At 48.9% G+C, this 53740-nt stretch overlaps 3 protein-coding genes and 1 long non-coding RNA gene across 7 annotated transcripts; 3 read left to right on the forward strand and 1 right to left on the reverse strand.

The window, feature by feature from the left end:
• Window positions 1-1626: 1626 nt before the first annotated feature.
• Window positions 1627-25052, forward strand: Smarcb1 (SWI/SNF related, matrix associated, actin dependent regulator of chromatin, subfamily b, member 1). Of its 2 annotated transcripts, none has more exons than XM_027394232.2 (9): window positions 1627-1937; window positions 5329-5467; window positions 7101-7230; window positions 11944-12081; window positions 13094-13221; window positions 16326-16492; window positions 17853-18043; window positions 24320-24451; window positions 24725-25052. In XM_027394232.2, exons 1-9 carry the CDS (start codon window positions 1845-1847, stop codon window positions 24762-24764), a joined length of 1158 nt encoding a protein of 385 aa, XP_027250033.1. In that variant the 5' UTR covers window positions 1627-1844; the 3' UTR covers window positions 24765-25052. The 2 variants fall into 2 exon arrangements, with proteins under 2 accessions (XP_027250033.1, XP_027250034.1); XM_027394233.2 differs by having other exon boundaries at window positions 5329-5440.
• A 927-nt stretch (window positions 25053-25979) lies between these two features.
• Derl3 (derlin 3) lies at window positions 25980-36035 on the reverse strand. Of its 3 annotated transcripts, none has more exons than XM_035450888.1 (7): window positions 35571-36035; window positions 28398-28463; window positions 28240-28313; window positions 28028-28121; window positions 27433-27628; window positions 26891-26981; window positions 25980-26784 (listed from the first exon to the last, which is right to left on the reverse strand). In XM_035450888.1, the coding sequence occupies exons 3-7, from the start codon at window positions 28248-28250 to the stop codon at window positions 26712-26714; spliced, it is 465 nt and encodes a 154-aa protein (XP_035306779.1). In that variant the 5' UTR covers window positions 28251-28313; window positions 28398-28463; window positions 35571-36035; the 3' UTR covers window positions 25980-26711. The 3 variants fall into 3 exon arrangements, with proteins under 3 accessions (XP_035306779.1, XP_027250039.1, XP_035306780.1); XM_027394238.2 differs by lacking the exon at window positions 35571-36035 and adding an exon at window positions 28627-28719; XM_035450889.1 differs by lacking the exon at window positions 28398-28463 and having other exon boundaries at window positions 35632-36035.
• A 5438-nt stretch (window positions 36036-41473) lies between these two features.
• Window positions 41474-51030, forward strand: LOC107978690. Its single transcript, XR_003480987.2, has 3 exons — window positions 41474-43073; window positions 44364-44483; window positions 50982-51030. It is a non-coding gene; the product is annotated as an uncharacterized LOC107978690 (long non-coding RNA).
• A 1543-nt stretch (window positions 51031-52573) lies between these two features.
• Window positions 52574-53451, forward strand: Mif (macrophage migration inhibitory factor). Its single transcript, XM_027394229.2, has 3 exons — window positions 52574-52784; window positions 52975-53147; window positions 53263-53451. The coding sequence occupies exons 1-3, from the start codon at window positions 52677-52679 to the stop codon at window positions 53327-53329; spliced, it is 348 nt and encodes a 115-aa protein (XP_027250030.1). The 5' UTR covers window positions 52574-52676; the 3' UTR covers window positions 53330-53451.
• The last annotated feature ends 289 nt before the right edge of the window (window positions 53452-53740 follow it).

A 53740-nucleotide genomic window follows, 5' to 3' on the forward strand; every position in this document is an offset into this window, starting at 1 on the left:
TGGGGTGGGGGGGCAGGTATGGTCTCATAGATCCCTGGCTGTCCTAGAACTCAGAGATCTGCCTGCTTATGACTTTGGGGTTCTGGGGTGTTAGGATTAAAAGTGTAAGCCTCCATGCCTGGCCCGTAACTTAAAACTCTGGTTCCCACTGCTGTGAGAACAGTGAACAAAACTCACGGTTGCCACGGCCCTTCCTAGCTCTTAGCATCTCCTTCATAATGACTCTGACACCACTGCAATCTCATTAGACAGACTCTCATGAAATAGTCACCGGGGTCACTAACTGGCCACTGGTTTTCAACTTTCATAGAAGTGTATGTTTTGCACATTCCCCCATGACCCCAACCTCTCCTTAACTCTCCTCCAGCTCCTGATAGTTCCTTTGCTCACCTACACAATGTCACTTTTACTTTTATGTTCTGTGTATTTGTGTTTTTGTTTGTTTTGGTTTTTCGAGACAGGGTTTCTCTGTGTAGCTTTGGAGCCTGTCCTGGCACTCGCTCCGGAGACCAGACTGGCCTCGAACTCACAGAGATCCACCTGCCTCTGCCTCCCGAGTGCTGGGATTAAAGGCGTGTGCCACCAACGCTCTGCTCATGTTCAGTGCAATACATAATTTATGTATCTATAAAAAAATCTAGAAACCACAAATGAGAGAAAACACATTTATCTTTCTGAGATTGGCTTAATTTGTTTAATGTGATTATCTCCAGGTGCATCCATTTTTCTTCAGTTAATATTATTTCGTTTTGTAGCTAAAAAAAAAAAATCCATTGTGTACACAACACATTTCACTTTCTTTTTTTTTTTTCCTTTTTTGTTTGTTTTCTGAGACAGTGTGTGTCTACATAGCCCTGGATGTCCTTGAGCTCACTCTGGAGATCAGGCTGGCCTCTAACGCACACAAATCCACCTGCCTCTGCCTCCCGGGGGGCTGGAACTAAAAGGCCTGCGCCCCCAAACCTGGCCTATTATACCTCATTTTCTTTATCCGCTCTTCTATTGCTGAATAGCTACCTGGGCGGGGGCTTTAACTTAGCTCTGGCAACAGCGCTACAATAAACATTACTCAAACATTTTTGAGACAACAGATTCAGGGCTGCTTGGGCGTTTTCCCGCGGCACTGTCTTCCCTCAGGGCTGGTAAGGCAGGCCCCAGGGGCAGAGGCTCGGCGCAGGGCTGAAGAGCTAAGGGAAGAACGCAAGCGGTCCTTCCCGTCCACTTGGCACAAGGCACCGACCCCCTTCCAGGACGGTCATGCTTCCCGTCCCTATTTGGGCCTGCAGCGGAGACAGCCGTTCCTAGAGCACTTCCGGGGGAGAACCTGAGGCGCCAGCCTGGGGTCGCCAGGAGCGGTCCTCCTCCTCCCCGCGTACCCCCGGGCCGAGTGCCAGCCCTGGCTGTGCGACTAGGAGGGTCACCGCCCGAGTCGGGGCCTGGGTGGCTATTTATGTCCCTGAGAAGTCTCCCTTCATCACAGACAAGGGAGGCCGCTCCCACACCCCCGCTTCCCGTCCCCCGGGAGCGAAAAGCGCTCGGGTTCCTTTAAGGGCCCGCGGGAACGCGCTCGGCCTTGTGTCGCGCAGGTGGCGGCGCGCACGTTGGCGTCCCCCCCCCCGTACCGCGCATGCGCACGGAGGGTGGCCTGCTCGTTTGCACGGCCGCTAAAGGAGCCCAGTAGTGGCACGAGCGCCCGCCCGCCCGCTCTCCCGCCCGCTTGGCTTGCCCTGCCCGACCTTCCACCTCCCGGCCTCCGTTCCCTTCGGCCCAACGCACCTCGGCCCCGCCCCAGCCCACCGGATTCTTTCCAGCTCGACCCCGGCTGCCCGTTTTCCCCCGCCGCCATGATGATGATGGCGCTGAGCAAGACCTTCGGGCAGAAGCCCGTCAAGTTCCAGCTGGAGGACGACGGAGAGTTCTACATGATCGGCTCCGAGGTAGCCCGCGGCGCGTTGTCTCGGCTTCCCGGCAGGGCAGCGGCTCGCCGGCTCGAGCCCGCGGCGGGCCTGCGTCCCCCGAGTGCGCGCCTCCATTCATCGCGGAGGCGCGGGCGGCGGGCGCGTGCTCGCGTTTGGGGCGTGGCCTGGTGGGCGTGGCCGGGCCCCGAGCCTCCTGGACCCTCTGGGTTTGCTTTTCTTCTTCACCCTTGTTCTCTCGGCCCCAGCTCAGGGCGTCCAGCCGGTGCACCCCCGGGCTGATGCGAAAAGGATGTTAGGAAAGCCCCCCGGGCGCTCGGAGGTGGAGGTGCAGTCGTGCTCCTGGAACCCTGGGCAGCTGTCGTGCACCCCACCGCCAGGGTCTTGAAATCTCTGGTTGCACGAGGTTTAGGGAAGGCCTCCTCCTCCCCCCCTCCGCTTTGTTTCCTCGCCTCTGAAGTGGGATGCGGAAGCGTTATGATGCTCATTATCTGTAGAAAGTGCTAGGAGAGAAGGGGCGTTTGCTTTTGGGTGGACGAGGGCCCGAGTACCAACACTTTAGATATCTGATTTTGAGTTTTTGTAGGGAATAAAAATCTGAAGGATAGCTAATCCATAACTAGAAGAGACAGCCTCTGTTGAATCAGATAAACGAGTTTTCTTAGGAAAACCCTACAATTGGTCCTTCGGACCAGCCAAGTTGTATAAAGGTGTTTTGGGTTGTTTTTTGTTTTGTTTTCAGATCGAATCAAACTAGCCTTCCATCTAAGGGCAAACCAGCAACTATTTATGGTCATCCTCCCTGCCCCCCCCCCCCATTTTTGAGACAAGATCTTGTAGTGTAACCCTGGTTAGCCTTGAACTCATAAAAATCCACCTGACCTCTGACTCCCAAGTTCTGGGATCAATAATGGCATGTGTACCACACCAGGTTTATGTGCCTCTTTTTCAAAAGACGAAAGAAAGAAAAGGTATGGGTGGCCAGGCAGTGGAGTGCACCTTTAATCTGAGCACTCAGGAGGTAGAGAGTACGTTTGAGTTCAGCCTTACCTACATAGTGTGACCCCATCTCAAAAGAAAAAAAGAGATATGGGCATGAAATTCAGATGTGTGGATGTCAGTCAGTAAGGAGGTAAGTGCTCTCCACACTGGAGAGCTAAAGTTTCCCTGGCCGCCATGTTCAATGTCATAGACTCCATTTCATTAGTGTGTGGTTGGCTTTTGGTTGTGTGCTAGGTTTTTATTTTGTTTCTGACAGCTTAGTGCTGCATGATGAATAAAACCATAGTAGACCGAGGCTTTCAGGACACTTCATGATTCTTGACGTAGCTGTACCAGGTAATGGGGCCAATGTTGTCAGAAGCATCAGGACTTAGGGGTTCCCATTTTCACTAAACAAAAAGTAGGAACTGCCATGACATGTTTGCAGCATCCCTTCGGTGCTGCTGTTCCACAGTGGCTGTGCTGGGGACTTGTAGTCAGTGCCTGGGCATCTCCCACAGCTGGGAATGGTCCTTGTTGGCCAATAGGCATCTGCTCAAATGCAGGTTATGTAAAGCAATTGAGTTTCAACATTCCATGTAGAATAACTTGTTGAAAGAAATGTTTACCTGACCTAACATATGAAAGGGTAAATCTGGCCTTAACTCTAAGTCGGTGGTGGTAGTTTTGAAAAGAAGATTCTCATCTGGTGGAGCAATTAAAAGATAGCAGGTTAGGTGGGAAAAACCCCCAGGAGGCTAAGTGACAGCTTGCTTTTCCTCCTACCCTCTCCTTCTTCCCTCTCCCTTCCCCAACTTTTTTCTGGTGCTAGAAATTGAACCTAGAGCATTGTGCTAAACACACAGCTCCTCCATTGAACTCTGTGCCTGTCTGGTTCCATTTTTCTCATGTATATGAGATGCTTAAACTGGACATGCATGGTTTTTTGAGGTCATCGTTGTAGCATGTTTTAGGTTTTACAAAGCTAAACTGCCTTCTTTCTGTTTACTCTTGGCCCTCCCAGTTGAATGAGAATAATTCCCCCAGTACCAAAATGGACTTTGGGGCCTGGCTCTGGTTTGGGGAAGAACTCGAGGTCGTGGGGAGGGCATCAGCAGTGGTTCTATCATGTGCCACACGAGTCACTAAACTTTGAAGAAATGAATACCCAAATCCAACATCTTTATTTTGTTTTCCAGAGAGGGCAAAGACTGACTTAGGAAAAGTCAAGCCAGCAGGCCCTAGTGTGCTAAGCTCTGCAGGGACCTCAGGAAGGCTCTGTGGTACAGATACCCTGCAGGACCCTCACAGTAGTCCTAGAGGACAACAATGCTGACTTTTCCTTTGGATGGTTCCTTTGGATGGTTACGACCTACAAACCAAATAGCAACAAGGAGTCTTTTCTGTCTGTGTACAGACTGTTCAGCTCTTGGGCTCAGCAGCTCTGGCTGTTGTTAGTCTCTTCTGGAAGAAAAGTAGAGAGATGACTTCCTCTTAATAAACATACGCTATGATAGGTAGAGAAGGTGAAAAAATAACACAAGTGATCCTCTCTAGAGCAGAATTCAGATTGGAGGGCCTGGCGTCACCTTTAATCCCAGCACTTGGGAAGCAGGGGCAGGCCCATCCCAGTGAGTTCAAGGCCAGCCTAGTGTACATAACCAGTTACAGGCTAGCCAAGGCTACATAGGTAAAGAGGCCTAGATTTGCAGCTGGAGCCAGCACCTTGCACCGTGTCCCCTGGTTGTCCCCACTGTGTGACACTGCAGACATCATTTCTGAAGTCAGTGAGGCCATGGATCTTTATAAAAATCATAGGACTAGCTTTTCATGAAGGGTGTCCTTAAGTGTTGCTACAAGCAAACTAAGCTATTACTCGGGGGAAGTAGTGATTTCTAAGATAGTCCAGGGATTACTAATATAGGGCTTTTTAGACTTGAGAAAATTCTTTTGGTGTCTCTGGTTTGAGTTTTGTTACTAAATAAAGCAACACAGGCAGCGGGACAAATTATCTTGCATCTGTCTAAAATTAAAGACATTTTGGTGTTTATTGCCTTGTAAAAATATCAAAGTCTGCTTCTTAAGATGAAAGGAGGTCACAGGAGTCTCAGATTTCAGAAAAGTGCCAAGAAATCTTTCGTCCTGATCGACATCACAAGCTCCTTACTGAGGTCTGGGATCCTCCCCAATAGACATCTGGTCAGATCTTTTGGAACTTGGTTCTGATGTCAGGATACACAGATTCCAGCCAGATGTGCACTGCTGTTGAACCCTTGATGTCAGCAAAATGTGTTTTATGGCTGCTGACAGGCTGGCGTCTGGAGGCCTTGTATCTCATGTACTTGATCCAGCAAATCCTCTCTGCCAGAGCCCTTCGGCATAGTGATCGATGGTCTGACCCTCATAATGAGCCTTCTTGCTTTACTCATAGGTGGGAAACTACCTCCGTATGTTCCGAGGTTCTCTGTACAAGAGATATCCCTCACTCTGGAGGCGACTAGCCACTGTGGAAGAGAGGAAGAAAATAGTTGCATCGTCACATGGTAAAAAAACAAAACCTAACACTAAGGGTGCGTCTTCACGAGGGTTTGTAAACCTGTTTCAAAACCACTCGCTTATGTCATGAAGATAAAACGTTTTCACTCCAGTGTCTTCATTGCAGCCTGACCTTAGTTCGGTAGGGAGCATCCCAGGGGCAGGCCACCCTGCCAGCGCACACATGGTTCAGTTGAGAGTAGCTCAGCGAGTCTTTGGTGCTCCACTGTTGTGTGTTCCTGGCTGGGCCAGTGGGTATGTGAGGGGCCAGGGCCAGGGCCAGGGTAGTAGCAGGTGCTGTGAAGACATGTTGGTCTCAAAACGTTTTAGGAATGCTGTGATTTGCTACCATTTGCTGTGAGTGTGTTGCCGTAGTCGTCCTTCTTGCAGCCCTAGTAGCAGACGGTGGCCCCAGCCCTCACTTTCTTCTGGGGCTTTCACCGCTTCCCTCCCAGAGCACATTTATCTCATAATACTTCATCTTGGCAACCAGTATGCTAAGCTCATGTGCATGTACCCATTCCACGTGGCCTGCCCTGTGCCTGGGGCTTGCTAGGTGAGCCACCTGGTGCTAGTGAAACTAGTGCAAGGTCTGGGCTGTGGCAACTCTGTGCAGAGTGAAGATGCTCTTCATACATTTTGGGGCCTCTAGGAAGAACATTTGGGTATGGGCGCAACATGCCATTTGGCCGGTGGCAAAACTGCTTTCCACTCAGCAGAGGCACCCTGTAGAGAGCTGCCCTGGGCCTGGGTGCATGTGTCCGTGCATGCATGCGTGCTCATGAGCACTCTGTAGTCTGTCTTGTCAGTAGGTGCTAATGTGCTAATGTAGTTGTCTGTTGTGGTGTATTGGGGTTCTTTTAATGCAGGAGCCAGAGCTGCTTTTTATCCACTTCTGAAAGAATCCACTATTGCCTGAAACAGTTTCCTTTGTGTCCCCTCTGCCAAAAGTGGAATATAGTCACTAGCATGGTGGCTACCTAGCTTTGCCTGCCCTTCCTTGAGTTCCCATGAAGCCTTAGTGGTCTTGCTACCATGTGCCTTCCTTTCCTATAACCAAGTGAGTCCTCCAGCAAAGCTAAGCAGGTCCTGCAGATAAGTAGCAGCGCTTGACAGAGGTTCCCTAGAACTGGGCGGGGAGGGGGGGGGAGGCATATCACGTGGTGTGAAGTTCTGTCTTGTTTTCCAGACAACCACATCTGGCCTGACTCAGGGATGGTAACTTTTGCTTGGTGTGAAATAGTTCTTTCCAACTCTCTGGGCTCTTGTTTTAAAAGAAGAGGATTCATCTTTCATTCTGTCTCCCATCTTGCTTTGTGTTTTAGATTGTGGTGGTGTCAGACCTCTTCCCACTGGGGTGTTACTCTGAAGCCTTCCTGGCAGCCCCTAAGCTGCAGCTACCCCCAAACATGTCTGCCCCAGAGCTAGTGCTCTTAAGAGGCAAATTCGTCCAAATCCATCCCACCAGAGGCTTTCTCCACTGAGATGTCTAGGTAAAGCCTCAGTCCGGATTGCCCTTTTGGAAGAGGCTAGCACTCAGCAGTACTGAGTTTGACACCTTGCTTTCCCCACCTCCTGCATGTGAGGACCTCGTGTGCTGTATCAAGTTGGTTGTCAGCTTGTTCACACTGCTGCAGGATGACCACAGTGGGGTTTCTCTGCTTACAGATCATGGGTACACCACCCTCGCCACCAGCGTGACGCTACTGAAAGCCTCGGAGGTAGAAGAGATTCTGGATGGCAACGATGAGAAATACAAGGCTGTGTCCATCAGCACAGAGCCCCCCACCTACCTCAGGTATGCCTTCCTAATCTCAGTTTGCTCCAGAGACATGTGGGGGTATGTGTGTGTGGGGGTCTCATCCTGAAGAACAGGGTAAAGTGAAAGTTGCTCACTCACTATGTTTATAATTGCCTGACCTTGGTTTCTAAGTTTCTTCTGTATCTTTGACATTCTTAACAAACATAGGCCAAGTCTTGAGTTCTGGAATGTTCTGAATCTGGGACTCATTTGCCCCCCCCCAAAAAAAATTGTGACTCAGATAAACTTCCAAAAGAAACAATAGATTTGAATACACACAGGTAGAACTTTGAAAAAACCTTTTCCTTCTTTCTTTTTTGAGACAGTTCTCATGTGGCCCAGGCTGGTCTTAAAATTTGCGGTGTAGCTAAGTATGGTGTTAAAGTTAGAATCCTCCTGCCTCTACCTCCTCGATGCTTTGATTACAAGTGTGTGCCATCATGCCTAATTATAATAGTGCTGGGGATGGTACCCAGGACTTTGTGCACACGAGCAGCGCTCTACCAACTGAACCATCTCCTCCTCAGGTCCAAACAGGTGTTTTTGGTTTTCTTTTCTTTTTTTTTTTTTTTTTTTTTTGATCAGGGTTTTTCTGTGGCCCTGGCTGTCCTAGAACTCACTCTGTAGAGCAGGCTGGCCTTGAACTCACTGGTGCTAGGATTGAAGGTGTGCATCATCACCACCCAGTCAAGACAGGGTTTCTCTATGTAGCCCTGGCTGTCCTGGAGCTCACTCTGTAGACCTTCCTGGCCTCGAGCTCAGATGTCTGCCTGCCTCTGCCGCTGGAGTTGTCTTTTAAAAATAACTTTTAAAAGTTGTATTATTGTAGGCTGGAGAGATTGCACGTGTGTGACATGCCATGCGTGTGGAGGTCAGGGGACAGCTTTGTAGAATCAGTGCCCTCCATGTTTTACATGTGTTCAGATCACCACACTCGCAGAGCAAGTGCCTGTGCCCAGTGGGCCATCTTCCCATCCTAGACTGGAACCTTTAGGAAAGTAATTGTGGTGACAAAAAGGCAAGTCCATCTTCCCATCCTAGACTGGAACCTTTAGGAAAGTAATTGTGGTGACAAAAAGGCAAGTAATTACATTTTCACTGTGTTGTATGTAGTGTCTACACATCTGGACGTAAAAGTAAACTGAAGACTCTAATAGATTTGGTGAGTGAGTGGTGGTGCTAGAGGTTTGAACCCACGGCTCCATGAGCTTGTGTCCACCACTGAGCTACGCCCTAAACAAGAGCATACAATAAGTAGAGTATGGACTGTATCTGGAAATACGAGAGGTAAACTAACATAGGAAGAATGTTTGTCTTCTTCTGTAATCTTGTTCTGTTGGAGGTAGAGTGAAACATGGAGCCCAGGGCCTCTCTGCTAAAACGTGTTCTACTGTTGAGCTGCATCCCCAGTCGCTTGTGTCATTTTAAAAATTCAAAGCTTAAAAAAAAAAAGCTAGTCAGTGTGACCACACCTGTAATCCCAGAACTCTCAAGTAAAAGCAGGAGGATCTTGATTTAAAGGCCTGCCTGGGCTACCTTATCAAAAAAGGGAGAGAGAGAAAAAAACAAAGTTTAATGTACAAAACCCAGGGTAGTAGGGGAAGAAGGTATTGTTCAGAGTGATGTGGCTGTTGAAAATTATTTCCATCAGGAGTTCTCTTTGTTAGATTGCTTTGCTGCCCCCCCCTCGGCCCCCCAGAGAAGGTGGCATGCATCCAGGCTGGTGGGCGCTGTAGAGGCATGCTCAGCAGATTCTTGTTCTCCCCAAGGGATGTGGTAAGAACATAAGGATAACTAGGCCTTCCCAGGAAGTCACAGAAGGAAATTATGTACATCTGGATGACACTTTTATGTTTGCACATGTCAGCTGGGAACCCTTTATACAGTAGTAAACAATTTCTTGATTGTGTCATATGATGACCAGCTGAGGGAGTAGATTCCTGTTGCCTTGGAAGCCAAAACAACAGGGATGGGGTGTCCAGAGTTTGAAGTAAGCAGCTACACTGCTCAGTCAACCTGACATTGGGCCTGTCAGCCTACCTCTCCTGCACTGGATAGTTGTCCCCTCTGAGGTTCTTGGAAAGTTCTTGTAGTGGGAGAAAGATCGGAGCTAGGGCAGGGTTTGAGGGTCAAGGGGTGGGGTCAGCACAGAAAGGTCTGTAGTTTCCAGATAGAAGCCCAGCCGCCCTGGAATTGTCTGGAAGGTGCAAAGAATGCCAGCCCTTTCCAGAGATGGACACTCACTTAATCTGAGTGGGGCTTAGGAATTTGCTACTTAAAATTCATGAACCATTTGTCCACATAGGCTGAGATGGAAACTGGTCTTGCTGCCCCAGCAGTTGAGCCCTGTGCAAATTAGTCCCCAGTTGTTGGGCTGTGGTCCGGGTCTAAGGTGAAAGCAGACCTTAAGGTCAGAGCCAGGCCTGCCGTGCTGCAGACTTAGTAAGGTCCTGACCAAACTCGGCACTGTGCTTCATTCCCTGCCCCCACCTCTGCCCAGAGGGCGGCCCAGACCCTAGCTTTTTTTTCTTCAGAGTAAAGGTTACAGTTAAAGGCTCTGCCCCCAAGGTCAAAGCCCTGACCTTTCTTGGAAAGTGCTGTTAGCCTCACTGTGACCTCTAGGGACAGTTGTTAGTTGTTGTAGGAGTTGTGAGTGCAGTGGTGGGTAATAAAGGTGAGTGTTCTCCTTTCATTGGTGCTGCTGTGATAAAATATCCTAACAAAAGGCAGCTTAGAGGAAGGATTTATATATATAGTTCACCACTGAGAGACAGTCGGGGAGGATCTCAGACAGCTAGTTGAGAGCAGAGAGAAGCATGTACCCACCTGCCTGCTTGCATCGCTAACTTGTTTTTTATTCTTTCATATGTATGTATGTGTACACATTTATGTATTTATTTGGGCAGGATTTCACTCTGTTGCCCTGGTACTCACTGAGATTCACCGCCCTCTGCCTCCCGAGGGCTAGGATTAAAGGTGTGAGCCACTACACCTAGCTCAGCTAGCTTCTTCATTCTTTTTTTTTAATGATTAAAGATTTTTTAAAATATTTTATTTATTATGTATACAACATTCTGCTTCCATTTTTATCTGCACATCAGAAGAAGGCACCAGATCTCATAATGGATGGTTGTGAGCCACCATGTGGTTGCTGGGAATTGAACTCAGGACCTCTGGAAGAGCAGTAGGTGCTCTTAACCTCTGAGCCATCTCTCCAGCTCCTAGCTTCTTCATTCTTAATACAGTATTAGATGTCAAGCCCAGGGAATGCTGCTGCCCACAGTGGGCTGGGTCTTCCCACAGCAACTAATAGATAAGGGCATTCCCCACAAAATGCCCACATGCTAGCCTAGATCTAGGTTCCTCATGGAGACTCTCCTCACCCGTGATTCTGGGCTGTGTCAAATAGACAGTTAAGTCTAACACAGTGGGCAGCACATAGTGGCTCCTAGTCAGGGTCTGGCTAGGGAAGACAAACCAGTACCAGCAAAGCACTGTGGAACCCCGGGGTTCTCCTTTGTCAAACTCAGTCGGGGATGCTCAGTGTGAAATAGCTTTGGAAATTTCCCCAATAATAAGAGTAACTTGGAGTTTGGAAAAAGAGTTTTTCATGTTGCATGGGTTAGTTGCTTATCTCCAGTGCTATTTCCTAGAATATGTTTATCAATGAATCAATTTTTCTCACTTCTGTAGTTCCGTAAGTTTAGCAAACAGAAGCCTTGTCAGTGCATTTTGGAATGGCCAGCACATCTAAAATCACAACTAGTCAGGTCTGTAGTCCTAGCTTCTCAGAAGGCTTAATTCAAAGCCAGAAAGTCAGGAGCCCTTCACTAAGCCTGCTCACAGTATCTTACTGCTGCTGTCCCCATGGCTGACAGCACGGCCATGTTTTGAGTGAGGGTAGAGCAGGGAAAAGGATTAGAGTAGCCAGTTTGGCCCAGTCATATCAAGTCTCCTTTCTGCAGATCTTTGCCCACTGAGCCCTGACTCAGCATCTAATTCCCCTTTCTAGGGCATTTTGGGAAGTCTGCATCTTATTCTCCTTTCCCTAATTAGGAATGTGCTTCTGTCCAAGCCATTTCTAGCTTGTAGTGCAGGGCATCACGGCCATGGTTAAGACCAGCTTGTGCCTGGCTCTTCCTTCCTTCCTTCCTTCCTTCCTTCCTTCCTTCCTTCCTTCCGTGTGTGTGTGTGTGTGTGTCCATCTTTTGAGACCGGGTCTTACTTGTTTTTTTTTTTTAGATTTTTATTTACTTATTACGTATACAGTTATCTGCATGCATGCACACCAGATCTCATTACAGATGGTTGTGAGCCATGTGGTTGCTGGGACTTGAACTCGGGTCCTCTGGAAGAGCAGTCGGTGCTCTTAACCTCTGAGCCATCTCTCCAGCCCCGATACTAGGCCTTACTTGTAACTCTGGCTGTCCCGGAACTCAAAAGAAATCCATCTGCCTCCCAAGCTTTGGGATTAAAGGCGTGTGCCACCACCATGCCCCACCCTGTATCTAATATTTTTTGCCCTTCTTCTCACACAGGTACCTCTTGGTACCAGGAGGAGTCTCACAGTGTAAGAAATGTCCAGATGTCCTCCACAGGAGCTTGGAGCCTGCCAGGGCACACTAGTGCCCACTGAGCACAACTAGAGTCCAAGTGAGCAGAACCTGACTCCTGCTCTCAAGGGGTTACTTTCTCTCTGTGTGTCTCCAGGGAACAGAAGGCCAAGAGAAACAGCCAGTGGGTGCCCACCCTGCCCAACAGCTCCCACCATCTGGACGCTGTGCCATGTTCCACCACCATCAACAGGAACCGCATGGGTCGGGACAAGAAGAGAACCTTCCCCTTGTGGTGAGTAAGCACTGCTGTGCTTAGCCTCTGCACAGATTGCCCTTCTTTCTCCAGGGCTCTGTAGTCTCCTGCCTAGAGAGGCACTGTCAGGGACCCTGTGCTTTCACAAATGCTGCCCTGCCACTGCCTCAGCCCCGAATGCTGTTCTCTTACTTCCAGGACATCATCCCCAGATTTCCCCATCCTCCCTGGCTCCCTGCTCTGTTCTTTCACATTTTCCCCTTCCTGAGCGCCTCAGTGTAATTCTTGGGGACACAGTCCCTAGGCATTTCCCTGCTGTATGGTTCATGGGATTCCCATAGCCCATCTAGGGGTTTAGGTGATACCCACATGCCTCCCACTGTGTCATTTCTCTGTGACTGCTGAAACAAAGCACTGCAGTAACTTAACAGCAGTGCAGATTTAGTCTCTCCTAGTTCTAAAAGTCAGGACTCTGAAGAGGTTCTTAGGCCAAAATCACGGTGTGAGCAGAGCATTGCTCCCGTCAGAGGTTCATTCATTAAGCTTTGACCTATGGCCTTAGTATTTTTCATTCCCTCTTCTGAGATGTTTGCTAAGGCTTAAGGGAAAGGTGGTGGTTTTTGTTTTGAGACAGGATCTCACTCTGTACTCCATAATAACCTTAGACTGCTGGCAATTCTCCTGCCTCAGCTTCCCAAGTGCTGGGATTACAGGCATGAGCTACTAGACCCTGCTAGTATGTCTGGGTTTTCTTTCTAAGGCAGAGCTTCCTGGCTTTTCCTGATGCATTCATGAAGCACACTGCCCCACCCTGTTGCAGAACTTAAACACAGACATGTCTGAGCTTGTCATTTTTGCCCCTCTGCACTCCAATTAGACTGGCCTCGGGCCCCTGGTAACCTCTTCTGTGTCACCTCAATGTTAGATGACAAGTGCCTATATGAAATGGCTTTGCCTTCCAGCCATATTTACAGTAACTCACAGTGCAAAGGTAAGCTAGAAACTTGGTCCCTGGAGCCCTGGCTGACAACTGCTGTGGTGTCACTTTCAGCTTTGATGACCATGATCCGGCTGTGATCCATGAGAATGCATCACAGCCTGAGGTGCTGGTTCCCATCCGGTTGGACATGGAGATTGATGGACAGAAGCTGCGGGATGCCTTTACCTGGAACATGAATGGTATGCGGATGGTCACTTTTGCCTGGGCTTTGTATGAAAATGGCCCACTTTCCAATCAACTGCCTGTCAGGCAGGTTCTCAACCTGACACTTGAAGCTTTGTGGCATGGTTCTTAAGGCTGTAAACCTGAGTTCATTCTGGTTCTGCTGCTGGCACTATTCTTCATGAACTGGGCATGTGTCTTAGTTGGTTTTCTTTAGCTATAACCAGATATCTGAACCTGGGCAATTTATAATAAATATAAGCGATTTACTCTAGCATGTGTCTAAAAGCTAGAAAGTTCAAGGTTCAGCTGCTAAGTAAGGTTTTCTTCTGTTGAGGCCTCATGCTGCTTCAACTCATGGCAAAAAGGAGAGGGGAAGTCACTTAGAGAAACATGAGGACATGCTTAAGACAGTCTGCCTTTGTAGCAAGACCAACGTAACAGGAATGTGCACTCACTCACTAGAGAAAGCTGTGCCTGCCTGCGCTACCTTAAGCTCCCAGCTTTCAGAAACTAAGCACTACCTATGCTTCCAGCTGTCAGTAAGTAAATAAATGTGTGGTTGTGCATGGCTTTAGTGGCTGGCTTGATCTGGTCAGCAACATGGAATGTGGATGGAAAAAAATAACAGCATAGAAGAAAACAGGCAGAGGGAGGGAAGAGGGCTCAGCAACACTTAGGGTATTTGAAAAAACCTTGGAGAAACATTATTTTATATTTGAGGTGGTGGTCTGAGTCCTTAATTCCAGCACTGGGAGGCAGAGGCAGGCAGATCTCTGTGATTTCGAGGCAGCTTGGTCTACAGCTTGGTCTTTTGCCTGGGCTTTGTATGAAAATGGCCCACTTTCCAATCAGCTGCCCGTCAGGCAGGTTCTCAACCTGACACTTGAAGCTTTGTGGCATGGTTCTTAAGGCTGTAAACCTGAGTTTACAGAGTGAGTTACAAGGCAGCCAGGGCTATAGAGAAACCCTGTCGCAAAAAAAATAAAAGGATGCATTTCTAAAATCAGGCACTGTACTGTGTACCTGTAATCCTAGGACTTGGGAAGTAGAGGCAAAAGGATTGCACAGTCATGGTCAGCCTAGGCTACCTTTGTGAGGTTCTAATAAAAAAATGAAGCATAAACACAAACAAGGATGGTAATGTGTGAATTTCAGGTTTTGTCTTTCTCCTATGAGTTGGTTAGCTCTACAGTAGCAGTTTTCAATGTCACAAGGCCACATATGTGCTCTCATGCCTCTGCCCTCCCTCCTTACTGATTTTTGACAAAAATGCAAATGCAGGTGATTGGAGGAAGATAGTTCTTTGGACAAAATGATGCTGGAGCAATTGCATATCTAAAGATGATAAACTTTGACCTAATCTCACACCTAATACTAACTCTAGTCTTAATGTATATAAGACTAGAGTATATAGAATCACAGACTTAATGTATATAAAACACAAAATCATGAAACTTGTTGGGGAAAGTGTAAGAGAAAATCTTGGGTGTTTGGAGCTAGACAAAGAATCTCAAGGCAGCACAGTCCAGAGCTGAAAACACTGAAAACTTGGACCTCATCAAAACTTGGCTCTGCAAAAGACCCTGTCTGAGGGTTAAAAGACAGCCAGATGTGGAGGTGTGTGCCTCTAATCTCAGCACACAGAAGGCAAGAGCAGGCTGATCTTGGAGCTCAGGTCTACAGAGCAAATTACAGGCCAGCCAGGGAGGTCTACATAAGGAGACCCTGTCTCAAAAAGAAAAAGATAACAGATAATGGAAATGTGATCAAGGTACTTGACATATTTGTATGAAATTGTGAAAGAACAAATCATAAAAACTCAAAGCAAACATTTAATTAGAATAAGGACACAGGCTAGAGAAATGGCTAAGAAGCTAAGAACACTAGCTGCTCTTTCAGAGGACCTAGGTTCAATTCCCATTGGGTCTGTAATTCCATTTCAAGAGAATCCAATGCCACCTTCTGGTCTCTACAGGCACCAGGCATGTAAGTGGCACACAGACGTGTGCAGACAAAACAACCACACACATAAATGTAAGTCTAAAAAAGTACCTTAGAATGAGGACAGAAGACATTTGGATACATTTCACTGAAGATACACCAATGGGAATAAACACTGAAAAGGTGTTCAGCTTTATTAGCTATTCAGGACATGCAAATGAAAGCCAGTGACACACTAGCGAGGATGTGGAAGAAGTGAGTCCCTCTCACTGGTGGAGATATAAATGTCTAAGCTGCACAGAAAACCTGTTCAAAGCTGGACATGTGCCGGCTGTATGAGAGCAGCTACAGCGCAGGGCGTGTCCTAGAGAGCTCTGAAGGTGTCTGTGTACACCGAGACCTACATGTAAACATTGATAGCAGCTTTGTGCATAATAGCCAGAAGTTTGAAGAGGCCTAGATGCCCTCAGTGAGTGAATACTTGAAGAAAATGTGAACCCCCTGAAGAATGCTAAGTAGCAGTAAAAAGGAAATAACAGCCTGTATGGATCTCTGAAGAGTTTTTTGTTGTTTGGTTGTTAGGTGTTTTTTGTTTGTTTGTTTGAGAAAGAATGTAGCCCTGACTGCCATAGAACTCACTGTGTAGCCCAGGTTAGCCTCAAAGTCATAGCAGTCCATTTGCCTCTGTCTCCCAACTGCTGGGGTTGAAGGTATGCACCATCTCGCCTAGCTTCTCTGAAGACATTTTCTGACTAGAAAAAAAGTTACTCCCAAAGTTGCAGAAGGTATGATTCCAATTCTTTGGGTGCTCAAATTATAGAAACACATGCCACAGATGAAGAGTGGTAAGAGGCAAGTAGGTGTGACTACAAGAGAACCTTAGAGGGATCCTGGTGCTGATGGACATGTCCTGGATCTTGACTGCCCGAGTTTGGTTCTGAGAGCACACTCTGGTTTCATAGGATGTGAACCTTGGGAAGATTCCCCTGGGGCAGGTGTCTGCAGGATGTGGCTAGAAGGGCAAGAATGCTTCTCTGCTCCTCTTGAGTGTCTGGGAAGGCCAGGTTCACTAGTCCAGTCATCCGCATTGGCAAGAGGGGAGAAGCCAGGACAGGCATGAGCACCGTGAGATGAGGCACTACAAATAGGTTGGGATGTTTGCATTTTCTGATTTCAGAGAAGCTGATGACCCCTGAGATGTTCTCAGAGATCCTCTGTGATGACCTGGATTTGAACCCGCTGACCTTCGTGCCAGCTATCGCCTCTGCCATTAGACAGCAGATTGAGTCCTACCCCACAGACAGCATCCTGGAGGACCAATCTGACCAGCGTGTCATCATCAAGGTTGGTGCAAAGAGGACTCAGCCCTGGGTGAGGGTTACTTGGGATGCAGTTTCTAGGCCTTCAAACTTCAAACTTCAGGTGTCCTTCAGGGACAACCTGACTGTCCTCAGGAATGGAAGCACTGACTTTTTAAGAGGAAAGTGTCATGTTGTGGGTAGGACAACCAGTGCTGTTATATCTGTCAGGCACTGAGGCCAACCCCAGAGTTAGAAGGTGAAAGCGGCTGGTGGCTGAGTAGGTATGAAAGCCCGTGTGAGATGTGCCGCTCCAGTGTAATACTCTTAGGTGCTGGACCAGAAATACTTTGTGATTCAAATACCTGCTTGTTTTCCTACTTCCAGCTCTTCGGGGTTTCCACTCACATTTAAAAGCCCGGGTCACTTGGCTACCTTTTCATATTTTGAGGACCTACCAAACTTGCACAACAGTTGCTTTCACACTAACTGCACACAGGTTCCGGTATTTCCCGATAGTCACCAAATATTTCCCTATAGTCACCAAAAGCTGTTATTTCCCTCCCTCCCTCCCACCCTCCCTCCCTCCCTCCCTCCCTCGATAATAGTCATCCTAATGGGTGTAAAGTATCTTACTGTGTTGAATTTATTTTACTTTATTTTTTTTGTTTTATTATTACTTTTGGGGGAGGGCAGTTCAAGACAAGAGTTTCTCTGTGTAGCCCTGGCTGTCCTGGAACTTGCTCTGTAGCCCAGGCTGGCCTCAAACTCACAGAGATCCGCCTGCCTCTGCCTCCGGAATACTGGGATTAAAGACGTGCACCACTGTGCTTAGTATTTTTAGCTTCATTATTATTAGTCTGTGTGCTTTGATGCATCTGGCTTGCTGTGTTGAATTATTTTTAACTATTATTTGTGTGTGTAGAGTTGGTGTTTGGGAATAGGCATATCTTTCTAAGGGGTAAGGAAGTAGATAGGGCAGGTGTACCTGCTTGGCAAGAGGTTTGTACATTAGGGTACAGATGATGGCTTACAACAGACTCAAGGACAGTCTCTGAAGAGTGTCATGCTGAGCCCTGCATGGTCAGCGTAGTGACATGATTGATGGCCACAGGTGTAAAGGACACAGAAGACACTTGGTCAGCATGAGGGGGTGGGGGGAGATGAGAAGAGAGGCTAAGGTGGGATCAGGTGCCCAGAGCCTCCGTGTCTAGTGACAACTGGGAGGTGTGTGAGGCTGGTCCTATTATAAACAAGGAACCAGACAGACAAGGGCCAGCCTTGGTTCTTAGCTCCTGAGTCATGGGCAGAATTCGCTCCGACCTGGCAGTTGAAAATGGCTTGTCCCCACCTCCTCCCAGCACTCCTGCGCTGACCTCACCTGTGTCTCTTGGTTCTCGCTGCAGCTGAATATCCATGTGGGGAACATCTCCCTGGTGGACCAGTTTGAATGGGACATGTCAGAGAAGGAGAACTCCCCAGAGAAGTTTGCCCTGAAGCTGTGCTCGGAGCTGGGTTTGGGTGGGGAGTTTGTCACCACCATTGCTTACAGCATCCGGGGACAGCTGAGCTGGCACCAGAAGACCTACGCCTTCAGGTAGGATAACTGCCATGGTCATCCTACCCTCTGGTCTCACATTTTTGCTCACTTTCTTGCCTATGTTGGGAAAAGACTTCACTGCAAACTGGAATGTGTAACAAAAGCAAGAACAAATGGCTTTTTACAAAGACGTACAATTCAGGGAGTTTGTTGGTAGGTTTTAGTCTCAGCTAGGTTTACCAGACATCCCAAGAATCAGCTTCCTTAGAGCTTTCTGTCTTTATGAGCAAGAGAAAAGGGGCTGTAGAGAGGTAGCCCCAGTTCCATAGGGACCCAGCGCTCTCTGTAAGACCAGGAATGGAAGGGATATGCAGACATGCACTTGGACAGTACTTCCACACACACAAAATAATAAAATGTTTTGAGGGAGGGGGGATAAGGCCCATCCAAAAGGGTATGAGCCCCCTCAGCCCAAGCCTTGATATGCTTAGCAGGTACATGAGTTGCTTGTTGGGGCCTGCCTGGATCCCTGGAATCAGAAAAGGCTACTTTATCTTCCCAGCCAAGCAGGCCTGTCTGTTGTTCCATCTGGGCAGCTGGGGTGCTACCCACACTGCAAGAGACCTAACAGTGACAACCAGGGTACATGAGACTCAGAGTCTAAAAATTTAGAGGACCAGAGCAGCCAGAACTCCTGATTCGTCCTGCTTTCTCACAGTCACCTACCCCCGTGGATGTGTGGGACTAGGCATTTCTTAACCACTTACCACAGGAAAAGGATTGTTGTCCTTACCGTCCTTGCAGGTCCCCCCTGCTAGAAGGAGCCCTGGCCTGGTTTCTGCTGTGCACAGAATATGACAGGCACCGAGTTCCATGACCCCTTCAAGTGAGCTTTAAGTTCTGAGCCTCTATCACTTCATGTTGGAAGCACACGAAGTTCCTCCCAGTGCACCTGCCGTTCTCTATTTGTTCCTGTCCCACTCCCTTCCGAACCTGTCCCATAGTCCCTGGCCTTTGGTTGTGTCCACAAAGTAGCAGAGAGCTGCTGGTCACACGGCATGTGTGAGCAAGACCATGATGCCTGTACATTTTAGAAGGCCCGATGAAGGCCAGGCAGTGGTACCAGGCGCACACCTTCAATCCCAGCACTGCCGGAGGCAGGGGCAGGTGGATCTCTGTGAGTTTGAGACCAGCCTTGTGTACAAAGTGAGTTCCAGGACAGCCAGGGCTACACAGAGAAACCCTGTCATGAAAAATCAGGAGTGTGTGGGGGGTGCTGATAAAGGCCAGGGCAGGAACAAAAGCATTGGGATGGGAGTTGGGGGTGGGTAAAAGGTTCAGGCATTACGCTGGCTGCCCCTGTTACCTGGCGAAATCCACTCAGGCAGAACCCCAGTCAGCCCAGGGTTCCATGGGAACTAAGTCTGCACACAGGTGTAGAGGACCCCTTTAAAAGACAGACCCCTGCCCATTTACGCTCTCTCTACTCTCTCTCTCTCCCTCTCTCTCTCTCTCTCTCTCTCTCTCTCTACCTCTACCCTTCTCTCTACTCTCTCTTTCTCTGCTCTTCTCTTCTCCCACCTACGCGCACGTGCTCTCTCTCTGTGGCGACCAGCCATGGTGGTTAGCCATTAACCCTGTTTCTCTTCTTTCTTAGTCTCCCTACTCTGCCAGACCTATAATAAACTGGTTAATATGTCTCATCTTCTGTCTCATGTTGCACCCGCCTCCTCTTTCTTTATTTCTAATTTAAGCAAAAATTAACAATGGGGGTGGGGGGTGTGATAAACTGGTAAGGGGCTCCAGGATGCCAGAGTACTGAAATAGAGCGACAAAAAACAAACCTCTCAGAACCAGCATGAGGACAAAGAGGCTATAACAAGGACTGTAGGGATGGTTCAGTGGCTAAGAGCGTTGATGGCTCTTGCACAGGACCCAGGATGATTGCCAGCTCCCACATGGTGGCTCACAACCATCTGTAACTTGTTTCAGAGGATCTGGTGCCCCCTTCTGGTCTCCGTGTGCACCCAGTACATGTACATATGTGGAAGCAAAGTACACAAATTCATAATAAAGCAGATAAAGTTTGTATTTTTTTTTTAAAGAAGGGCTATGACAAATGTGGTCAGATAGGCTTGCTGCTCTTAGAAGAATTGCCTACAGCAAAATGACTCAGCCTCTCCTGAGCCAGTCCCTGTGCTCAAAGCCAGGGACAGGCAGACAGCATCCTGTCTGGCACAGGACAAAGACAGGTGTGTTACGTGTGGCACCAGTGACTGTGGTGGGCACAGATCCTAAGGTGAAGCTGCCTGGGGCAGGAAGGGCAAAGCAGATGTTTGGATGCCCTGTCCAAGCTCTGTATGGAGCTCATCACTAGTGTCTGTCCCCTGAGGCTGCTTATACCCACAGCCCTACCAGGATGGTGTGCTGGGCAGAGAGGTAAAGGTGTACTCAGAGGGCTTGGCAGCCTAAATGAGGGATAGAGAAACATGTTCCTCTGCTGGTGTAGCATCAGCAGTTATATAGGGGAACCGCTAGAAGCCCCTGGGGCTGGTTAAGTGTGTATACTTGTTAGGTGTGCACCATAGAGGGTGGGCATCCTAGTAAAACGCCACCAGCCAGCCCAGCCTGGGTTTCATTCTTATAACTACTCATTGAGAGACAGTTCTCACCACACCGCTTAGCCATTTGTTTTACTTTAAAAATTTGTTTAGTTTTTTGCATTACTAGACTCTAAGGCTGTCCTGGAATGTGCTTGTAAACTAGGCTGGCCTTGAACTCAGAGATCTGCCTGCTTCTTTCTCCCAAGTCCTGACATAAAGGTCTGACGTCTTTTTACTTTTTGATTTTGAGGTAGGGTCACACTGAGTTGCTGGCTGTGAATTCATTCTGTAGCTCAGGGGATCTTGAACTTCTGATCTTCAAGCCTCACCTTCCTTCCAAATGGTGGAGTTATAGTTGTGAGTCACCAAGCCTGGCCTTCTATGTATGTTTAGTTCAGTCTGGTTGGTTTTCATTCTATGAAGCCAAGGTCCTGCCACAAAGCCCAGGGTGGCATTGTGTAGCCTTATGTTGACTAGCTTTCCTAGAATAATGTGTTCAGCAGCCATTGATGTTAAAACATTATCAGAACTCCAGTCTTATAGCTGAATAATATCCCATTGGTTAATTATATACATTGGACTTATCCATTCTATTGTGGGTTGTTTCTATTTTTTGGCTATAGTAAATAATGCTAAGGACATTTGTGTGTTTGTGTTTAAACACTCTTGTCAGTTCTCTTGGCTCTTTACCCAGTAGTAGTATTTCTGGATTATATGGTAACTGGTTAACTTTTTATTGAGATAGAATCTCACTTTGTAGCCCGGGCTAGCCTCGAATATGTAGTTCATGGCAGTCTTCCTGACCCAGCCTCCTATGAGCCTGGATTATATGATGAGCTGGCACACCTGGCATTTGAGGAACTGCTAAACTGTTTATCACAATGGCTGCAGCATCCTCCTGAACCCACCAGTGCTGTGGGTCTGGGCTTTGCACCCTTGCCCTGGCTTGTCTTGCCATTCTGACTCTAGGTATCCTGGTGGGTGTCAAGTGAGTATAGGCTGGAGTTGTGTTTCCTAGTATCTTTTCAGTGATTATTGGCCGTGTGTGTGTGTGTGTGTGTGTGTGTGTGTGTGTGTGTGTGTGTGTGTGTGTCTTTGAAAATGGCTTATTCGGGTCATTCACCCCAGCTTATTGGGGTGGTGGGGTGCCTATGTACATGTGTGTCAGTCAGAAGACAAATTTAGGAGTCAGTTCTTTCTTTCTACCCTGTGGGAACTCAGAACCTCACACTGAGCCTTCTCACTGGCCAGTATTTTTAACTGGTTTTTCTTCTTGTTGATTTGAAAGAATTTTCCATATAATCTGGATACACATTCCTTAGTAGGTAGGATTTGTATTTCTTTCTGAGTTGCCTTTTCACTTTGATAGTGTCCTTTGCAGCACAAAAGTTGTTTTGATGAAATAACAGTCCAGTTCATCTGGTTTTAGCACACACACACACGCACGCACGCACGCACGCACGCACGCACGCACGCACGCACGCACGCACGCACACTTTGTGTTTGTGTCACATGTAAGAAAGCATTGGCTAATGCAGAGGCATATTGTATCAACAGCTTGCCCAGAGTGAGTTTATGGAACTCTCATCATGCCTTTAAGGGGCATGACAACTGTGGCTTGCAAACATTAGGGTGAGTGTAGAATTTGGTCTCCTTTTCCCCCAGTTAAGTGGCCTTCGGCAGGTTATTTCTTTCATCTCCGTTCTTTTTTTATTTTATTTTATTTTTTTTTGTTTTTGTTTTTTCGAGACAGGGTTTCTCTGTGGCTTTGAAGGCGGTCCTGGAACTAGCTCTTGTAGACCAGACTGGTCTCGAACTCACAGAGATCCGCCTGCCTCTGCCTCCCGAGTGCTGGGATTAAAGGCGTGCGCCACCAACGCCCATTCCGTTCTCTTCTTTATAGGGGGAGGGTGATAACTGCTTCTCAGCTTGCCTGTACATCACAGAAAACAAAGTCCTACATCCAGGTTTGGCATGTAGTGCACACCTTTAATCCCAGCATTTGAGAGGCAGAGCCAGATCTCTGAGTTCTACATATTGAGTTCTAGGACAGCTAGGACTACACAAAGAAAAGTCTTAAAAAACAACAAAAACCTTACATCAAAAATAAACACAAATACACACCATTATCATCAGTCTTTCCTCTCACTGTTGTCTTCTGACAGCCCTTAAATGAGTATTTGTGTGGTAGGAGAATGTCCAGGGTCCTTCCTGACCTCAAAGTTCATGAGTAGGAATCTCCTTGAATAATGGATGCTGGCTCACAGATTTGGGACTCAGGGCAGCATCTCTGCTTGCATGTCCCCACAAAGCTGAGGCAGCTAGTGTTGGCTCTACGCCCATCCCTCCATGGTCAGCTCTACTGGTTCTATTTTTAATCAACCCATGGTGTGAAATCTTCCCCAGTGTTAAGAGGAGGTAAACAAAGGAGTCTGTTTGCCAGCTCTTCTTTTAATTCAGAGAAAAACATGTTTGCTTCCTTCTGCCTGAGCTTGGTGCATTTCAAGTCTGCCCTCCCAAGGGAGATGACCTGGAGATGAGGGATGAGTCTGCCTGGGCTGTTCCTGGATTTCCAAATGAAGTTGCTGAGAAGAGGCTGGCCCTGGGACCACAGGGGAGGGTATGACTGGTCCCTGACCTCTGAGTCACTAGCAGGAGTTTGGGCTTCCTGTTGTCAGCTGAGATTCAGATTATGTCAGGCCTGTATCAGCCAAGGAACCAGGGCTCCTCTGGTCCTTGGAGTCTGCTTCACCCATACTCTGGCCTTGATCCAAGCTCAAAGTCCCTGAAACCCTTATGCTAAGAATTGGCCCTAGCGCAGCCTTTCTGAGCTGGGCTAGGGTGAGCTGTCAGCTGCCAGGTTTGGCCTGTACTGGCTTGGTGCCGTGATGAAGAATTGTGACTCTGCTGTCAAATCTGGTTGTAGGGATTTGCTTTTGTGAACTACCATTCCTGAAGCCTGAAAGGCTGTGTAAGGACCTGTCTGGCTCTGAAGAGGCCTCTGCAATCAATGTTGGCTGCTTTAATGTTAAGCCTCCAGACAGTAAACTCTGGGCTCTGCCTCCTCCTTTCCCAGCGCTGACAGGGTGCTGCAGGACAGCAGGTGGCACACACCTGGTTAGGACCGTAGGTAGAATAGGGAGGCTGGCTTCAAGTGACAGGGAGGCTGCCTCGCTGGAAGGTCAGTGTGATGGTGGAGGGAAAAGAGGACCTGGTTAGAGCCTTGCTGTGAGGCTTCCTGCCAGGCTAGGGTTTGCTGTAACACATCCAGTACCTCCTTAGCTTCCTCTTACCAGCTTGGAAACCAAGGTGCAGAGCGGCACAGCCACATCCACCTCGCAGTACTTGTACCCTCATAGCCTTCATCCCATTTTGTTCCCACCATTGTGTCCACTGGCAAGAGGCTTGACCCCAAAGAAACTACCTCCACAGCTAGCAGCTCCCTCAGTTCTTATTGAGAATTGGCTCTGAAGGGAGGCTGTCCAGGCTGGAGGTAGTACTGTTTCTGCTGGACAGGTCCTGCCATCATGCTAGAGGTTCAGTAACAAAAGTCATCCCCCAAGCTGCCCCAGCATTGCTGCTGGGAGAAGCTGGGACAAGGAAGTGGGCCTTGCTGCTGTTCCCTGGCCAGCTGCTAATGGCAGAGTAGAAACCAGTGGTCTCTGGGCGACTTCTGAGCTGCCAGTCTGTTAATGAGCCCTTGTTCCTCTCCTTGTTTCCCTTTCCTCAGTGAGAACCCACTTCCCACAGTGGAGATTGCCATCCGAAATACAGGAGATGCTGACCAATGGTGCCCCCTGCTGGAGACACTGACCGATGCTGAGATGGAGAAGAAGATCCGGGATCAAGACCGGAACACAAGGTACACCACAGGCACACCTGTCTTCTCTGGCACAGGCGGTTTCTGTGGGGATCAGCCCCCAGGGTACATTTCCTTGAAGGAAACAACATCCCTTAGCAGGTCCATAGAGATAAGCAGTCTGTATAGCAGACTGGCCAAGGTTAAGAAAAGGCTAGAGGCCATTCCTGCTACATGGGCCCCACACCTAGCTACTCTAGAAAAATAACATACCTAGGAGGGTGGCCACCCAGAGCTGTGACAAGCCCCAGCTGACCACCTGTTCTCCTGCTCCAGGCGAATGAGGCGTCTCGCCAACACGGCCCCAGCCTGGTGATGAAGCCATCCATGCTCAACTTCCACGGAGCATCTCAAAAGCCTGCCTTGCCTTCCTCTGTGGTAAAGAGAGAGGCAAAGGGACAGCTGGTGCCATCCTGAGGAATGGGGTAGGGCCTCCTGGGTACCTTCCTTCAGCACACATTCCATTTGCTAAGCCCCAGCACTGTCCCCCAAAGTCTAGAGTCAGGAAGCAACCTCGTTTGGGTTGTGTTTTGTTTTTGTATAGGAGCCCCAGACGGGGCTAGTAACACTTTTTAAATAAAAAATAAGTTCAGTTTCTTTGGTATTGATAGCATAAAAATGTGAGCTAAGAGCGGGGCTGAGTTAGAGCCTGCGTGTGGGAGGAGTGTGTGGGCAAGGTTGATGCACCAGTCCTTCCCTGCTCACCCTCAAATCCTCAGGTCAGTAAATGGAGACCACTGGGACGCCCCAGCAGCTACAAGGACCCCAAAGTGGAGCCCAGTCATTGCTCCTTCTTGTGCCTCCCAGCTTCCCTGTGACACACAGTGACACACTGTGCTCAGCAGTCTCTGTAGAGGTTGACAGCATTGTGTCAGAGGCTCCTTTGCTGGCCTTGGTCCTGCTGCATCCAGACAGGCTGCTGCCGGCTGGGGGATCTTGCTCTAGTGTCCCTTCTAGAGGACTTGGTCATATGAGTGTTGGTAGCACCTGGACATGACATCACTAGTACAGGAAGTCTTCTGTGTGTACGTTCTAGCAACCCAAAAAAGGTTATCTAAGTTCATCTCCACTGTGACCTGGACCAGCTTCTCCATGCCCAGCCTGTTGTGAGGAACAGGGAAAAAGCACACCAGCTGTGTGCCATCCTTGTGAGCTGGCAGTATGTGGAGAAGAGGTACAGCCCTGTGCCCTCCCACCCCCACCCCCCAAGCTGTGCCTTCTGTAAGCTACTCATCCCCTTTGTCCTTGGTTTGTGGTATAGTATAGAACGGACATAGGATCCATTAAGGTGGCTTATGGATCTGCACTAAGCCAAGCTGTGCTTGGCAAACTGGGCATACAGGTTCTGACTGAAGACAGTGATCCTAGCACCCCAGCTACAGTCTGCTGCCCTCTCTCAGTGGGTCTTCCTAGGGAGTTTTCTGCCTCCCCCACACACACACACCCCTAGATCCTGCCTGCTGTAAACACCTGCACTCCAGAGCAACACAGCTTCAGCCCCACCAGGTTTCGCTACAAAATTGAGTCAGACTCAGTAGAAAACATTTTTGTTGCCATAGAAACAATAGGCAGTGGTTTGGGGAACTCCCATGCTCTTGGGCATCCAGGAGTAAGCCCCAGTGGGACATGTAAAGCAACAAGGAAAACTGGCCACATTGACATCCTCGGATCAGAGGAGATGCGGGTAGGAAGGACTCCTGGACCTTCAGCAAATGGAACGTCCCAGAACTTCCTCTGCTATACACAAGGTGCTGCTAAGATAGAGCTCAAGGCCCTGGGCTCCTAGAACGCCAGAGGACCAAATTTGTTCTCTGCACCTGAGCCCAGAGGACCTTTGGGTCGCCAGCCAGAGAAGAACGTGAAGACTTGCTTTAAACAAGGACAGAGCCTAGGAGGGTAGGTGTCAGCCCTCAGGCGCCACAGGCAGGGTACCTATAGACTGGCATGCTCCTGGGTATTTGGGGAGTGTTCCGGTGCTCCATCAAGGCACTGGCAGCATGAAGATGAGAACTGTGGGTCTGTAGTTAGTGAGTTCAGAGCTCTGCTAGGCATCCGTAGGTAGTCACCCACCCTGGGCCCCATGTCCTACCACCTATAGTTGAGCAGAGAGATGGTGCAGAGGAGTGGAGGGCGTCACTGGCTGAGGCACCAAGGTTGTTGGTGGGCCCAGCCTTCTGGATGGGTTGTTTGGCTGTAGGAGAAGGTATAGCCCTGCCAGAAGCCTCAGGCTGACCCGGTGGGCTTACTGCTCCTGAAGCTGCAGTTAGGGCTCTGGTTGCTCTTCTGGAAGGGGCAGATAATTGGGGTCCTCCTGAGGGTCATCCAGTAGTAGCTTCCTGTGGGGAAGGGACAATTATTTATACTGAGCTGCAGTAAACACAGGTTCCCCCTGGAGTAGGTACACTGCCTCCTGAGGGAGGGAAATAGTTGTCCAACACTCACAGAAAGTTGGGGGTCAGCAGCAGTCTCTTGCCTCCAGGCTGGTTGGGAAAGACATCTTCTAGGAAGTAGTAGATGTGACCCACAATAATCCCTGCAAGAGAGGCAAAGGAGGGCAGAGCCATTTTTCACAGCCCAGGATAGCCCAGAGCACAAGTACCCCGTTAACTGCCAGTTCAGGGTAAGATCAGAACTGGCTTTGAAAGGCAAAAAGCATTCCCAAAGTGGACAGTTCCTGGGGACGGGAGGGACTAGGGGCCTGAGAACACTGTGGGAGTAGCAGCCAGGAAGCAGAAACTAACCACGCACGGCCAGGCAGGACCAACTCCAGTGTCTGCAGGTCAACCACAGATGCAAATCCTGTGGCCAGCTGGATTGCTTGAGGGGCTTTAGGGACAGAACAGGCGTTGGGACAGGAGGAGGAGTTTGGGACGTTTGTGAGAAAGATGTCTGGTGCAGGGGGAGGGGGTGGGTGTATCAGCTGCATGCCCTGATGAGAGCAGCTGGCCAGAGGTGAGTGGGAAGGGAAGGGTGGGCAGGCTCACCTAGCAGGTCTGTGAGGACCGAGTTGCCCAGCAGCATCGAGAAGCCCATGAGGGCCCAGGGCAGGAATGGTGCCTGGAAGTTGAGTAAGCCAAAGAAGTTGACCCTCACATGAGGGCTGCGCCGGCTCCATACATAAACCAGCATGGCCATGAGGGCCTGTCCCAGGAAAAAGAGGCTGCCCAGGAATCCCAACAGCTGGGCCAGAGTCAAGGCGCCCTGGAGTCATCTGCTGCCCACAGTGCTTCTCTGACTCTAATGGGATTCCCTCATATCCCTGGTCTATTCCATATCAAGAAGAACCCCTGTCTGGGGCTTCCAGGTACCCAGTCTCCATCAATGCCCGTGCCTGCTCGTTCTTCTGGCTCTTGCATTCACGTTTCAGAGTCCCCGTGTTCTACCAGTCTATCCTATTATCTCCCTGTTGTGCTCTGCAGGGACACTGAAGATCTAGCTAGGGCATCTAGGCTACAGGGCTGCTAGGCCCTGAATGTTTGTTCCTCCTGGCCTGGGCACTTCATGTCAGACCCCAGGGTCACGACAGGCTAGATGGAGGTGTCCCTTGGCCTAGTAATACGGAACCTACAGGAAGGATACAGTCATGAGAACACCACCGAAGAGAAACATGAAGACGAAGTCGGCCTTGCGACCCCGGAAGGAACCCTCCTCCAGCATGCGACAGTAGCGGAACCTGCAACACTGGTATAGGAAGTGCCACGTCGACTGGGCCTCAGTTTCCCCACTCCTAGCCCAACACCCGCCCCCAAGCCGACCTCACAGCCCCACCCCACCCCCGTGGCCCAGGATACACGAAGAGCATGTTGAAGAAGAAGCCGAATCCCAGGGGCCCAAAGAAGAGGAAGGTAGTGATGAGCCTCCAGACCTGCAAAGAGGTGGGGGTGGAGGTGAGGTGCGGAGCCGGAGGGCCGGGGCCTGGCTGACAGGTGCCAGGGTCGGGGCGCCTCACCTGGAATTTCCGGAACACCAGGTGCGGGTTGAAGTAGAGCTGGAAGGGGCTGAGGAGTTCCAGCTGCTGTAGGACCGGGAACGCGTAAGAAGACACCGGAAACCGGCGACCTCCCTAACCCCCTCTGGAGGGCCAGGGACTGTAACCATGGCGCCGCCAGGCCCGCCCGCCCCCGCCCGCCCGCCCGCCCGCCCGCCCGCCCGCCCGCCCGCCCGCTCACCCCGCTCACCACTGCGGCAGTGGTAAGGACGCAGGCCGCGGTGTAGGCGCGCGTCACCGCGGGCACCTGCAGGAAGCCCGCCGCCAGCCCCTGCCCGGCCATCGAAAACCCTCGGCGCGCCGCGCGCCTGCAACGCCACGCTCTTAACCCGCCCCAAGCCCCGCCTCACTACCCGGAGGCCAATCAGCGACGGGAGAGCCGAGTCTCAGCCTGGAAAGCCAATGGGAAGAGGAAGCGGGAAGCCCAGGTGTATCGCGGCGGCTGGCCTATGAGGAAGTCCCACGGTAGAGCACATGGCAGTTGTTGTGGCTGCTACGGAGGCGTGGGAGGTTTTATGGCCAATCAGAAATGGTCGCTTGACAGCATCTAGAGGGGGTCCAATAGCAAGGACCCACGAGATCGCCCTGGGGGCGGGGCTATGAAAAGAGGCGCAAAGGGACCCGCCAGGGGGGAGGCCTGAGATGCTGGGCCAGCCCCCGTTAGCTTCTGAGAACCCAGGCCCACTTCCCCCACAGGCCCCCCCAAAAAGACCAGAGTCCAGCTAACATGTGCGGGCTCCTGTCATGATCTTCCTGGATGTGTGCTGTGGGGAAGACCCAGCCGAGGGTTCTAAGCCAGGCCGCACCAAAAGTGCACACTAGAAAGGGACTTGAAATTTTGGTAGAAGAGAGAAACGCCATTAATTAACCATTTATTGAGAACCTACTGTGTATTGGATATTCTGATAAACGCTGGGGAATCCTGTCGCCAACAGACACTGTCCATCCTGGTCCAGCCAGATCAATACTACAGCAATCTAGTTCTGTCTAGATAGCGCCTTGATGGAAAAAATTAATACCAGAGATGGACCTCCATCTAATTGTCACTTCTAAAAGATCCCCGTGCTCAGTAGAAGGTTATACAAACAAAGCAGTAACTAATGCTGTCACGGTATGAAAAGATCTTCCTGGGGTTTTGTGGGGATTTATAGTCCCATAGCCATCATTAGAAGCAGTAAAGCTAGTACTGAAGTATTTAAAGTGAAACTGTCATTGGATGGTGCATGCCTTCATTCCGATCACTTTAAAGGCAGAGGCTGGCAGATCTCTGTGTGTTCCGGGCCAGTCTTGTCAACATAGTCCTAGGCCAGCTAGGGTTACAGAGTAAAACCCTATCTCTAAATAAATGAATATAAAATTATTGCATAGGCCTAAAATCCCAGCACTAAAAATTGGAGGCAGAATAGTGAGTTCTATGTCATGACACCAGAGCTGCATAACAAAATCCTGTCTCAGAAAACCAAAATAATAATTATTTCATTTTACTTCAATAAAACTTAAAACATAGAATTACTATATCACCCTTAGCAAGTCTACCCCGAAGAACTTAAACACTTTTCCAGGCACAGTGTCACATGCCTTTAGTCCCAGCACTCTGGAGGCAGAGGAAGGTTCTAGGCTTGCTCCCTTGGACTGCTCAAAGCAGACACCTCTGGCAGACACTCTACCTGGAGAGCTATTGGTGAGGGAAAGCTCTGGAAACCCCAAGTTCTAGGGACCTAGAGACACAAACAGTGCTGACCACCATTTGCCTGGGCTTCCCACAAATTCCTGGGTTCACACAAGCCGCCTGCCTCACCTGCTTCCCAGGTAGGTGAAATAATGCATGTTCACCACACAGCCCCTTATTCTGGAGTACTGTGAAGAGACAGGGAGGCGATGGCAATGTCCCCACTCCCAGAGGTCCCTCCTGTCCATCAGATGGCTGCCTTTTCTCAGGGTCTGAGAGGACCTACCCCTTCCAACATTATAAGTGAGCCTCCATCACAGCCCTAACTAACCCCACTCACAAGTGGCCAGATCCCTTGTTAGCCCTTCTAGGCCATGGAGTATTTTTAGTACCAAATTCTGAAACTGCACAACAGCTGCACTCAAGACTAGAGTGAAAAGGCAGTATATAGTCCAAGTAGGCTGGGTTAAGACCTAGGCCTCAGGGCCAGCTATGTGGCCAGGCCCCTCTGGGCCTGGTTGCTGGATCCAGACTTTCCAGGAATATGTGGGCCTCCGGATAGGATAGGTAGGAGGATGAATAGCCTATGCAAATACCCTGTGCTGGCTAGTTTTATGTCAGCTTGACACAGCTAGCGACAGCTGGGAAAAATCTTAATTTAGGAAATGCCTCCATAAGGATCCCTGAACAGGTGGGCCTGGTGATGCAGTCTAGGGGTTTTAATTGGCTTTGTTTTCTCTGCCAGCTAAAGAATTAAAAGGTGGGGCTGGAGAGATGGCTCAGCCATTAAGAACAGTGGCTGCTCTTCCAGAGGACCCGGGTTCAATTCCCAACATCTGCATGGCAGCTAACAACTGTCTGTAACTCCAAGATCTGACACCCTCACACAGACATATACATGCAGGCAAAACACCAAGGCACATAAGATAAGAATAAATAAATTATTTTTAAAAAGAATTAAAAGGCAGGAAAGATCTTGAGAGGGCCTGTGGCCAGGAAATAAAGGTGGTGAACTTCCAAGATGGCCGGCTTCCTCCTCACCCTCCTGTCTTGAGACAAAAGCCCGGCAGCTTGAAACAAAGATTTTGTAGGCTCTTGTCTACCATGAGAAAACCCCATGCTGAGGGACTGGCCCAACAAGGCCAAGGTTGGATCAGGACATGTTACACAGAAGTGTGTGTGGCCAGTCAACCACCTTCATGGAAAAGACATGGAAATCCCATGGGTAGCCTCCAGAACCTGATCCACACTTGTAACAGGAGTATAGGTGTCTCTTACCAGGATGGCTGAAACCCAGCAAGCATTAATTGAGTGCACTACTAATGGAGGCAGAAGCCACAAAATACCAGAGGTGTCAGGTTGAACTGGTTGGTGGCTGTTTTGCCTATATAGTGAGCCTTATTTTAGGGGTTCCTGCTGCTGTAGGAATGACCCCAGGGAAGGGAGAAGGCAGGGTCTCTGCCCAGTGTACCCTAAAAGGATTCCGGGTCTCAGCACCAGATGTAAGACAGGCTGAGACTGCTTTATTGGAACATTGAGGGGTCTTAGTCTTTCGGTAAGATAAAGATTGAGCATACTTGGAGGGGCTGGGGACAGTTATAGATAATTATAGATATAGATATATAGAGATAGATAGATTAAATATCTATATATACATATAAGATATTATATATATATATATATATATATATATATATATATATATATAACTATATAGATAGATACAGCTTCCAGGCAGTTACAGCTATTTTTTGGAGTTTGACTGGAAGCAGGGTGGGTTGTTTTCCATACCCAGGCATATTGTTTCCATGGATGGAGCAGATCCATCAGGCTTGTACTAAGCTATTCTTTATGGCTAGTGGCTATTGCCTGCTACTGCCTGACTCAATTCTTCATAGCCTGAGGCTTTTACCCCATATCTAATATCTTACAATATCGTTAGGTCAAACAAAGAGATTGGGCTAAAGATAGCCCAAGATAGCCCAAGATCTGCAGTACCCCAGATCTCCACAATTATAATCAGTCAGCCTTGTAGATTCCAACACAGGTGCCCCGCCAGAACAGGAGTTCATTGAAAGATGCTCAGGAAAAGAATAAGACATGCCCAAGCATAGGTACAGGCTTCTCCAGAGAGTTTTGCTTCAGCATCTTAGCTGTAGTCAAAATTTCAACAGCTCTCAAGCTACATTCCAAACGGTTGCTAGGAAACTCCTTCTCTCTCCCTCTCTCTCCTCTCTCCTCTCACCCTTTTCCCAATTGAGATTATAGGATGGCTCTCCAATTCCTTGTATGGGATTGCAGTTATATACAATAGAACTATATGGGTTATGAGGAGGCCCAGGGTCAGAAGGTCAAGGTCCATCCTCAGCTGTGTAGTGATTGTGAAGTCAGTTGGGGTTACTTGAGACCATCTAAAACAAAACAGAAACGCCACAAAGGGGCGTTAAGACAGAGGTTAAGACAGGTCTTTTACTGTGGATGGGGATCCCAAAGAGATGCTTAAAAAGACTATGGGTTTACGGGAAGGGGGGTGAGGAAGGCCTTTACATCAGTGAATCATGAGGTTGCTGCGATTTGACATCCTTATTTGAAACATCTCTATATAAAAGTAACATTGTCGGAGCTGGAGAGATGGCTCAGTGGTGAAAAGCACTTGGCTGCTTTTCCAACGGTCCTTGAGTTCAATTCCCAGCAACCACATGGTGGCTCACACAACCAGCTGTAATGGGATCAGATTCCTTCTTCTGGTGTGCATGAAGACAGAGCACTCATACACATAAAATACATGAATAAATGGTTTTTAAAAAGTAATTCTGTCTCTTATGACAGTGACCACACTCATAGCAAACATTAATTATTCAACAATTCTTGACTATCAGCTGTGAAAAGCTTTGGTCAGATTCCAGCCTGAAGGGCTCCTTTTCCGTCCAATGTCCCTTTAACTTTCCCTAGCTTTCTATCCTGCCTCAATCCCACACCCATTTCCCTATTCTCCTTCTTCTCTTCTTGGGGAGAAGATACTCATACAGGAGAATGCAGGCTTCGGGACTTCAGACAGACAGTGGTGTAACCGCCATCCCAAGTCCCTGTATCCCACCCGCCCCTCCAATTGTAAACGCGGCTATAGTTTTAGAACAGCCCACAGTGGACATTAAAAGGAACAGTATCAGCTTAGGAGCCCAAGACCAAGTTCTCAGCACAAAGATTCATTTGCAGGGAATAAGAGACCAAGACAAGGGAGATAGGGAAGAGAACAAGGGAAAGGGGTGGGGGCATTTGTCCCAAAGGACAAAGGACTGCCTCTGGATAGAGAGGAGAAAGACACAGCCCAGAGGCAAATGGCAGTTTAAAAAGGAAAGTTAGGATGAGGTGTTTTGTTTTAACTGGGCATGTTAACTGGCTGAGACAAAAGGGGCTTCTGATTGCTGGACTTCAATACTGTGAGAGCTAGGCCTTGGTAGTCAGTCTCAGGAGGAGGAAGTGGCTAAATAAGGGCATAGACCTCAGTGGCCAGCTTTAGGGATGCACTCTAATGGTTTTTTAGCAAGGCAGAGGGAATGGGGGAGAAGGGTAAGGCCTGCCAAAGCCACATGCTCGGAGTTGACTAATGTCCCTTCAGACATTCCCAACCCCCCTTGGTCCTCCTTTGTTTTGAGAGGCTCTCTCTGTGTACCTGTGATTATCTGGAACTCAGTATGTAGTTCAGGCTAGCCTGGAACTCACAGAGATCCACCTGCTTCTACCTTCCAAGTGCTGGGATTAAAGACGTGCACCACCACGGCCTGGCCACATTTCTTCTTCTAGTTATGCTGATTTCAAATCTCCTCTCTGCAATGGGCCCCATTGCTTTGTCCTCAAATATCAAAGAACAGCCAGGAGGTGACCCTTGGTCATGGGGTTGAGTTTATTTTCATTCTTTTTTTTTTCTTAAGCTATTAATTTGAAAATAAGATCCAGAATTTGAGTGAACCATTGCCAGGCCCAGCTCTGACTTTGAGTTCAGAGCTGCCCCAGGCTGTGGCCACCCCCATCTCCAATCTGGATTAAGCTATCTAACAACTATTTAACAGACACGGGTTGAGTCTGTCCGACAAGAGTGTGGCATAAGTGGGGGCTTGGTGTTCACAGATGGCTTGGTACTGGCACACATAGGGACCTGAGGGCATAACATCTGTACACAGTGTTAGTATTCAGGCCTGTTCTTGGGGTCCTGACAGGATATGCCCTCAGCTGCAGCCATTAAGAGCACCACCTGTGCACATTCACTACGTTCCTTTTTAAGGGGGCCCTGCCCACCTCCCATTTTTCTCTTTCTCTCTCTGCCTGTCTCTCTGTCCCCCCCTCTCTTCTGCTCTCCTGTCCCCAGAGGTTGGTCTCCCCTCCCCTCTCCCCCTTTTCCCCATTTACTTTCCCCCAGTAAAGAAACCCTCCACCCAAGCAAGCTCTGTTGCATGGCATCTTTCTCTCAGCACATGGGGCCAGTCAACTGTTACAACGTTCCTATTTTCCAGGTGAGCAGAGGTCAGAATAGGGAGAGGGTCTGTGAGCATTTTAGGAGCCCCAGCCCCCCCCTTGCCTGACCTGCTAGACTTAAAAGTGGCTCCCCACTTGCCTGGTTAGCAGGATCTTCGCCTTGAGTGGGGGAAAACAGAGAAGGCTGAAGTGGGGAGGGCCCCAACACCCTGAACTCCTGCAGCCACAGACTGCCATTCTGCACTTCCTCCATGCCACAGCAGAATGCAAAGACAGAACAGGACTTCAAGGATAGTCTGGAGCTGCTCCGCTCACTGCGGATCATATACTGAGTGTATGAACTCTCCTATGCCCACAGTTCTACAATGCTGATTGGCCAGAACTTGGCGATTATGGGAGTTTGAACCGCTGTACATCTAGACGCAAGGCTATCCTGGGCTATCTTTTTATTTTTAATTTTCGAAACAATCTTATTTTACATACTAATCCCAGTTCCCTCTTCCTCCCATCCTTCTGCTCACCCCACCTCCCATCCACTCCTCGGAGAGGGTGAGGCCTCCCAGAGGGAATCGTCAAAGTCTGTCACATCATTTGAGGCAGGACCAAGGCCCTCCCCACTGTATCTAGGCTGAGTAAGGTATCCATCCCTCTACAGGGAATGGGCTCCAAAAAGCCAGTCCCGGCTATCTTTCGTTCCATTACTTTCGTTCCAAGCCTTTCATTGCTTACCTCTGTGCCTGGCCTAGCATGCTCTTGACTCTCAGGTAAAACCTTCATAATGGCTTTTATCAAACCACTAACTTCCACAGACCTGAGAGCTAAGACTGGCACCAGGCACCATCTAAAACCTGTTAACTGTGACTTCCCGATACCCCAGTCATGTTGCATGATTGAACAAATGTCTGTTCCTCCCAGATAGGCACCAATGGCAGACCCAAATAAGATCCTACCAGAGTCCCGTTCTGACAAACCAATGAGTTCATTTAACTTACAGATCATGGAGGAGGGGCTTCTGACTGACCCCCAAGCAGCCAGACGACTGGAAAGTCTCACCTCAGTGTGAATAACAACTTCTCCACAGCTGCAGAGATGGAGTTCCCCTTCAGTTAACCTTCCATGTTCTATGTGCAATATCACTTCCCAAGACCACACGCAGCTGGGGCAAAATTACAGACAGCTGGGACCAGAGACCTAGAAAGAAGTGGCTGGAATCTCGGCTAAGGGTCTAGTGACCCTCCTCTCCCCAACTTCTCCTTTGACAGATGTTCACAGGCTCAGTCTTGAGGGACTTTTGCAAGTAAAATCGCTACTCTGATGGTAACGGTTGTTACACTTGGAGGAGAGAATGCCTGCCTGCCTCCCTCAGAAATACATTTGATGACTGTCTTGACTCTGTTCTGGAAACAGCTGCTGCTTCTCTCCTCCTTTTTTTTTTTTTTTTTTTTTTTTTTGAAACAGGGTTTCTCTGTGTAGCCCTGTTTGCCCTGGAACTCAGAGATATCCTCCCCACCCCCCACCCCCAACACTCCGAATGCTGGGATTAAAGGCATGTGACACCACCTCCTGGCCACATACGGAACAGCAACATACTCCATGAAAACTAAATCTATGTTCCCAAATCATGGTTATTTATAGTAATCCCTCACTCCCTTTGGGGTGAGAGTTATGCTTTGACAACTTTGGTACCCAATGTTGGACCCTAAGAACATCCATTTTCACGAGAGGAGTCGCCAAAATCTGTGCCATGCACCAGTAGGCCTTTGTGCCCAACTGACCATTCTGCTTCCTCAGGTTGGCAAACTTTCTGGAGCCTGGACCTCCCCTTTGGTCTGGCCCCCAGCTGCTGGTCTGTGTGGAGCTGGTTGTTAGCTATTCCCTCACTAAGGACCATAGTTTGTGAGTGTTCCTGTCAGACAGGTTGAATGGGAGTGTTTGTTAGCATTCTCACATAGCAAGTGCATGAGCCATGGTGCACATGTAAGAAAACAACTTTCTAGAACCAGTCCTGTCCTTCCGTTAGCAGTTCTGGGGATCGAACCCAGGCCATTAGGCTTGCATGGCAACCCGCTGAGCAATCTCATCAGCCTATTTAATCAATCAATTAATTTTTATTATTAATGTGCCTATGTATACACATGTTATGGCTTGTTGGTTGAGGTCAAAGAACAGGTTGCTGAAAAGACAGATGTGACTCCAACATCCCTATCAGTTAATGATGCTGAGGCTGAACCTTGCATGTCCCAGTGAGAGGTTGAAGAAAGAGGACTTGCACACAACAGACCCCAGACACTGTGGGCTGGGTTCCCAGTGTCCCAGAAACATCTCAGGGAGAACCAAAGAAACCAGCTATCCCTGTAGCAGTGATGGACACAAGGGAATGTGACAGCTGTTCCTGCCTGCTCCTCTGGAGCTTTCTTTCGCTTCATGTGTGTGGATTCTTACAATAATGCAATTCATACAGTAATGTAGGGTGATGTTGCTGTTTCCCGCCTCCTCCCCCAACCTCCTCTTCAAGTTTTTCTTTGACTGTTTTGTGAACCAAGGTCTCATATAGTCTGGGCCGACCTTGAACTCTTGCCTCCACTCTCCGATGCTCAGGCTTACAGGTGTGTGCCACCATACCCGCCTTCCAACTTTAATGTCCCTTCAAATGACATTGATTTCTGCATACGGCAGTATGATGGTGTTCCCCTTGCCCATACTCCCCCTGTAGCCCAGCAGGGTTAGGGTATACTGTCGTACACCAAGATTTATTTGTCCTCTGTTTTCTTGATTGGTGACATCTAAGTTGTTTCCAGTTTTCCTGTGCCGAAAACAATGCTGCATTTGTGAAGAGTTTGTGAACATAGGACTCACAGTTTCTCCAAGGCAAACCAGAGACCTGCTGGCGTTGCTATTTGCCAGAGCTATTTGCCAACACTCAAACTTCTCTCTTGTGTGGCTGTGCCAACTTATGTTTTCATGGTCAGTAGAAAAGCAGTAATTCCAGCCAGTCACCACTGTTGACACAAAACCACAGTCCCCACCGCACAGGGAATTGGGGGTGGTTTATTATACAGCCACATCTGAGTACAAATACCATGTTAAACTATGGGCATGGTTATAGGAGACTTATTAGTTGCAGAACAAAGAAAATAATAGATCAAAGAACTTACTGTGGTGAGGGCTACAGGTCAGGGGGGGGGGTTATAGCAAAGTGGGGAAAATCCTACGGTAGGCTCCTGATAGTAGCTGGTAACAGTCTAAGGTTTTGTGTTGTTGAAGGCTAGTGGTCTGCCAAGAACACATTTTAAGATGTTAGGTCAGACACGGAGTAGATAATGAAGGCTTTCAGAGGGACTAAAAGAGCCCAAGCTAATTTGGCTCTGGGTTTGCAAGGTTTTAACTCCCAAATCTCCATCTGGTCTCTCATAGAATCTTTCACAAGAGTGCACCCCCTCCCTATCCTTTTGGAGGTTCCCTGTCATGTCCCCAACACTTGGCATTGTCAGAACAAAACTGCTCATTTAGTGAGGTGGAAACTGTTGAGGGCTCAATTGCGGCTATGTTGTTGTGAATTTAACTTGCCAGTCCCATTTGCCAATGTATGTAAGTCTCGTTTGTGTGGCTATAATGAAATTGTGTATTGATTTTGATGAGTGGAGGGGCCTAGCAGTATGGTGCAGCTCCCCTGATGCCATGGCCCCTCATGCTCTGCTGGGCACCGGAAGGACTAGATGGAGGATAGACCCAGTCACCCATATGGCCTCTGATCAAGATGAGTTGTTTGAGGCAGAGAATATCATGTAGCCCAGGCTGACCTTGATCTTTAAGTAGCAGGGGAAGACTTGAACTCCTGATCCTCCAGCTGCCTCCATTCCCCAACCCCAAGTGTGCACCACCACATCCAGCCTGTTTGAGGTGTTTTGATACAGGGCCTTGCTGTGTATCCAAACTGTCTTGAGCTCATGTCCTCTTGCCTCCTCTCTTGCCTTTTGCCTCCCCAGGTCCACAGTGCTACTAGGATCACAGGGTGCCACCATCTATTTACTCTCTCTTCCCACAGGCATTTACTTGCATGCCAGCTTTACTGTAGACTCAACAGATTGAGGAGGGATCTCTCCATGGCGGGCCAATCAGATTCTACACTTGCCTCTCATGAACCATCACTGGCTCTCAGCATTGAGACTCTCTTGAGTGCCAAGGCTTTCCCTGATCTTTTGGATGCCGTTAAAGAAAATATTCTGCCGGGTGGTCGTGGTGGTGGTGGTGCATGCCTTGAATCCCAGCACTCGGTAGGCAGAGGCAGGCAGATCTCTGTGAGGTTGAGGCCAGCCTGTTCTACAGAGCGACTTCCAGGACAGGTCCCAAAGCTACACAGAGAAACTCTGTCTCGAACCATCCCCCTCTCAAAAAAGAAAATATTCTATTAAAGTAAATAAATGAAAAAAATCAGGGGCAGCCATTAAAGCATCAATAAGCATCAAGGGGAACCCTGAAACAGGTATAGGGACCACTAGAGGAGAGGCTGGCCCTACACCTGAATCCCCACCCTTCACCACTCCTTGTAGGGAAGCCCAAGATTATTACTTCATCTCTAACCAAAAGGATGTTTAGGTTTTCTCCATGCACAGTCTTTCCTAACCTCATGGCTTCCAGTCACAAGCATGAAGTGGCAGTTCTGGGGTGTGGCACTCTATGGAAGCTGAACTACCTGTATGGCACCTGGCCTGTGCCTGGGCCATACCAAGTCATTTTATCTCTCTGAGCCCAACTCTCAGTCTGAACAGAGAGGAAAGTAATGAAGTAATACTCTGATAAAATGCAGCTGTCCTCACGTATCCACAGGAGATTGCCTTCAGGACATTGTGTGAGCCCTGAACCTCGTACATGCTCTAGTCAGTCCCTTATAAAGTGGTATGATTTTTGCATGGAATCTAGGTGCATTTTCTTGTAGACTTTCAATCGTCATTAGGTTACTTATAAAATTATAAGACCCTAATAACAATGTAAGTGTTGTGTGGATAGCTCTTATAGAAATTGTTCATGTTCAGCACGCAGATGATTTCTTTCTCTAGTATTCCAATCTACAGCTTGTTGGGAACTCACAGATTCAGAACCCATGACTACAAGGGAGTAACACTCCTCAGAGCTTGCTCAGACAGAGCCTCATAGAACCTCAAGATGCATCAAGTCAGTTTAGGTACCACAAGGGACAATTCACAAAGGGTTAAGTGAGACTAAAGGAGGAAAACTAACCAGTCTTATCACCTGACTGCCAAGTGACAAAGGTCCCATGAGAAGAACATTGTTTCATTCCCCCTTGCCCAGAACCAATGGAAAGCCAGTCAGCAAGAGACTGGACAAGGTGATTCCCAAGGCAAAGGCAGGATGGGGACACCAAGTGGTGGACTTGGAGGACGTGTAACTGGAACTGTATTTGGTGCTTGCTCCTGGTTCCTGACACCAGGCTGTTTAAAACCCTTGGAGTTTCCTGAGTGCCAGGACCACTTCTTGTTATTTGGAATGATCCATTCTGATCATGCTTGACTTGACACTGGTGATGTGAGTGAGGACTGGAAACCCTCGGCAGCCACGGAATGGAACCAGTCACCAGAAAAGCCAAGTGATGTGGGTCAGAATTTCCCCACCCCCGGCCCCTAGGAAGGACAGGAAACTGAACGTTAAGCCCTGTTTTTAAAAATCAGAAAACAACTCTTGAGGCGGATGAGTTAGGACTGAGATTCCAAGACCAGTGTGGGGTATATAATTAGATAATTTTCTTAAATCCTACCCCACCCCAGGGGGAGGAGAAAGGAGAGGAGAGTAGGGAAGGTTTTGTTTGTTTGGATAATGAGATTTAATGAGCTTTTAGGTTTGTGAGAACGTGAGGTGCTGGGAAGGTGGTGTGCCCTTCCCAGGCACACCACCAGAGAGAAGATGGAAGCTTCAGACACCAGCCCCTTCTTGCTTCATGCATCTCTTTCATCTGGCCATTCCTGATTTGTGTCTTTATAATAAGCCAGGAAACAAAAGGAAATTGCCTTTTTGAATCTTATGTTATTCTAGCAGAGTGTGTGTGTGTGTGTGTGTGTGTGTGTGTGTGTGTGTCCTCTGTGTTAGTGATGTAGTTCTTGGTTTGCAAGCAACAGAGCTGATTCTGACATAATAAAATGTATTACAACTGCAGCTGGAGAGAAACTCAGCCGTTAAGAGCACTGGCTGCTCTTGCAGAGGACCTGGGTTTGATTCCCAGCACTCACATAGTGGCTGACAACCTTTTGTAACTTCAGTTCTAGGGGAATCTGACAGCCTCTTCTGGCCTCCAAAGGGCACCAAGCCCACCATGGTACACAGACATACATGCAGGCTAAACACCCATATATATTTAGACGGCTAGACTGGCTAATTAGATGATCCCAATTTTGTTAGCAACATTGATAGCATAGCATCCAGATGCCAGCTGAACAAAAGCTTTTGGCCACCTCAGTGTCATAGAGTTTCTTCACAACCTTTTCGATCCTGTCCTTGTCTGCCCTGATGCACACAATGAGCACAAGTGTGTTGTTGTCTTGAGTCTTCTTCATGGCTGACTGGGTGGTGGTGGTGGTGGTGGTGGTGGTGGTGGTGGTGGTGGTGGTGTGGGCCACTTGATGACCATTGTAATGGTCAAGCTTGTTTCTCTGGGCATGCTCTTGAGAGGGGGTTTGTGCTGCCTCCAGAGCCAAAGGAAGGAAGTGCAAATATTCGGGGACTAGGGATGCCTCTCAGCATCACCTTCTTGGCTTTAGCTTTGGGATGGGCAGGGGCTTCCATCTTGGCCTCTGCACCATTGTGGTGAAAAGGGTTTCTGATCCTTGTTCCATACACATAACATTTAAAAATAAAGTACAATAAATTATTATAACTGGAAAGACTGAGATACCTTATAAAACAGGGGTGGAGGAATGCTAAAAGCCAAGTTCCATAGTTTCTCCAAACCACACCACCAAGTATTTGAATACATGAGCCTGTGGGGGATGTGGCTCATTCAGATCACCCACCATGATGCTAGAACCAAATACTTAAGAGTTAGGATATTGCCGAATACCTTTAATCCCAGCAGAGGCAGGTGGATTTCTGTGAGTTCAAGGCCAGCCTGGTCTACAAAACAAGTTCCCAGACAGCCAGGGCTGTTACACAGGGCCGTTATATGAAGGAGGAGGAGAAGGGAAAGGAGAAGAGGAGGAGGAGGGATTTTTGTAAAGAGCATGCATTTGTTTGCTCATGGTTCTAGAGGCTAAGATTACAAAATCAAGGCACTAGCAGATTCGGTGCTTGGTAAGGACTACCCTTTCTGCTTCTAAGATGGTGCCTGATGGCCGTGTGCTCAAATGGCAGGAAGGGTGACTACTGGGTCTTCACATGGTGGAGGCTGACACAGCAACAGACACAGACAGGTTGGGATCCAGCTCAGTAGCACAGCCTGTGACTAGTGTGCATCGAGCCCTAGGTTAATCCCCCCAACACCAAATAAATTAGCAAATGGCAAAAAGGATCTTTCTAATTGCCTCCAGCCCTTTTCTATCAATGAAGCTGAGCCCCCCCCCCCAAGGCTTACGTTGTGCTCTTGAAGACCCCACTTACTCACACCATTACACTGGGGATTTGGTTTCAACATGAATTTTTCTAAGGACACAGATATTTAAAGCATAGTGCTAGCATAGTGATTAGGACTCCCCCAGTGATGGGTTGCATTATCGGGGCACACATCTAAACCACGTGGGAGTACAGTTCCAAACAAAGGTGGGGTGCATCCTGTAAAAAGGAAGGAGGCAGTAGTTGTTGTCTGAAGTTTACTGATACTGGCATTCTTTCCCTGGATGAAGGAAGGAAAAAGACATGGAAAATTCCAGTGCTGCACCTGTGCCTATTTCAATGGCATCAGCTTGCTGTCTCATCCCCAGTGGCAGGGAGCCAGCACAGCTCTCCTTCTCTGCAGTAGTTAACTAGAGCCTGCTCTCAAGTTGATTCTTTCGGGTATATGACCACAGTAACAGAAAGTTGCTTGACACAGTTATGTAGGCTAGTGGGATCGTTAGGCAGCCCCTGTTGTAGAATCCGTGTGCATCTTCTGTTCTTGTTACCCCTCCAGCTCTCTTTATGAATGGACTGAGCAGACTCGGAGAAAGGCAGATGAATGCCATGCACAGAGAGAGAGAGAGAGAGAGAGAGGGTGAGAGAGAGTTGGCCAGCCTGTGTGATTATGTAATCGCTCCTGCCATTGGCCAGAGGCTCTGGTGAGCACAAACACAGAGGCATGGGGCTAGGTTCTGAGAGATCTGTCTGCTTACCCTCTCCCTGAATCCAGTCTAAGACCTTGCCTAACCAAACCCTATGACCTTCAGCTTTTGCCATTTGTCCTGGTACTTTCCAGTCCTGTTTCCTCACAGGCTATGTAGGTGTCATGTGCCACCTGGGGGAGTGTCATGAGATGAGAATCTGCAGCTGTGGTAGTCACAAGAGCCTGGACAGTGGTGAGCATCCAGGACGTGGTCCTGCCCGTCTCTTCCCAACCCATCTCCCAGAGACTGCAAGAGTCAGCTTTCTGTTGCTGTAGAGAAATACTAATGGCAATGAGCTTATAAAAAGTTCCACTACTGCTTCTGGTGAAGGGATAAGCTCCCCATTTCAGCAGCCATAACAGCCTAACACGTGCTTTTCTGACCTTGCCCTGGTCACTAAGAGGTCAGATGCCGGCCTCGTGGCAAGGAACCAATCAGAAGTTAGCTGGTGGTGCTATGCTTTAGGCTCTGGGTGTGCTTTACGGACAAGTGCACAGCAATGACTCACAGAGCATAGCAATCGCCCTGGGATGGCCTATGGGCCATAACAACCAGTTGACCAATCAACACAGGGCAAGCCTGGAGGCACACCAATCCTGAGCCTGTGGGTACCCCTAAACAGTCCCCTTATGCTGACTTCTCGGTGTCTTTCCTAGCCATCTGCCATGGTGGATGGATGAAAGGCCCGAGCTAACATGGGGTTAGCTCGTTAAACAACTGCAATAAAGCCTTGTGCTGTTTGCATCTTCATTGCGGTCCTGGGCCGGAATCCTGGGGGCCTGAGCCTCCAGGGATCTTTCACTGGAAGTGAAAGCCATCTCTCCAGCCCCAATAAAATTCTTCTTTCCCTAAAATTCTCACCTACCTTCCAAGTGAATTAAGGCATTGGTTTTTGTTGTTTTGCACAAAGCAATTAGAAGCCTGAATACATCAATGTGTCCAATATAAAAAGCCGAGTAGTGGTGGCGCACATCTTTAATCTCAGCACTTGGGAGGCAGGTGGGTCTGTGTGCATTTGAGGCCAGGCTGGTCTACAGACCAGTTCCAGGACCGCCTCCAAAGCCACACAGAGAAACCCTGTCTCTAAAAAACAAAACCGAAAAAGGACACTAATCAACCAGGTGGCATGTAAATCACCTTCTCCTGGGACTGGGAATGAAATATAGGTCTCCTCAGAGAGGAGAATAAAGATGGGAACTTTTAAAGGGCAGTATATCCTGATAATCCCATGGTGGGGGGGGGAGAACAGGACCCCTGGGGAGGAGAGTTACTGGGGATGAGGAAGGCAGTGACCTGCCCTACTGCAGTGTCCAGCTGCAGGAATTGCAGCATTGAAGGAATGCTGATACTGGGTAGGCAGAAGCATAGGACTTTGTGACCCTCTGTGAGCAAGGAGGCCCTGTGGCAGGGGACTTGTGAGGAGCTGGTAACACTATGATAAGGAGGTATCACACTGCCTGTCCTGTCTTCTGTCTCTCTAAGGAGCTCGTGGGTGGCCCCCTCTGCTGTTAACCAGCTGCCTGGTACCTGGAGCACCTCTCTAATCTTGTTTCTACACCTCGTCCCTCACTGACCTTGGAAACACTGAAGCCTGGCAGGCAGGTGAGTTTGGATTCCCAAGCCACCCTTAAGCTAGAGGTATCTGTCACCAGAGGCTGTGGGTCCTCATTTCTTCAGTTATTTATTATTATTATTATTATTATTATTATTACAAAGAAAAGGCTGGGCTGGGTGTGGTGTTACATCTTTTTATCCCAGCACTTGGGAGGCAGAAGCAGCTGCATCTCTGTGAGTTGAGATTAGTCTGGTCTGCATAGTGAGTTCCAGGACAGCCAGGGCTACATAATGAGATGCTGTCTCAAGAAAAGAAAGGGAGAGAGAGAGGGAGGAAGGGAGGGAGAGAAAGCTGTTCATTTCATTTTAACTCCATGATCTATGGATCCATCCCTTCAAAATGTTTTAAGAAAATACTAGGGGGGTGGAGACATGGCTCAGTGGTTAAGAGCACTGACTGTTCTTCCAGATGACTTGGGTTCAATTCCCAGCAACCACATGGCAGCTCACAACTGTCTGTAACTCTAGTTTCAAGGGATCTAATACCTTCACCCCAATGCATATAAAAAGGTTAAATACTTTTTTAAAAAAGAAAATAGTGTACATCATAGGGCAGTGGGATGGATCAGACCCAGCTTCTTCTAACCAGGAGATAATGAGAAAAGCGCTCCAGCTGGAGCATGTGCGCACTCGCGAGAGCACACACACACACACACACACACACACACACACACACACACACACACACACACTTCAAGACTGCACTTGCCTGCAGTTGCTCTGGATTCTTTGTATTTTGGCAGGGTATTGCTCTGTAGCCCAGCTTGTCCATGGAGTCATCATCCTCCTGCCTCAGCCTCTTGAACACTGGGATTACAGGCATCCCAAAAACCCTGGCTTAAAAACAATCATTTGCCATGTCTTTTACCCATTTACCAGGGCTGGCTCTATGATCTGCTGATGTCAGCTCTGTATTCATGGCACTAGGGGTCACGGCCAGTCAAGGCTGGGCTGGGACGAGTCAGTAATACAGAAACATCTCCTTGTCCCTTGTGATTCAAATGACTTGGCCTGGAAATGTTCTTGTGTGGTGGTGGCAGAGGTGAGAGAATACACACCCAGAGCACAGTGCTTTCTCAACCTTTCGCTCACTAACCATTGGCCAAAGGACTCCTGCTGCTGAGTCCAAAGGTAGGAGTTGGAAAGTCAAAGTCACACACATCCAATTAGGTGGATCTATGAAGGTGCTCCACCCCGCTGGCCATCATCCCGTTATCATGCATGTCTCTGCTGTGTGCAGTGTGTTCAGTCCCACTATCATCCAGTAAACGAGTGTCTCTACCATGTGCAGAGTGTGTTCAGTCCCACCAGAAGCCCCAAAGTGTCACCACAAGTCCTGGATTAGAAGATTACATTAGTTAATGCTGTGTAAACCTTTCTCTTCCTCTCTGCCTCCCTTCCTCTCTCCCTTCTCTTTTTGACAGTTTCACTATAGCCCTGGTTGACTTGGCACCTACAGAATTCCACCTGCCTCAGTCTCCAGAGTCCTGAGATTTAAGACATGTGCCACCACACTTGACTTTTTTTTTTCCCCCGAGACAGGGTTTCTCTGTGTAGCTTTGGAGCCTATCCTGGCACTCCCTTTGGAGACCAGGCTGGCCTCGAACTCAGAGATCCGCCTGCCTCTGCCACCTGAGTGTTGGGATTAAAGGTGTGCGCCACCAATGCCTGGCCACACCTGACCTATTTTATGCTGTTATTGACACAAGGAACCGGGCTCTGAAACTAGAAGTCTTTGTGCATTCAGAAATGTAGCAGAAACAGACGTGGGTATCATTCAAAGGGAGAGGCCGAGGGGGAGGGAGATAGGGAGATCTTGGGGTGGAGTCCAGAGCTCAGCCTGGAGGAGGCTCCACACCTCCTCCCCAGCTTACCCCAGCCCTATAGCACTTCTGAGGGACTTGGGTAGGGAGCCGGAAGGGATGGAAGAGAGAAGGCTGTGTGCCAGGACTACCAGGTGCGGTGCCCATAGGAGCTGCTCCAGGATTGTACCCTGCAGAGGCCGTGACCAGCCTTGTGATGCTGAGCAGTGCAAAGGAGCTCTGTAGGAATGAGTCAGTCAGGTCCCTGATCCCAGCACAGGTGAGACTTTCACTGGCTGGGAGTCATGAGGTTTTAGGGAGCCAGTACCTCAGAGCTGCCCCTCCATTGACCCAGTGTGCCTCTGCTTCCCTGGTGTTCCAGTGGGGGGCAGGAATGCTGGCCAAGAAAGTCCAGTATGCCATCATCGTGACTGGGAGCTTCGAGCTGTCCACAGCTTTTGTTAGTGTGAATCAACCCTCTACCGGTCCTCCTGTGCAAGCACTCTGGAGAAATAACATTTGTTGTTGGCTCTGCAGATAGGGGGTGGGGTGGGCAGAGACCTGTTATACCACCTCCAGGAATGGAAATCTGAATGGAAAGCTCTTTGGCCTGTGATTGTCTGCATCAAACTATTTTCTATTCCACTCACCAGCTAATGGCTCCTTGATGCCTGCTATGCATTCCAAGACCATGTGCAGTTTCCAGGCAGAGAGGAGAGTAAAGGTGGGGAACACAATGGTGCCTGCATGGCAAGGTCAGCAACTTGCCCATAACCCTCAGATGCTGTACAATACACTGGGACAGTCAATGACCTAAGTGGATAGGTCCTGGATGCTTGTCAGTGAGCCCGAAGGGCAGGCCAGCAGCTACATCTGCCGATTCCTCTTGGGGCATGTCCCTTGGAAGCATTATTTGAGTCTAATAATGGCAGAGTTCTACTAAAATTTGCCCACTGTATCATCCTAGAGTCAGCATCTTTGTTGTTTTTGCTTTTTAAAGATTATGTATACAGTGTTCTGCCTACATGTAGGGCCTGCAGGTCAGAGAGGGCACTAGATCTCATTACAGATGGTTGTGAGCCACCATGTGGTTGCTGGGAATTGAACTCAGGACCTCTGGAAGAAGAGGCAGTGCTCTTATCCTCTGAGACATCTCTCCAGCCCCTAGAGTCAGCATCTTAAAACCACACCCATGTGTTATCACAGTTGCTGTGCATCAGGGCTCTTCAGAGTAAACCCTCATGATTGAATCATGGTGCCTGAGGTCACTAAGGAGGAATTCACTTTGAACTTTGGGTGGTTGACAGATTTCCATTCCTGTAGGTGGTATAACAGGTCTCTGCCCACCCCCACCCCAACCCCAGTCATTTCCCCTTCTCTTTTGAATCTGACATCTGTCACAGCTGACTGGAAGAAACTCTCTGGTTTCAAGGGTCATGTAACTAGACTGGCCCACCTAGCCACTCCATGATCACCGCCCTTTAAGGCGGGTCTACACCCCTAATTATGTAGGTGGAGAGCCTCTTGCCATGGAGCACCGCATAGGCATAGGTTCTAGGATTGAGGTATGAATGACCCTGGGGATCATCTGTCTGATGTGAAGGATCAAGGAGGCAGGCACACAGTGCCACCACAGAGGGGCTTTCTGCCTGTTTAAACAGGAAGCTTTAGCTCACACAGGGACAGATTACAAGGACAGGTAAATGTAAGGCACATGTAGGACCTAACAGAGCACCCAGGAATGAGATTTACTGGTAACTGAAAGTATGAGCAGACTACAGCCCAGGAACAAGACTGCATCCAGGAAACGGCAGGCTGGCCCTGATGGGCAGTGTGCCAGGACTCAACTCTTTGTCTCACCCAAGGCATGTAACAATAGGACATGCTGGGATTAAAGGCGTGTGCCCGGCTTGAGTCACTTGTGACTGTGCGCACACAGATGTCACAGCACATGTATGCAGGTCAGAGCATAGCGTTATGGACTCATGCCTGTCCTTCCACATATATATGGGCTCCAGGTACTGAACTCCGGTCTCTAGGCAGGTACAGCAAGTGCCCTACCTCTGAGCCAATTGCCTCCCCCAGGTCTCACTCCTGCTCTGCTTGGGCTGCAGGAACTGCATCTGTGCTAACCTAACCTATGTGCCCTTTTCAAAAGTGTTTGTGATTTGGCTGTTGGTCATAGAGTCTTTTCCAAGCATCTCTTTTGTCATGTGTTGGGGTCAGATTGAGGTGGTACTACCACACCCATTGGTGAGTCCCTGTGTTTTGAGACACTTATTTGGTACTAGTTGGGCTTTGAGGGGGAACTTTTAAGATATGCAAAAGTACACTTTAGGAACCTTTTATTTAGTGGTTGGTACACAAGTGCTCCCCCACCCCCTCACCCCCACGCCACACACACACATGCCATGGTTAGAAGACAACTCTTGATCATGTGGGTTCTGGGAATGGAACTCAGGTTGTCAGGCTTGGTGATAAGTAACCATTTCCCAAAAGTATATATATTTTTTTTAAGATTTATTATGTATACAGTATTCTATCTGCATGTATGCCTGCAGGCCAGAAGAGGGCACCAGATTCCATTATAGATGGTTGTGAGCCACCATGTGGTTGCCAGCAATTGACTTTTGGAAGAGCAGTCAGTGCTCTTGACCTCTGAGCCATTTCTCAGGCCCCCCCAAAGTATATCTTATCCTTTTTTTGAGACAGGGTTTCTCTGTGGCTTTGGAGGCTGTCCTGGAACTAGCTCTTGTAGACCAGGCTGGTCTTGAACTCAGAGATCCACCTGCCTCTGCCTCCCCAGTGCTGGGATTAAAGGTGTGTGCCACCAACGCCCGGCCTTATCCTTCCTTTCAATGTGAAACCCTTCTCTGGGACAGATTCCTTTCCTGACTTCAAAAGTAAATTGCAAAAAAATTGTCACTGGAATCCAACAATTCCATTGATTGAAAATCCTTTGGGGGCTGGAGACATGGCTTAGTGTTTTTAGAGCACTTGTTGCTTTTGTTGAGCACCTGGGTTCAATTCTCAGCTCCCACATGCTGGTTCACAACCGTCAGCAACTCCAGTTACAGTGATCCGATGCCCACTTGTGACCTCAGACTACTAGGCACACATGTGGTGAGAATACATACATGCAAGAAAAACATTAATATACATAACTTTGGAAGGGAGGAGAAAGTTACTGGGTTTGGGATTCAAGGGGGGCAATGAAGCAGATTGGGTTATAGAGTTATTAATGCCATAGACAACAGCATGGGAAATCTGAGGAGTGTTCAGCTCTACACAGGGGAGGGTGAGGGATTCCCTTCTTATAGTTTTCAGAAGAGGTGGTAGGTTGCACGCCATACAGTTGGGTAGTCCACACACAGGCCTGTAGTCAGGCTGTTGATTCTCAGGGAGAAGGAGTGTGTTGCCCTGAAAATTATGGGGAAGGAAAGGTACATTTAGTAAAGGTTTATCTCCATTATGTGGGTGGGTGATGAGCTGTCCCTGGCAGCCTGCCTTTTGATGTCTTGGAATCTGGTATCCTGGCCTGTAAACTGCCTTGGGAACTTGAGAATCATGGTACTTGCTATTCCTCTGGAATCCAGGCACCTGGGAAGTTAAGAGGTTATAGAATCATAGATAGGCTCCCAGTAGGGCACTTGTCAGTTCTGATATAGGAAGCCATGAGAAAAAGGCTGCCATGGCAATTAGCAATGAGCCCTTAGCCCAAAACCTAGTATCCATAGCCTGTTAAGTATAGCAAATTCTAGCTGGGCAGTGGTGGCACAAACCTTTAATCCCAGCACTTGGGAGGTAGAGACAGGCAGATCTCTGTGAGTCTGAGGCAGCCTGGTCTATAGAGCAAGTTCCAGGACAGCCAGAGTTACTCAGATAAACCCTATCTCAACAAACCAAAACCAAACAAACAAAAAGTATAGCAAATTCTGTAACCAATATCTAAAGGACAAACAGAAGAAACAAGAGGCTAAAGCTACCAGAGAGAGAATAAAAGGCGTTTCCCCCAAGAAAATTCTGTCTTACCAAGATCTCCCACTGGCATATAACTGCTAACAAGTCAAAATTACCCAAATATCAAGTGTCTTCCTAAGAGCACAGGAGAGCCTAAGATCAAAGACCCCCTGGACCAGAGTCCAGATAGTAACCTTGGAATGAGGAAACCTTTGGCTCTAGTCGGTCTCAGACTTGTCTGTTTTACCATCAATGCTCCTGGAACTTTAGAGGGTCAGATCCTGGGCTCTGGCAGTCCTGACACCATACCCTTGGGCACACATCCTCATTTAGTCTAACTAAAGAGACAATAATGAAAAGCAGAAAAGGAGATTTATTTCAATGTGGCCACATTGGAAAGAACAAATAGAAGTCCAGTGTGGTGGTTTGAAAGAAAATGACCCCCATAGGCCCGCTGGGAGTGGCACTATTAAGAAGTGTGACCTTAAAAAAAATAAGAAAGAAATGAGTCAAAGTTGATGGTAAAGCATGAGTGGCTGCTATAACAATGAAGTCTGGAGAGGGATGAAAGTGCTCCTTCAGGCCTCTTGGTGAAGAGCACTAATAAAGCTTCTAGATAGATATATATGTCTTGTTGAGTAGGTGTGGCTTTGGAGGAGGTGCATCACTAGGGGGTGGGTTGTGAGGTCTCAGAAGCACAAGCCAGTTCTCTTCCTGCTTCCAGAATGTAGAATTCCAGATGTAGAACTCTCAGCTCCTGCTCCAGTGCCATGCCTGCCTGCCTGCCTGCCTGCCACCATGTTCCCTGCCATGACAAGAACGGGCTAAACCTCTGAACTGTAAGCCATAAGAGTTGTCGTGGTCATGGTGTCTCTTCACAGCAATAGAGACCCTAACTAACTAAGACATCCAGTGACCCTCGCCTCAAGTTCATCTTCTGGCCCTGTGATAGGAAACTTAAATAAAGAGTATGAAGAATGCATAGCTAAGCAATCCTAGTCAGGGCGCAGTCCTCCTAGCTGCATTGTCTCAGCTCCAGTCCCTTCTGCAGGGTGGTCTGACAAGCTTCCAGAGCTGTGTGAAATCTCTTCCAGGGAGACAAGTTCCTCCTTTGGCTGCACCTGCCTTCAGTCTTTCTTTTCCCCCAGCCTGAGACTCCTGAGGAAATTCCATTTCCTTGGGAACCATTGTTTCAATAGTCTGGTAGCCAAACGGAGGGACACAAGTGTCTCTTTAGAATATCTTCATTTCTGCCAGAACCGTTATAGAACCTCATATAAACCTTGAAGTCACAAGACAAAACTGTCATTGCCCACACAGCATCCTTTTGACTGGTTGGATTTTTTTTTTTTTTTTTTTTTTTTTTTTTTTTTTAAAGGCAAGCTAGGAAAACACATGGAGACCCAAGATCCCAGTGACATTTCCTGGGCACCTGCCAGATGTCTGGCTTGTTCATGAGAAAGCTATACAAAGTCTACCAAGGGCTTTAATGAGGGTAATTGCTGGGACCTAATTTGAGCAGCACTTCCCTGAGGGCTGACAGTTGCCCAGTTTAGGATTATACCTTAAGGAGGAGCAGAACTGGTACCTTTGGCTCAAAACCAGTTCCTTGTGCCTCCCCTGGAGATCTCCAAGCATCCCCACTTGGTTGGAACAGCAAGGATGCAGGCAAGTAACTGGACGGTGACTCCTTTATGCCTCCTTCCCCATCTACAAGGAAGGACCTACATGAGCAGGATCATAGGTCGTGTGGACACACGTCCTGGGAGGCCCAGGACACACAAAGTCTTAGTTGAAAGTGGCTGTGTTGAAGGTGGCACTGAGCCAGTGGACCGACGTCTGACTGTTGGTACAAAACAGTAAGGAATGGGGCTCGGCCAATTTCACTAGCTTAGAGGAAGTTCCTAAGGCAAGTATTGTTCTTTCTCCAAGCACAAACCATCACGCTTTTGGTTCATTATTTGGAGTTAAATAGAGTCGGTCGGTTCTGGCCCATTGGCAGGCCAGATAAGGCCAACATGACTACCTACAGCACCGATCAAGGGCTGAAGTTTCCTCAGAAACAGAAATTTCTCAGACCTGAACCTGCTCCCGGTGTACCGTTAATCTGCAGCGTCTACCTGAAATGCCTCCACAAACTTAATCCTAGAGTCAAGTCCTTGCTACCTAATTTACTAAATGATACATTCTTCGTTTCTATCCGAGAAAACAAAGAGCAGAAGCACACCAAGCGTAGCAGAAGCACAGTCACGTCCCCGCTTTAGGACGTACCCTGACGCAGGCGGAGGCGGGACGAGGGGAGGAGCCGCAGCCGGTTTGGGGCGGTGCTGAACTAGGTCACGTAGCTCAGGTCCCTGGCTTGGGCCACATCCCGCGTCGCACTGTCCTCTACTCCCCGCTTGCAGTCCCCTCCGCCACCATGCCGATGTTCACCGTGAACACCAACGTTCCCCGCGCCTCCGTGCCAGAGGGGCTTCTCTCCGAGCTCACCCAGCAGCTGGCGCAGGCCACCGGCAAGCCGGCCCAGGTTTGCAGGGAGGGTACAGGAAGAGAGAGAGTGGGGAGGGAGGGCCCGTGCGCCCGGCCGCCGGGCAGAGGAAGAATGGGGATGGGAACCGCGGCGGGCGGCTGGAGGGCTGGAGGCTGGAGCTCCCCGGAGCCCTGTGGCCCCGTGGTCTTTCAGGCGGGCTAACCGCGCGTCCACCCCTCCCCCGCAGTACATCGCAGTGCACGTGGTCCCGGACCAGCTCATGACTTTTAGCGGCTCTAGCGACCCCTGCGCCCTGTGCAGCCTGCATAGTATCGGCAAGATCGGCGGCGCGCAGAACCGCACCTACAGCAAGCTGCTGTGCGGCCTGCTGGCTGATCGCCTGCACATCAGCCCGGACCGGTGCGTGGGGGTGGGGTGGGGTGAGGGGCGCTGGGAGGTGGGCGCGGGGGTCAGAGGGCGCCGCCACGCTCGCCGAGACCGCGTGTTAGGCTGAGCTAGGCTTTCATTCTCGCAGGATCTACATCAATTATTACGACATGAGCGCGGCCAACGTGGGCTGGAACGGCTCCACCTTCGCTTGAGTGCCGGCCTAACTTACCTGCGCCGCCGTTTCTTGGAGCCTTGCTGCACGCAGCGTTCTGTTTTCGTCCACCCCTGGCGACGCCCACCTTCCGATCGGGAGAAATAAATGGTTTAGAGACCACGGTTGCCTCAGTTTCTGCTTCCTTGGCTTGCGGAGGAATTGGTGCAGGGCGGGGACATTGAATGGAAGCCCAGGCTGCGATGGTGGGTCGGAGTTGGCCAGTTTGGCTGTCTCAAAACCAGTGGTCTAGATGTCCTTTCGTCCAGGCTTTCCTATAGTGGCCTTACGTCAAAAAGAGGTTCACTGGGGCCTCAGACCAACAGTCATACAGAACTTCCCAAGCAGTTGTTGCATCCTGAAATAGGTTCTCTGCTCTGGGCGGGAATCCCGAACTGTGTTCTTAATCACA

Source organism: Cricetulus griseus (genome assembly GCF_003668045.3).
Source record: "Cricetulus griseus strain 17A/GY chromosome 1 unlocalized genomic scaffold, alternate assembly CriGri-PICRH-1.0 chr1_0, whole genome shotgun sequence".
Lineage (NCBI taxonomy): Eukaryota > Metazoa > Chordata > Mammalia > Rodentia > Cricetidae > Cricetulus > Cricetulus griseus.

Excerpts from the sequence above, each read along its gene's own strand:
- Derl3 (XM_027394238.2), bottom strand. The coding sequence starts at position 28,719 with ATGGCCGGGCAGGGGCTGGCGGCGGGCTTCCTGCAGGTGCCCGCGGTG. Across the intron at positions 28,464-28,626 it reads TCCTTACCACTGCCGCAGTG|CAGCTGGAACTCCTCAGCCC; the intron begins GTGAGCGGGGTG and ends CCGGTCCTACAG. Across the intron at positions 28,122-28,239 it reads TTCTTCAACATGCTCTTCGT|GTTCCGCTACTGTCGCATGC; the intron begins GTATCCTGGGCC and ends CCAGTGTTGCAG.
- Mif (XM_027394229.2), top strand. The coding sequence starts at position 52,677 with ATGCCGATGTTCACCGTGAACACCAACGTTCCCCGCGCCTCCGTGCCA. Across the intron at positions 52,785-52,974 it reads CCACCGGCAAGCCGGCCCAG|TACATCGCAGTGCACGTGGT; the intron begins GTTTGCAGGGAG and ends CCTCCCCCGCAG. Across the intron at positions 53,148-53,262 it reads CTGCACATCAGCCCGGACCG|GATCTACATCAATTATTACG; the intron begins GTGCGTGGGGGT and ends TCATTCTCGCAG.
- Smarcb1 (XM_027394232.2), top strand. The coding sequence starts at position 1,845 with ATGATGATGATGGCGCTGAGCAAGACCTTCGGGCAGAAGCCCGTCAAG. Across the intron at positions 1,938-5,328 it reads TCTACATGATCGGCTCCGAG|GTGGGAAACTACCTCCGTAT; the intron begins GTAGCCCGCGGC and ends CTTTACTCATAG. Across the intron at positions 13,222-16,325 it reads CTTTACCTGGAACATGAATG|AGAAGCTGATGACCCCTGAG; the intron begins GTATGCGGATGG and ends TTCTGATTTCAG.